Here is a 71,310-nt window from a genome sequence, read left to right on the forward strand (position 1 = left end):
GGTTTTATTTTTTTTTTGTTTCTTTTTGGTTTGGTTTGCACGGGGGTCCCAGGGTGCTGTTTTGGGGTGCACGGGGGTCCCAGAGGGCTGTTTTGGGGTGCACGGGGGTCCCAGGGTGCTGGGCTGGGGTGCACGGGGGTCCAGAGGGCTGTTTTGGGGTGCACGGGGGTCCCAGGTTGCTGTTTTGGGGTGCACGGGGGTCTCAGGGTGCTGGTTTGGTTTGCACGGGGGTCCCAGGGTGCTGGTTTGGTTTGCACGGGGGTCCCAGAGGGCTGTTTTGGGGTGCACGGGGGTCCCAGGGTGCTGGTTTGGTTTGCACGGGGGTCCCAGGGTGCTGTTTTGGGGTGCACGGGGGTCCCAGAGGGCTGTTTTGGGGTGCACGGGGGTCCCAGGTTGCTGTTTTGGGGTGCACGGGGGTCTCAGGGTGCTGGTTTGGTTTGCACGGGGGTCCCAGAGGGCTGTTTTGGGGTGCACGGGGGTCCCAGGGTGCTGTTTTGGGGTGCACGGGGGTCCCAGGGTGCTGGTTTGGGGTGCACGGGGGCCCCAGGGGCTGGGTTGGGATGTTTGGGGGTCCCAGGGGGCTGGGCTGGGATGTTTGGGGGTCCCAGGGGGCTGGGTTGGGGTGCGGTGCACGGGGGTCCCAGAGGGCTGGGTTGGAATGTTTGGGGGTCCCAGGGGGCTGGGTTGGGATGTTTGGGGGTCCCGGGGGGCTGGGTTGGGATGTCTGGGGGTCCCGGGGGCTGGTTTGGGGTATACGGGGGGTCCCAGGGTGCTGGGTTGGGGTCTGGGGGTCCTGGGACAGTGCAGCCCCAGCCAGGGCCAAGGGGAGGGTCACATCCTGCTTCCCCCAACAGCCCCAGCCCCCCCCCCCAGGAGGTGCCGAGGCCGAGCGCAGCCCCCCGGCTCCCCCCACGGCCGCCCCACCGCAGCGATGCCGCTGGAAAAGGCCAGATCCCGGCGGGAGGAGCGGGATCCTTCCCCTTCCCGGTGGGATTGGGACTGTCCCGCCGCGCGGCGCCGCCTGGAAGAGCTCTACTTCCGCCAGCAGGATTGTACCCCAACCGGTCCGGATGAAATTCCCAATTTCTGGGCATTTTTCCAACGATTCCGACGTTTCCAGAACCGGAAAAACACCCGGGAACCACCCCCCATCCCCCACCCCAACCCCCTCGACCTCCCCCCCCGCTACGACCCCCGGTACCGCATCAACCTATCGGTGCTGAGCACCCCAACGGAGGGATCTGAGTTCCGAGGGATCCCCCGGGAATCCCTAACGGAATTCCGCGCCGCTTTCCTCCACTACTTGGATTTCAGCCAAAAACAAACTTTCGCCAAGTTGACCAAACTCCACCGGGAACGCGCGGGCCCTTCCCATCTCCCAATTCCGGGATCGCATCCTGCAAGCGGTGGCTCAGCACCAAGTGGTGCTGATCGCCGGCGACACCGGCTGCGGGAAATCCACGCAGGTGCCGCAGTTCCTGGCGGCGGCCCGGTTACAGCCCCGTGGCTTGTAGCCAACCCCGCCGCGTCGCCTGCGTCTCCCTCGCCAAACGCGTGGCCTTCGAGAGCCTGCACCAGTACGGCGACCAGGTCAGAAACCAGTTTGCCCAGTTGCTTAAAAGGGTGAGGTGGGGGTGGGGTGGGGAACTGGGAGCCGTTGGGGGGGTGCTGGTATCTTTCCTCGCCGCGTGACGGGGTGAGTAAAGGGGTTGTAGGGAATGGGGGGGGTCTGGGGGTATCCCTGGGGGTGGGGGGGGCACCCATAGCTCTTGGGGGGGGGGGGGGGCACCCTTGGGAGTAGGTGGGCAGCCCTCGGGGGATGTTGGGGGGTGGGGGTGGGGGTCAGGGGACACCCCTGGGGGTGGGTGGGCACCCCATGGGTATTGGGGAGGGGGCACCTATGGGTATTGGGAGGGGGCACCCCTGGGGGGTTCAGGGGACACCCCTGGGGGTGGGTGGGCACCCCGGGGGGATGTCGAGGGGGCACCCATGGGTGTTGGGGAGGGGGCACCCCTGGGGGGTTCAGGGGACACCCCTGGGGGTGGGTGGGCACCCCGGGGGGATGTCGAGGGGGCACCCATGGGTGTTGGGGAGGGGGCACCCATGGCGGGGTTGGGGACACCCCTGGGGGTGGGTGGGCAGCCCTAGGGGGATGTCAGGGGGGCACCCATGGTTCTGGGGGGCCCCGGGGGTCTTGGGGTGCACCCCTGGGGACTGGGGGGCCTGGAAGGGTCAGAGGGGCCCTGGGGGGGGGTCCTGGGGGGGTGTGTGTGTTTGGCAGGAACCCCTGGGGGGGTTGGGGGGCCTGGAGGGGTCAGGGGGGTCCTGGGGGGGGTGGGGTTGGGCAGGAACCTCTGGGGGGGATTGGGGGGCCTGGAGGGGTCAGGGGGGTCGTGGGGGGGGGTCTGTGAGGGGGGGTTGGCACCTCCAGAGGTGGGGGCCCTGGGGAGGTTTGGGGGTCCCTGGGGGGGTTGTGGGGAAGAATCGGTGCCCCAGGGGGGGTCCTGGGGGGGTTGGTACCTCCCATAGGTGGGGGTCTTCGGGGGGTTTGGGGGGGATTCCAGGTGGGGTTGGTGCCCCAGTGGGTCCCCTGGGGGGGGGGGGGGGGCACCCATGGGGGGTTCAGACTTGGTACCCAGAAACCTTTCTTCACTGCGGGGGGGGTGGGGTGTCAAATGCCCTCCGGCGTGTTTTTAGGGAGGGGGGTGATGTCCTGTCGGCGTCTTTAAGGCGAAAACATCCTTAATGATATGGTTTGATATGGTTTGATATGGTTTAATATGGCTTAATGTGGTTTAATACAGTCTAGTCTAATACGGTTTAATACGGTTTAATACGGGCTAGTTTAATATGCTTTGATACGGTTTAGTACAGTTTAGTATGGTTTAGCGTGATCTACTTTAACATGGTTTAATTTGATTTGATCTGGTTTGATGTGGTCTAGTCTAATAATAGTTTGATATGGCTTGATAGAACGTGGCTTAATATGGTTTAATATGGTTTAATACAGTCTAGTCTGGTTTGATGTAGCCCGGTTTGGCACGGTTTGATATAGCCCGGTTTGGCACGGTTTGATACAGCCCGGTTTGGTACGGACCGGTTTGGTACGGACCGGTTTGATACAGCCCGGTTTGGCACGGACCGGTTTGATACAGCCCGGTTTGGCACGGTTTGATACAGCCCGGTTTGGCACGGACCAGTTTGATACAGCCCGGTTTGGCACGGACCGGTTTGGCACGGACCGGTTTGGCACGGACGGTTTGGCACGGACCGGTTTGATACGGACCGGTTTGATACAGCCCGGTTTGGTACTGACCGTTTGATACAGCCCGGTTTGATACAGCCCGGTTTGGCACGGACCGGTTTGATACAGCCCGGTTTGGTATGGACCGGTTTGATACAGCCCGGTTTGGCACGGACCGGTTTGGTACGGTTTGATATAGACTGGGTTGAATGGGTTTTAATATGGTTTAATATATTCTAGTCTAATATGGTTTGATAGGGTTTAATACAGCCTGGCCTGGTTTGGCCTAGCCTGGTTTAGCCTGGCCTGGTTTAGCCTGGTTTAGCCTGGTTTAGCCTGGCCTGGCCTGGCCTAGCCTCGTTTAGCCTGGCCTGGCCTGGTTTAGCCTGGCCTGGCCTGGTTTGGCCTGGTTTAGCCTGGCCTGGCCTGGTTTGGCCTGGTTTGGCCTGGCCTGGCCTGGCCTGGTTTGGCCTGGTTTGGCCTGGCCTGGCCTGGTTTGGCCTGGCCTGGCCTGGTTTGGCCTGGCCTGGCCTGGCCTGGCCTGGCCTGGTTTGGCCTGGCCTGGCCTGGCCTGGCCTGGTTTGGCCTGGCCTGGCCTGGCTTGGCCTGTTTGGCCTGGCCTGCCTGGCTTGGCCTGGTTTGGCCTGGCCTGGTTTGGCCTGGTTTGGCCTGGCCTGGTTTGGCCTGGTTTGGCCTGGCCTGGCCTGGTTTACCCGGCCTGGCCTGGTTTACCCTGGCCTGGCCTGGTTTGGCCTGGCCTGGCCTGGCCTGGCCTGGCCTGGTTTGGCCTGGCCTGGCCTGGCCTGGTTTGGCCTGGCCTGGCCTGGCCTGGTTTGGCCTGGCCTGGCCTGGCCTGGTTTGGCCTGGCCTGGCCTGGCCTGGCCTGGCCTGGCCTGGCCTGGTTTGGCCTGGCCTGGTTTGGCCTGGCCTGGTTTGGCCTGGCCTGGCCTGGCCTGGTTTGGCCTGGTTTGGCCTGGTTTGGCCTGGTTTATTCTGGCCTCGTTTAGCCTGGCCTGGTTTGATATGGTTCAATATAGTCTAGTCTAGCTTGGTTTAGCCCAGCTTAGCCTGGTTTAGCCTGGTTTGATATGGTTTAATACAGTCTAGTCCAGCCTGGTTTAGCCCAGTCTAGCCTGGTTTAGCCGTGTCTGGTTTAATCTGGTTTATATCTGGTTTAATCCAGTTTTGTCTAGCCTGGTTTAGTACAGTTCAGTATAGCTGGGTTTGATACAGCCTGGTTTAACGTGGTTCAGTCTAATATGGTTCAACATTGTTTAGCCCGATTCGCCCCGATTTGCCCCGATTCGCCCCGATTTGCCCCGATTCGCCCCGATTTGCCCCGATTCGCCCCGATTCGCCCCGATTCGCCCCGAGTCGCCCCGAGTCGCCCCGATACGCCCCGATACAGCTCGATATGCCCCGATACAGCCCGATAGAGCCCGATACACTTTGAATTTTGGGTAGGGGTCAGGCAATCGGCCCAGGGGATGGATTTGGTCCTTCCCGCCCGGCATTTTTTCCCCATTTTTTTTTTTGCTGTCCCCCTCCCCGCCGCAGGTGGGCTACCAGATCCGCTTCGAGAGCAGCCGCTCGCCCGCCACCAGCATCCTTTTCCTGACGGAGGGGCTGCTGCTGCGGCAGGCGCAGCGGGAGCCCAGGCTGCCCGCCTACCGCGTCGTCATCGCCGACGAGGTCCACGAGCGGCACCTGCACGGCGATTTCCTGCTGGGCGTCCTGCGGCGCCTGCTGCCCCGCGCGGCCCGACCTCAAGCTGGTGCTTATGTCGGCCACCATCAACATCCGCCTTTTTCGGGATATTTCGGGGGTGCCCCCGTGCTGCAGGTGCCGGGAAGGATTTTTCCCATTTCGGTAAGATTTTCGGGATGGAAGAATCATTTTTCACATCTCGGTAATATTTGAGGGACGAATCGGGTTTTTTTTCCCATCTTGGGAAGATTTTTGGGATGAATCGTTTTTCCCATCTCGGTAAGATTTAGGGACGTATCATTTTTCCCATCTGGGCAGGACTTTCAGGATAAATCATCGTTTTTCCCATCTCAGAAGATTTTCGGGACGAATCATTTTTCCCATCTTGGTAAGATTTTCGGGACGAATCATTTTTCCCATCTCGGAAGATTTTCGGGACGAATCATTTTTCCCATCTCGGAAGATTTTTGGGACGAATCGTTTTTTCCATCTCGGAAGATTTTCGGGACGAATCGTTTTTTCCATCTCGGGAAGATTTCAGGGATGGATGAATCGTTTTTCCCGTCTCAGTAAGATTTTTGGGATGAATCGTTTTTCCTGTCTTGGTAAGATTTTCGGGATGGATGAATCATTTTTCCCATCTCTGTAAGATTTTTGGGACAAATCGTTTTTCCCATCTGGGGAAGATTTTTGGGATGGGATGAATCATTTTTCCCATTTCGGGAAGATTTTCGGGAGGGAGGAATCATCGTTTTTCCCATCTCGGGAAGATTTTCGGGAGGGAGGAATCATCGTTTTTCCCATCTCGGTAAGATTTTCGGGATGGATGAATCGTTTTTTCCCATTTCGGGAAGATTTTCGGGAGGGAGGAATCATCGTTTTTCCCATCTCGGGAAGATTTTCGGGAGGGAGGAATCATCGTTTTTCCCATCTCGGAAGATTTTTGGATGGATGAATCGTTTTTCCCATTTCGGTAAGATTTTCGGGATGGAGGAATCATCGTTTTTCCCATTTCGGTAAGATTTTTGGGATGGAGGAATCATCGTTTTTCCCATTTCGGTATATTTTCGGGAGGGAGGAATCATCGTTTTTCCCATTTCGGGAAGATTTTCGGGAGGGAGGAATCATCGTTTTTCCCATCTCGGTAAGATTTTCGGGATGGATGAATCGTTTTTCCCATTTCGGTAAGATTTTCGGGATGGATGAATCGTTTTTCCCATTTCGGGAAGATTTTCGGGAGGGAGGAATCATCGTTTTTCCCATCTCAGGAAGATTTTCGGGAGGGAGGAATCGTTTTTTTTTCCCGTCTCGGTAAGATTTTCGGGACGAATTGTTTTTCCCTTCTTGCTGAGATTTTAGGGATGAATCTTGGCGCGGGGCGAACGTGAATCTCTCCCTGGAGCCAACGTGACCTCCCTGTCTCTCCTCCAGGTGATCTACCAACCGATCCCTAAGGAAGAAGGATCCACGGTGGGGAAATCGGGGAAAGCGGAGCGCCTGGATCCCCTCCCCTACCTGCGGGTGCTACAAGCCATCGACCACAAGTACCCGCCGGAGGAACGCGGGGACCTGCTGGTCTTCCTCAGCGGGGTGGCCGAAATCGGCGCGGTGCTGGAGGCGGCGCAGCCGTACGCTGCCCGGACGCAGCGTTGGATCATCCTCCCCTTGCACAGCACCCTCTCCGTGGCGGAGCAGGATAAGGTGGGCTCAACCTTGGGAATTGGGGGTGGGATTCTGGCACGGAGGGAAGAATCCCGGAGCCGTGACACGGCGCTGGGTGGTTTTGGGGTGCAGTTTCCCGTCTGCAGAGGTTGGATCCGCGCTGGAGCCGGCCCTGTTGACCCAGGACTGTTATTTCATTATTTCTTCTTACCCAGGATTGTTATTTTTTTGTTATTTTTTCGTCTTCATGACCCAGGACCCTTATTTCGTTATTTCTTCCTACCCAGGATCGTTATTTTTTTGTTATTTTTTTGTCTTCATGACCCAGGACCCTTATTTCGTTATTTCTTCCTACCCAGGATTGTTATTTTTTTGTTATTTTTTCGTCTTCATGACCCAGGACCCTTATTTCGTTATTTCTTCCTACCCAGGATCGTTATTTTTTTGTTATTTTTTCGTCTTCATGACCCAGGACCGTTATTTCATTATTTCTTCTTACCCAGGACCGTTATTTTTTTGTTATTTTTTCGTCTTCGGGTCTTCATGACCCAGGACCGTTATTTCGTTATTTCTTCTTACCCAGGACCGTTATTTTTTTGTTATTTTTTCGTCTTCGGGTCTTCGTGACCCAGGACCGTTATTTCATTATTCTTACTCAGGATCGTTATTTTTTGGTTATATTTTGTCTTCGGGTCTTCCTGACTCAGGAAGTTATTTCATTATTTCTTCTTACCCAGGACCGTTATTTTTTGGTTATTTTTTGTTATTTTTTCATTTCAGGTCTTCGTGACCCAGGACCGTTATTTTATTACTTCTCCTCACCCAGAATCGTTACTTTTTTTGTTATTTTTTCATCTTCATGACCCAGGACTGTTATTTCGTTATTTCTTCTTACCCAGGACCATTGTTTTTTTGTTATTTTTTGTTATTTTTTCATTTCAGGTCTTTGTGACCCAGGACCGTTATTTCTTCTTACCCAGGATCGTTATTTTTTTTAATTATTTTTTCATCTTCAGGTCTTCGACGTGGCCCCTCCCGGTGTCCGTAAGTGCATCCTCGCCACCAACATTGCGGAGACCTCGGTGACCATCGACGGTGTCCGCTTCGTTCTGGATTCGGGTAAAAATTCCCCCTCCGGCTGCTCCCTCTCCTCCTGCCCTGTCTCCAGCTTCTCCATCCCTCCTCCTCCTCCTTCCAGGGAAGGTGAAGGAGATGAGTTACGACCCTCAGGGCAAACTCCAGCGCTTGCAGGAATTCTGGATCAGCCGGGCAAGCGCCGAGCAGCGGAAGGGTCGTGCCGGCAGAACCGGTCCCGGCGTCTGCTACCGGCTCTACGCTGAGTCCGACTACGATGCCTTTGCCCCCTACCCCGTGCCAGAGATCCAGCGGGTCGCCCTGGACGCTCTGGTGCTCCAGGTAAAATCGGGGATCCGTTTGCTGGCGGGGGGTGTGTGGAAATTTGGGGAGAGCTTGGAGGGGATGCATGGGGGGTTTCGTGAACCTCCGGGCTCTTCGGGTCGTCCCCGGGCTCGTTCTCCGCGCGTTTCTCTTTCAGTTGAAGAGCATGGGGCTGGGTGACCCCCGGACCTTCCCTTTCCTGGAGCCCCCTCCCCCCTCCAGCCTGGAGCTGGCCGTGCGCTACCTGAAGGACCAGGGAGCCCTGGATGAGGCTGAAGATCTGACGCCCATCGGGAACCTGCTGGCCCAGCTGCCGGTGGACGTGGTGGTGGGTGAGTAATCTGGGGGGGGGGGCGTCCCCTCGGAGCGGTGACGCTGTGAGGAGCCCTGGAGGGGTGGGGGGTCTCTCCCTTGGCCTTCACTGCCTGCCCTGCCCTCCCCACGTAGGCAAGATGCTGGTCCTGGGCGCGCTGTTTGACCTGGCCGAGCCCACCCTGACGGTGGCGGCGGCGCTGAGCGTGGCGTCCCCCTTCCTGCGGGCTGCTCACCCCAATCCTGACTGTGCCACGGCCCGGCGGCCCCTCGAGAGCCCCCACGGGGACCCCCTAACGCTGCTCAATATCTTCAACCAGTGGGTCCAGGTGGGATTCCTGCCTAAGGGGGGGGCGGCGAGTCGCGTTCGGGGTGGGGGGAGGTGGGCTTGAGGCTGCTGGGGGTGGGGGGGGCGCTGCTTTTGGGGGTGCAGGGGGGGTGGGAAGGACAGGGTGTCTCTGTTGGGGGGGGTGCTGAGCCGCGATGTCCCGGAGCAGGTGAAATCGGAGCGGGGTGGCAGCTCTCGGAAATGGTGCCGCCGCCGGGGTTTGGAGGAGCATCGGCTTTACGAAGCCGCCAACCTGCGGCGCCAGTTCCAGGTAGGGGCAGGATGCGACCTCGGATCCTCAGCTTCGGGCCGGAGAGGGAATTCCCAGTGCCGGGAAGAGCTGAAGCGGCTTGTGCTCCCCCAGCCTACCCATCTCCTGGCTGTGGGGGCTCAGCACCCTTCTCCTGCCGCCCCAGGAGCTTCTTCGAGACCACCAGCTTGTGGAGGAAACCTCCAGCCAGCCCAGCGACAGCTACAGCCGGCAGAGCCGACACCGGGAACGTCGGGAGCTGCACCGGCTCTGGCGTTCCCACGCGGAGACGGAGGGTCGGAAGCGCAAGGTGCTGCGGCTGCAGGATGGAGCAGGTGCCTCCTCTGGCGAGGAGGAGGAGGATGGTGGCACCCGTGGAAAGCACAGCGTCGATATCCAGGTGAGCCTCGCACAGCCGTCTCCTCTGCTGGGGAGGCAGGATCCGACCCTCTGGCGCTTTGCTCTCTTTTACAGGACGTCAAGTTCAAGCTCCGGCACGACGTGGCTGAGCTCCAGGCCGCATCCAGCTCGACCCTCTCCTGCTCGCAGCTCGCCCTGCTCAAGCTGGTGCTGTGCAGGGGGCTTTACCCCCAGCTGGCCGTGCCCGACGCGCTCAACAGCGGCCGCAAGGACTCCGATCAGGTCCGCCGCCGCCCCCAACTCGCCCTGGCGCCCACCTCGGGGGTCCCCTGCCGCCCTCCCCTCACCGCTCCTTTTGCTCTCGCCGCAGATTTTCCACACCAAAAGCAAGCAGGGTGTCGTGCTTCATCCCACCTGCGTCTTCGCCACCAGCCCGGAGCTGCTCCACGCCAAGGAGGGAGCGGGGACCAAAGGTGGGGTGACCCCTGGTTTTTTCTCCCTGGCTTTTTCCACGTCGGATGAAAGCGCTTCCAGCCCTTGGGGGGTTGGCAGATGTTGGGGGATGGGGTCTGGGGTCCAGCTGAGCCCCTTCCTCGCCCCCGTAGACCCCACGGAGGGGCTGAGCTGCCACCACCAGCTCCTCGCCTTCGTCTCGCTACTGGAGACCACCAAGCCCTACCTGGTGAACTGCGTCCGGGTGCCGGCCCTACATGTGAGCTCTTTGCTCTCCCCCTCCTCCTCCTCCTCTCCCAGCCCTCCCGGGAGCCTTCATCACCCCAAACCAGTTGTGTTTTCCAGACTCTCCTGCTCTTCTCCCGTTCCCTGGACACCAACGCGGACTGCACCCGGTTGGTAGCCGATGGCTGGCTGGAGCTCACCGTCCCCGACGCGGACACTGCCCTGCGCCTGCTCTCCACAGCCCTGCAGCTTCGCTCTTCCTGGGAAAAACTCCTCCACCAGCTGCTGGAAGGTCGGGAGGAGGAGTCGGGCCGCCGGCCGAGCTCCCGGGATGTATCCGCGCTCAGCCGGGGCTTGCGGGAGTTCCTGCGGATGGAGGTGGTGTGGCTGTGACCGTGGTCCGTGTGGCTTCCATCCTGCTCCGGTGCTTTGGATGCTGAGGAAGGATGAGGGGAGGTGGTGCAGCCCCCCACCCTGACGTCCCCGTGTCCCCTCGCAGGTGCCGCACCGCCTGCGCCAGCTCACAGGGCTGGAGAAACAGAACCTCTACATCGGTCCCCAAACCGTGGCCGCCGCCCCCCGCCTCCCGGGGCTCTTCCAGGGGATGGAGATGAAGCCTGACGAGGTGAAAGGTGGCCACAGGGTGACCGAATTTCTCACCTACAACTGCCTGGCCGTGAGTACGCCCACCGCCCCCCCCCACACCCCGCCTCCTGCCCCGTCTGCCCCTCCCCGGGGGGGGTCTGAGCATCCCCTTTGCATCCCACAGACGGACACGGACCTCTACAGCGACTGCCTGCGGAGCTTCTGGACCTGCCCGCACTGCGATCTCCACATGCCCTTCACCCCCTTGGAGCGTATGTGCCACGAAAGCGCTTGCCGACCCTCCGAGGGTGAGTTTTCCCCCCCCCCCCCCGCCCCCAACCCAGGGGGGCTGGGACAAGGGACAGTCCGGGAGAACCAGCCGGGATCTCCCTGGGAAGAGCCCGGGTGGGATCTCCGCTCTGTGGGCGACCGAGGAGAGGGGTGGCAGCGTTTACGCCGGCTTTTAGGAGGGGATACCACCAAGAGCCGCGTTTTGGCGGTGTGATACGGTCTGGCAGGGCTTCGGTTTCCCCCTGATCCCTGTTTTTCTTGGCGTTTTCCTGCAGCCCCCTCGGAAGAAGCTGCTGAAAGCTCATCCAAACCCTCCGCCCTCCAAAGACCCTACCACTGCGACGTTTGCCAGCAGGATTTCACCTTCACCCCCACGGAGATCCTGCGGCACAAGAAACAGCACCGGTGAGCGGAGCTTCGTGGGGGTTGCTCCCGGTGAACGGTGGTGCTGAGCACCGCGGTGCCAGGATGGACCCCATCCCCCAGGCGAAGCAGGGGACCCCCGTAACGGGGGAGGAGCCACCGCCTCCGTTGCCCTCGGTGAGTCTGGCTGGATCCCAGAAGGAATTTGGGGGCTTGGGGATATCCCGGTGGCTCGTCGCGGTGTTGGTCGTCCTCAAGTAGGGGCAACCTGGTTTTACTCTCCTGTCTTTTTTTTTAAAAAAAAATAAATAATATTTTGGAGAAAGTTGGCACCAGCCCGAGTGTGGGTGCAGCGGGGTCGGGGGGCTGGAGGACAAGGGGCATTTGGGGGGGGGGGGGGTCTCCTGCCTGCGATGCTGCCAGGCACGGCGTGGCCAGAGTGTGGCACTCCTCTACCAGCGTCCTCGCTGCCTCATCTCTGCTCCCTGTATCCCGTGGGAAAACAGGACTCAACCCCCCATCCCCCCCCCCCCCCCCATATTAATATCGCGTGACCTGAGCATCCCTTTGGAGGACGCTCGCTCCCAACCTGGCGAGAAGATAACGGAATAAAGGTGTTGCCTTAGGAATTCTGCTCCGGTGCTTTTTGGAGCTAAAAAACCTGGAAAAAGGCAAATCCAGAGCGGCTCGCAGCCCTGTGCCCCCCGCGGGGGCAAATGCCGCGATGGCAGGAGCTTCTCCGCTGTCTAAACCCATTTAAAATGCATTAATTAGCAGCTTCGTGCGCTGCGTTAAGCTCAAGCAGGGTTATTGGCGGGGCCTTTCCTAATTAAAAACCATTTGATGGTATTTTGAGTTCTGTGGCACGTCGCGTTTTAGTCGCCTGGCAAAGAAAATAATGAAAAAGCGGGGTTTGAAAATAAATAATGAAAAAGCGGGGTTTGAAAATAAATAATGAAAAAGCGGGGTTTGACCATCCTTTTGATGCTTTGGGGTAAGGAGCTGCTCCAAGGGCAAAGTTTCCCGGGATTTCAAATCTTTTCAGCCTCGTGATTTTCTGTAAGGAATTAACCGTCGCTGGCGGTGTCACAGCGTTTGCATGAATTAATTAAGCAGGTGATTTGCTGAGCGGATTATTTGGGGTGGGTGGGATGCTAATTCAGGTCTTGACCACCCGTCTTTTAGCTGGGTGCCATCCCACCCGGGTTTTTGGGATACAGGGAGAGCAGTCTCCCCCAAATTTAGCAGCGGGGAGCAGCGGGGGGGGGGGTGATGCTCCTGTTGCCATGGCAGCCAGGCGGGATGGGAGATGCTTCTGCCATGGCAACGGGCATCAGATGGGTTTGGCTTTGCTGTTTTCAGCTACAGGAGCCCCAGTTCTTTGCCCTCCCCAGTAGGTCGAGCGATGGAGGGTGATTTAAATCCCAGCTGATGTTTCTGGAAGCCAAATGTCTGCAACAGTCCGGCTCCACGTGCCTGAGATGCTCTGAAAATATATATATATATTTTTTTTTAACCCCCCCCGAAAGCTGGGCTTTGCTTTCCAGGATGCCAACGGCCGTTTGGTCCCCAGTTCCTGGGCCAGGGGGCTACTTCAGCTTCATTCTGGGCCACCTGACCCTACTAAATGCCACCCCCAACCCACCCGGACCCCCTCCTCCGGTTTCATTTAACCAAATTTAATATTCTCGCCTTTGTGAGAACCCAGCAGCAATAATCGTTGGGGATCGTAAAGCACAGACCTGCTCTGGCTGTTGACCACCCTCTTGGGGAAAAAAAAAACCCCAAACCCAAAAACAAACAAAAAAACCACCCACAATTTAATTTTTTCCTTTAATGTAAAGCCTTATTGCTTTTAAACCGAGCTTGGAGCAAGTTTGCATAACAGAAAATGAAATAAGGTCGTCACGGCCATAAAAATGGGATTAATTTACTTGGGGGCCAGCTAATAAATGCTACAAATTCATCTAACGTGAGAAAGAAGTTGGATTTTTAAAGGAATTTATCCATGTTTCCATCCCTGCGGTGGCCGTGGGCTGTTTGTGCCCTGGGGTTTGCTCCCAGGTGGTGTAAAACTGGAGGCTGGTGTAAGCGCAGGAGGGTCAGTCCTGGGGCTGATCCTCGTCAACGCCGTCGTTAACGACCTGGGTGACCTCATCAGGTGCTCCCAAGGAAAGCTTAATGCTTAAATAATTAAAAAAAACCCCCATAATTATAATTAAAAAAAGTATATAAAATAATAATAATTTTTTTTCCTTTACAAATGAGGGCTTCTTCCCAGCAACAGCGAGCAGAGAGTTGGGTGGTTTTTGTTTTTTGGGTTTTTTTTTGTTTTTTGTTTTTTTTTTTTTAATTTAATCTCAATTTGCACACACTGAGCAATTACCCAGCCGCCCTCTTCAACCCTAGCGAACGGCCTAATTTGTCCTTGGCAGTTATTAATATTATTATTATTTATTTTCCCAGAGGTTGAGGTAAAACGCGTGAGCCTCTAGATGAAACCGACGGCGCGTTGTTTGGGAATAATTAATGTTAATTGTTCCAGAGGTCAAGAGCTCTTCACCGCACGGTGATGCTCTCCGGTGCAGCTCCATCCCAGCAAACCTCCTCCTGCCTCGGCACGTTTTTTGATTCCTGAGGATCTGATTTATCGGGAAGAATCCCATTTTTTTCTCCAGCCTTGAAGTTCGTAGCCAGATTTATCAGCAGAAATCCATCTTTTCAAACCTTAACACTGATCTATTCGCCCCGCTGCCCTTTAGGTTGTGCACGCTGGGGAATCATATCCGTAATTAGGAAATAATTAACCACGGAGCCAGGGAGGAGTGGGAATGCTGACTCAGCATCCACTGGAGATCGGTGGTTGCACGGTAAGCCCAGCGTGGGATTTCTCCCCCTGGATCCAACGTGCAATCAACCTCAGGTGGAGTACTGAAAATGGAAAAAACCCTTTTCCAACTGAATTCCACCAGCTTTGTGCTGGAAAAAAGGATTTATTTTTTTTTATTTTTAATTTTTTTCCCCCTCTTTTTTCCCCAAAGAAACGGGATTTTAACTCACGTGCCCATGGAAGATGCTCTCAATAGGAAACCTATTGAGAACCTATCCTATGAATAGGAACCTATCGTTCTTATACGATACTTGAAATTTATAAGGTGTGAGATGCGATTATAAGGGGGGGACAGGAGGCAAATAAATGTCGCGTCCATCCTGGACTTCTTGATGCCACCACCGTGGCAAAGGGGTGGTCCCAACCCCTCCCCCAAACATTCCAGACCCAGGAATCTTGCTGTTCCCACCACCCAAATCCACCATTTGATTTCTGTATTCCAATAGAGTTTCTGACTTTTGGAGTTTTTTGGGTCGTTGTTGATTAAAATATATACGATACTAAAAAAAAAAAATTAAAAAATTATTGATTAACCCCTCTTCTTGAGGGGTCGTTTGGATTGGGGCTTTTGGATGTTGTGTGAGATCCACGCCGAGCGTCTTGCAGCCTGCAGAGAGCAGCCTTTCCCTCCTCGAACGCTCCCAGCTCTCCGCTTTTTATTAAAATACTGAAAATTGGCCAAAGCCCGAGCATCCTGCTCCCTCCCGTCTGCTGTCACCCACGACGGCGAGATGAAGATCCCTAAAGGCTCCCCAAAAGTCCCAAGTTGCCTCTCCAAGCAGGAGATGAGAATTTCCTTCTTTCTTCTTCGGATTCAAGTGTCACGTTGGGTGGGGTGGGAAGAAAAATCCAGGTTTTTAGGGGAAAGATGTTCATCTTCTCGTGTGAATGCAGAACTTGGGACTTTATGAAGCATCCTGAGACCTACAATAAAACGAGGTTTGGTTCCTGCTCGTGATCTGCACATCAAGACTTGCGTGAGTGAGCCAAAATTGGGTGAAACGCGGTGGTTTGAGGTATTTGTGCTACTTGCTCGCGAGCCGTTCCTGCTGCCGCTGCCTGGATAACTTTTCAGGATCATCTTCTGCTACTGGAGTCCTTCCTACCCCATCGACCCCACTGCGTCAACCACCAGCCACCTCCTCCCTGCCCGGCACCCTGCAGCCAACGCAGCATCGCGTGAGCAACCCCGATGATGGAAGAAGGCTCCGAGAAGCTGGATGAGGACAACGTGCTCACAAAGCTCGGAAAAGCAAATAGGAGGTGACCACAGCTACCTCCAAGGAGCTGAACTTACCCCAGCGCTAGGAGGACCACGAGTGACCTTCATCGTCATCAAATGGCTCTATCAGTTGAGTTGGCCAACTGGCCTTTCCTAAAATAAGCTGAAGAAAGAAAGAGCGCCCTGGTGTAACGTCACGGTGGAAGGTTACGTGTGGCTCTGCCCCACACAGAATATAAAAATTAATGAGTAAAATGAGCTTCAACCCAGGGCTGCCTCCCCGTTGACTTGGGACACCAACCTGGTGAGCATCCAGAAACGGGACTCGTGCTGCGATTCAGCCAGATATTGCAATTGCAATATTATACTTGTGATTATTTTTTTTTTTCCAGTCGGCTGCTGACTCGCTTTTCTAAACTGACTGCCCCCCCTGGTGATGTCAAATATTTTCAAATAAATAAATTTGGCTTAAAATATTAAACCCGCCTTGTGGGGAGTATCTAGAGGAACCCAGTTGAGGAGCTCTAGGCTTCGACAATGTGGTTGTTCGGCTCCGATCCCAGAAAATGAAGATCCTGGGCAGTTTGTGGTGGGGGTCCCCACGCTCCTGCCCATCCCTGCTCCAGGAACATCCCCCCCCCCGCCAATCCCATTTCCCCCCCGCCCCCCGCGGTCCCGGCAAGTCATGCTGCTGGGGCTGGCGGGTGGCGAGGCGATGCCGGCGTGTCAGGTGGTAATTTTATTCCCATTTTTTTTTCTGCGTGACACAGACTGTCTGCCTCCTTGACAGCTCAGCTGTCTCCGAAGCGCCTGTTTATGCAGCTGGAGAAGGAAGGAAGACGGGCAGGTGGGGGAGCAGTGGCTGCTGGAGCCAGAAAGAGCCATATTTTATATATATATATATATATAAAATCTGTGCCTCTGTCCACGCAGACACCTTGTTGCATCCTCCAAAGGTTTTCCACTGGCTCCTAGCATCACCTTTGCAAAGCAAAAAAAAAATATCTGCTTGATCCCCACCCCCTGGCAAAAAAAAAAAAAAAAAAAGGGTCTGGGTTTGCCAAAACACCTTGCCCCCAAACCCAGAAGTGCCACCTCCAAATTAATTGCTAATTACTCATTTGGTGGGTGGGCTGGACCTTTGGTTGATGGCCCTGCTCTGCGTACGGGGAGATGCAGGGATGGTGGGTAGAGGGAACAAAACCTTGACGGAGGACGTGGACATCCCGGAGGTCCCTGTCCCACCAGGGTGGGGATAATGTCATTTCTTGGGGGTGGCATCATCATCGAGCAATTATTTCCTCTGGGTGGGACGGTGAGGGGGGCTGGTGACCAGAGGGGACGAGGATGCTCCAGCCTGTATTTCATCCTGCACCCCAGCACGGGGCTGTGCAGCCACAGGACCCCTACCCTGAGCAAGGGAACCCCAGTTCCTCTGCTGACCATGAGCCGGAGGGGACCTGGGGGGCACCAAGGGTCTCGCTGGGATCATTTCCAGCTCTAGAGAGGAGCTTCTCCTATTCAAAGAGCTGGGATACAGCCAAGAATCAGCTTTGCAAGCTCCAAACTGCTGCTGGAACCGAGTTTTCTTGTTTTTCCAAGATCCTTCACGGCTCGCTTGCTCCTCAAACCCCCTCTAGAAGCTGTTTTTTGGAAGGCTGGCTCCTGCTCTCTGCATCTCGCAGGATTTGCGCTCCCCCCCGCCTTATGCCAGCTGCCTGTAACTCAGCGGAGAATCACTTCCCAGGTCAACACTGAACAATCGTGAAGCCTCGTTAGCTTTAATTTTCCTTCTCTTGATTTTGGGTCATTGTCCGGGTAGGAAACCAACACCTCCGGGTGATGGAGAGTCTCTGCATTCCCTCTCCGGACCGGGTTCAGCATCTCCCGAAGCAAAGTGGGTGGAGAGCATCCTTGGATGGAGGAGGCAGAAGCACGAGAACATCCAGGAAGGTCATGAAGGACTCAGAAATTAATTAAAATGTGGCTCCCCAAAGCGTCGCAGCCTTGACGTGAGGCCGTTCTCCCGCATCGCATTGGCCGCTATGAGCCCTTTGCGTGCTTCCTCCTCTCCTGAAAATATTCCGAGCTTTCCTACGGGATAAATCAACCTGTGCTGGCTGGTTTCCCAAAGTTTTTAACTGGAGACAACCCAAGTGGCGTGGCTGCATAATTAATGCCACTAATGAATAATGGAGCGAGGCTAATGTTGCATGCATTTTTCATGCTGGTGGTCGGGGAGGTTGGCTTTGAAATGACTCCTCCGGCCAAGCAGCGGTCGGGGATCAACCGCGGGAGATGAAGGCTGCTAACGGCAGCAATGACCCTACGGATGCTCATCCCGGAGGAAAAATGGTTGGGAAAGATGGAGCTCGTTGGAAAAAAAAACACCCAACCAACCAAAAAACCCCACCTCCTGCAGATGAGCAGCCGGGCTGAAACGAGATTACTCGGAGTTATGCTGTGGAAAACGAATTTTCTTCCTCTAGGTGATGGAGAGACACCAATCGGATGCTTCAGCCGGTGGATGTGCCGGCGGTTTTTGGTTTTATTTTTCTCTTTTCCCTTTTCCTTCCTATAATCCGTCCGCTCGATGCCTCGTCAGAGAGGAGCCTGCGGTATCGCGTGAACTTGGCCTGATGCGCCGTGTGGCCGGGCTTGCCAAGGCGATGGGGGCACCGGGGGGGGGGGATGCTTCCTTGGGAAAAGCTCATGGATCTTGCTGGGAGAGCCTGGGGATGCTGCCACCCCTGCTCCTCTTGCTGCACCCTCTGCCCTCAATGCCCGGGGGTGTCCCCCTCCCTTGCTGTTGCACAGCACCCCTTCTTCTACACCCTGCTTCGCCTCTTGCAGGTGCAAAACACTTTTGCTGTCCCCTTTGCTGAGCCAAAGGGGCTCCGACGGTGCAAAATAATCCTGGGCATCCCCGATTATTATTTTCCTGACATTGCAGAATAAATAATTTTCTTCTGCCTTAGCCCCGCTCACCCAAAATGATGATTTTTACTGGTGCGTATCCTGTAGTTTGCAGGAGCACAACTCTTTTCCCAAGATGTGACCTTCTCCCTGCCCCCACAAGCTCCGGGCGATGTTTTCCTCCTCCCGACTCCGAGATGCACCGCCGCTATCGATCGCGCCGCCTGCCTCGGGGATTTATTTTTGCAGCCTGGTGTCGGCGGGCGAATGTGATTGACGGGCTGGAGCTGGCTCCTCTGCGCTTACGAAGGAAAACAGAGGGAAACGGCGTTTTTCCCTTCCTCGGATTTCAAGGACAAGGAAATTTCCTCCTCCAAGGTGTCAAGGCTGCTCCTGGAGGAGAGGACGCAGATCCCAGGGCCCTCTCCATCACCTCACTCAGGGACAGTCAGGCTATTTATGGGTTCTTGGCACCATCCAGCCGCTTCCCCAGGAATTAAAGGAGGGGGAGGATGTAGGGATGAAGAGATTGTCCTCAGGGTCGTGCTGGGTCCATGGAGGAAGGACTTTCTCATCACCTCCAAGAGCCCAGCAGGTCATCAGTAGGAGTCATTATCACTTTGATTCATGGACGTGAGATATTTGTGGACTTTCTTTACAAGATGTGCTGCTTCTCACTGCTCTCATCTAGTCCTCTTCTCTCTCTGATGGCCCCTCTCCTCTGCTCCATCCCTGTAGGATGAGGGCAGTCCACCCATCTTCTCTGCTCCATCTGTGCAGGATGAAGATGAGGATGAGGACAGACCACCCACGAGGATGAGGATGAGGGCAGCCCACCCACCTTCTCCTCGGCTCCATCTGTGTAGGATGAGGATGAGGATGAGGATGAGGATGAGGATGAGGATGAGGATGAGGATGAGGATGAGGACAGCCCACCCACCTTCTCCTCTGCTCCATCCACGTACAATGAGGTTGAGGACAGCCCACCCACCTTCTCCATCCATGTAGGATGAGGACAGCCCACCCACCTTCTCCTCTGCTTCATCCGTGTAGGATGAGGATGAGGATGAGGATGAGGGCAGCCCACTCACCTTCTCCTCTGCTCCATCCATGTAGGATGAGGATGAGGACAGCCCACCCACCTTCTCCATCCGTGTAGGGTGAGGACAGCCCACCCAGCAGACCAAACCCCAGGGTGGGGTGATCCTGCCGATCCTGCCTCATCTATTCCATTTGTATTCTCCTGATGGTTTCGTGGAGCCTGGCCGCTGTCTGAATTTCCATGACGGTGGAAATAAGGTAAGAGGAGGAACCAAGCCTGGGCTCCGAGCCACCAAGAGCAGGCAGAGATTTTTCATCTCTCTGAATTTTGTATTTGTGGGTTGTTTTTTTTTTTTTTTGAGGCAAAACCAGGAGAGCTCACACACAGCAGCAGCCACCAGGCTTTTCCCTACCTTTCATCAAAAACCTCTTTTTAAAATTTTTAAATTTTTTTTTTATCCTTCCCCCAGCTTAACAAAAGCACCTTCTCCTACAAAAGGTCACGTAGCTTCTGCAGCTGAGCACCACCACGGCGCAAGGCGTGTGAGAGCAATCCAGTTTTCCCTGCCACACGTACAAAGCCAGGGTTGACGGCCTCCTCCGTGAGCTCTGCGGCATTTCTGCTCCTCTCCTTCTAGTGCTTTTGCACCTCAAACCCATCCAGCTCAGGGAGGTGACCCAGGACAACAAATCCCTGGCTCGGGCATTTATATGTTTGCACAGCAGAGTCAAGCATCATCCTGCTCCAGTAAAAGGTCAAATACCAAGATTAAAATCCTACAGTCTTTATTTTTTTTCCCACTAAAACCGCAAAAATCAAGTTCTTCGGGTCCTTTTACATCCCGTTTCTTTGGGAGAAACTCCTCTCCACCTCCTCCTCAGTGTTATTACACCAGGAAGGTGATACGGCAGCATTGTGTGCCACAGATACAGCCGATGAGAACATCGAGTTGAAAACTGGACGTGAGCCTCATGTGGTTCAACAAGGAGAAGTGCAAAGTCCTGTCCTTAGGGAGAAAGAACCCCATAGCACCAGTCTATGCTGGGGGCCACCTGGCCAGAAAGCAGCTTGGCAGAGAAGGACCTGGGGGTGCTGGTGGACACCAAGTTGACCATGAGCCAATGACGTGCCCCTGGGGTGTGTTAGGCAAAGTATTGGCAGAAGGTCAAGGGAGGTGGTTCTTCTCTGTTCAGCACTGGTGAGGGCACGTCTGGAGTACCGCGTCCAGTTCTGGGCTCCCCAGTAGGAGAGATATGGGCATACTGGAGAGTCTGGAGTACTGTGTCCAGTTCTGGGCTCCCCAGTAGGAGAGATATGGGCATACTGGAGAGTCTGGAGTACCGCGTCCAGTTCTGGGCTCCCCAGTAGGAGAGATATGGGCATACTGGAGAGTCTGGAGTACCGTGTCCAGTTCTGGGCTCCCCAGTAGGAGAGATATGGGCATACTGGAGAGTCTGGAGTACTGTGTCCAGTTCTGGGCTCCCCAGTAGGAGAGATATGGGCATACTGGAGAGTCTGGAGTACCGCGTCCAGTTCTGGGCTCCCCAGTAGGAGAGATATGGGCATACTGGAGAGTCTGGAGTACCGTGTCCAGTTCTGGGCTCCCCAGTAGGAGAGATATGGGCATACTGGAGAGTCTGGAGTACCGCGTCCAGTTCTGGGCTCCCCAGTAGGAGAGATATGGGCATACTGGAGAGTCTGGAGTACCGCGTCCAGTTCTGGGCTCCCCAGTAGAAGAGAGACATGGGCATACTGGAGAGAGTCCAACAAGGGGCCATGGAGGTGATGAAGGGACTGGAGCATCTCTCCTGTGAGGAGCAGGGACTGTCCATCCTGGAGAAGGGATGATCTCATCAATGTATATAAACCTCCCGGTGGTGCCCAGTGATGGTCCCAGCGATGGGACCAAGAGCTGATGTCCAAACTAAAACACAGGATGTTCCCTCTGAACATCAAGAAACACTTTTTTTTTTTTTACTGTGAGGGTGACCAAGCCCTGGCACAGGTTGCCCAAAGAGGTGGTGGACTCTCCATCCTTGGAGACATCCATCTGGACACGGTCCTGGGAACCACCTCTAGGTGGCCCTGGTTGAACCAGGTGTCCTCCAGAGGTCCCTTCCCACCTCAACCATGTCCTAATTTTGGATATAGCGGGCAGATTTTCAGAGGACCAAGGGTCATATACGACCCACCATGCGAGACCAGAGATCTTGCACCTCCTGCACAGCACCAACCTTGGCTCCAAAGCTCCTCTTAATAAAACCTGAGCATCCTCTAAGTCCGACCTCAAAAAAAACCCCAAACCCACCCAAGGTCATCTCCAGCAGCGCTGTAGCTCATGGCTGGTGAATTGTTCTGTTCAGGAGGAAGAGACAGGGCATCATTAACCACCTTCCACCTCAACGCCGAGGAGGAAATATATGTCTTGACGTATGGCAGGCCATAAATTCGGCGGTGCGGCTCTGTTGTGATATACATCACCTCCTCCAGAGACCATCAGTCACCCTCTGCTGGCGCGTTTCTTTTTATTAGGTGACCAAAAAAAAAAAAAAAAAAAAAAGCAAAAACGTTGGGTTGGTAAAACCCAATGTCTTCACCCCTCGTTGACCTCCAGCATCCGAGTGACCTAACGCGATTATTACTGCAGCTGCACCGACATTTTTGGGATAACGCTTACAGTTCCCCCCTGTAATTGAAAGCTCCACATGTCTGAAATAATATTATTTTTTTTTTTCTGGACTAAATAAGTCATCCAGCAGCAGGCAGGGGTGTCTTTTCATGTCATATACTGCTGAGACCCAAAAAATGCATGTAAAAAATCTGATGTCATCATAGAGATGACGTGATTGCTGTTACCGTTCCCCAAACCGTCACCTTCTTAGGGGCTCGCTGCACCTCCTGCAACACGGTGAAGGCTGCCCACCTGCAAGCAGAAGCCTTTGGTCTTCAGACAGTGCTTCCACACCAGGAACCACTCTCTATGTTTTTTAAAAATGCACCTATATTCGTAATTAGGTGCCCAAGCGCGCAAATACCACCTGCAGAAGCTGCCCCAAAGAACCTTCTCCATCCTCAATGGAGAATGAGGGATCAAAGCCATAGGAGAAAGCTGACTGTGATCCCTCAGGATCCCAGAGAAAGGTTTCCTTGGTGGGTTGGGGCACCAGGATGCCTATTTTCTTTGGAGCAAACCTTCTGAGCTCACCTGCAATGAACTGGGGGGAATGGGCTTGGGTTTGGGTCATGCTGAGTTGTGTTTGCTCAGTAGCCAGGACCCTTGGCTCAGGATTCATGTCTGAGAGCTCAGGGAAGGTCCCAACCTCAAAAATATCTCATCATTCACATAAATATAATTTAATTGGCTTCTTGGATGAGTTGGAAAGTGCCGTCCTCCTGCAGCCGGTGGAGGTAAGCAAGAGAGGTGCTGAGCAGACCCTGGTTCCACCCTTCCGTGTCCCCAGGGCAGATGGGAGGAAAAAAAAAAAAAAGGGATGGGAAAAGTTTACGTTTGGCCTGGATCAGCTGTTTTCCTAGTGGATCTGTTGATAAAAACAGGAGCACCCCCCTGGAAAATGCCCGGGCGGGGGGTTTCTCCAGCCAGCCAAGGGCTGCGGGAGAGACTCCGCGCTCTCCATCACCCACGAGGGACGTCGCTGGCTTTTTCTACCCTGTGTAAGCAAACCAGCAGCCAGAGAGGAGCTTGATTAAATAGACGAAGCATCACATTTATCTTGTTGCTCGGCTCTCTGCCGGCGGCTTAATTGAAAGGGCTTTGCAGAGCTGAAAGCGTCTTAAGCGGTCGGAGAAGGGGTTTGTTACGCCGAGTGAAGCGTGGAAAGGAAAAGCAACCATGCATCTGTCTTTTAATGAGAGAAGAAAAAAAAAAAAAGTCCAAAACCAATTCCCGGTGAGAGCTGGGGGCTGCTTGGCAAAAACCTCACCTGGATTTTTGAAGGGTTCACGGGCGCAATCCCAACGCAGTTGCCTCAACCCAACCGCACCAGCGCCGCCGGCTTTGCAACGCCGTTCCGTTCCTGATTTGCTTTGAACCCCCGCTCCCCCTTGGAGATGGATTCCCTGAAAAATGTCACTCGGGCTATGGCAGATTCCTGCCTGCAGCTGTGAGGCAGCTGCTGAGCATCACCAAACCCAGGGCTGCGCTCCACCGTGCTGCGCGAGACGGGGATGGAGATTCCTCCCATTGTCACCCCGTGCGCCGCGAGGCGCCTGCAAAAACCTGTTTCGGGTCAGGCTTTTCATCTGGCGTGACTTCCCCATCCTCAGCCATTGGGAGAGCCTGTAATTACGTGACCCGTTGGCTCAAGGCTCCCCAGAGCTTCTCGTCTTCCCCCCAACGCCGGGGACCACCCTGACATGAACGTTTCACGCGAACATGCAGCACTTCTTCACCCTGATGGCAGCAATTTGTCCTGATGATTTATCACCCGAGCTGGGAAGGACCGAGGGTAGGAAAAGCCACTGGCAGGTTTGTACCTACATCCCCCCAAAGCATCCAGCACCACCAGAGCAAGCCAAGCCACCAACGCCTTTTGTTCATCACCCTCTCTCACGCAACAATTACCATGGGTGCTTTGCTTCCCGATTTTTTGCAAAAGCCCTCCCTCCCCCCCCTATGCCTTCCACCCCATGGGCACGAAAAGCCCCACGGGTTGGACCAAACGGAAGATCAGAGGTGGTTTCCATCCGGAGATGTCACTGTAGGGTCTTCTCTGCCCTGTGCAAGGCGAGAGCTGAGAAGAAGCGTGATGGAGCTGGGGGGAAGGGGCAGGGATGGGGGAGCCTCCTCGGTGGGAACATGCAGGAGCATCCAAAACCCTGTGGAAAAGCACGTGTCCTTGCTCACACACCCTTCCCGCTTCGGGACAGGTACGTTCTCTCCCTCCCTGTACTTGGAAGTTGATCAGAATGGCTTGGGAATAATTGCAATTAGTAATAAACCAGGGTTTTTTCCTCCCCGTCTTCCTGGATTTGGGGCTAAAATCCACCAACCTCTGCATGGCCCGGCCCGTTTGCTTTGCCTGGTGCTCCTCAGGTGTCTGCAGGTGCAGACCTGTCTGGGGCTTTGCAAGCACCTTCCCTCCAGCTCCGTTCCCCTCAACGGCCCAGAGGGTTTTGTGGCGTCAGGTCGTGTTTTGCAGCTTAGGAATCGATTAGATACACAAGACAGGCTGAGATCTCCATCAAAACCACCCTGCGGTCGCTCCTCCAGCAGCCTCGTAGGAGGATGATGGATACCCACCAAGACAGGTAATAAAGCTGGGGTTTCACTGAACTTTTCTTCCACGGTGACTGCTACTTGGTGGATGCTTCAGGAGGCAGCAAGAGATGGAACTTGAAGCAAAGAGATGGAAATGAAGCTTCTTGCTTGGAGGGGCCAAGTCATCTCCTGGGATTTCCCAATCCAGAAGGGAGAAACTTCTTGCAATTTCTTCTTGCAGTTTCTTCTTGCAAAAGCCAACATCCCAGCCGATAAACCTGGACAACCTCCCTGCGGTGCAGAACACGAAGCACAACATTTTGCTAACAAAAAACCCACAACCTTCCTTAGATCCCAGCTATTTTCCAGAGGGTGAAAAAGTGCAATTAGAAACCACCCTGGGGCAAACACCCCTGGTACTTAGACGTGATGGGACGATAGATTTTAGCTAACAAGTGCGTAAGGATATGGCTTTTTGCTAATGAGTACATGAAATTAGAGTTTTTTAGCTAAAAGCAGCCATCTCCCCGACTCTACGGTCTTTCCCAATCCACGGAGAGCAGGGATATTTTTCCAGGACCTTCGCTTCTTGTTACCGATTTACTCCGATCCCATCACACTGATGGGGAAAAAAATACTAAAAATTACGATGATTTAGGGGAAAAAAATAAAAAATCAATAGCCAGCCGGATAATCCTCCCATAAATACATCCTCATCCAATCTTCCCGTCCCCTCGATAAGGCAACAGGATTTGATCTGGGCAGCGCAAGCAGAATGACAAAGCAAAAGAAAGAGCAAATCCCTCAGGTAGGTGAAGACCACAAGCAAACAAACGAAAAAAAACCCCTCCAACAACCTGGGGCAGACACGTGTGGTCAGAACAGATGGAGCGTCACCACCTTGCTCTGAGCCATTGTGCAATTTTTGTTTCTTTTTTTTCATTTCATGCAGGTATGCAGGGTTAATTACCTATCTGCAGAGCTCTTGCCCTTAATGAGGGTATTTAAAATGCACAGAAAGGGGAGATGAGTCCTTCTGTTCTCAGATACTTTCTTTCCTAAGGAAAGAGGATGGATCAGTAAGCTGGCGCAGCCAGATCAGAAACTAGCCTTGCCCCTCAAAAACGTCATGTGGTATGAAAGAAGAACACAACTGGCATCCCAAAAACACCGTTTTCCATCCCAAACACACACAGCCAGTGCCCCTACTGCCTCTGGCTTGCAAGATCAGGCTTTCCTCCCATGCATCAGGGTCCTGCAACCAACTGGAGGCCTTGAAGATGCAATGAAAAGCTCCAGGTTGGGAAATAGGACGAGTTTTGTCCTGGTCAGCTCAAGCCTACAAGGGTTTTGGAAATGACTGGGTTTTAATGGGGCAAAAGCAGACGAAGGAGCGACGCGACCAGCTGTAGTCACCTACAGCCACTTCACAAGGGCTTGGGCACCCCAAAAGCATCGCTACTGGATGCACAAACAAAACACTTGGCTCTTCTCTATCCCCTTCTTTTTGAGGAGCCCAAAGTGCTTTTTAGTGCCAGCCCAAGGTTGACGGGACAGCTGGAAGTGGTGTAGACCCTGATGGGGGTGGCATTGGCCCCTGATGGGGTGGCATTGGCACCTGACGGGACAGCTTGCAGTGGTGTAGACCCTGATGGGGTGGCATTGGCCCCTGATGGGGTGGCATTGGCACCTGACGGGACAGCTTGCAGTGGTGTAGACCCTGATGGGGTGGCATTGGCACCTGATGGGTGGCATTGGCACCTGATGGGACAGCTGGAAGTGATGTAGACCCTGGAACTCAAGAGATGGAAGAGTACAATGGGAAGAGAGCACCAGGATCCCAAAGGACGCTCATTCACAGCACGGTGGAGGTGGAGGTCATCTGGTCCAACCAGGGCCACCTATGGCTGGCTGCCCAGGACCACATCCAGATGGCTTTTGGATGTTTGGATGGAGACTCTACTCAGCTCTTTGCTTCAACCACTGGGCTGGACCCACTGGAACGAAGAATCAAACCCCCAACGTGGAGTCAGACCCCTCTGCTCTTTGCCAAGATGCTCGTTGCTCTGGACCAGATTCTTGTGGGATGTGGTATTTTTTGAAGCATCCCAGGCTTGTAGGGCCTCTATCCGTGTGGATTTCTGGGTACCGCGCAGAAACGCTGCTTCGGGAAAAAAAAAAAAAAAAAAAAAAAAAAAAAGTAATTAGATATTCTGCAGCCTGCCCTGAAGGTCAATAACTCAGTCTGTTTATGTCTTAAAAAAAAAAAAAACAACCACCCACAAACCCACAGCCCACCCCTCTATCATCTCCTAACGTGAAAGATGAGGCTGCTCCCTCTGCCACGTGGTAATTTATAGCTCCTGGCCCGCACCCTCCGCGGCTTCTCCAACCCTGTTTACTTTACGTCTTCAGAAGACAAATTGGAAATCTGCTCCAAATTAAAGATCAATGAAGAATTTAACTCCTTCCCCCCAACCCCAGTTCTTGTTCTGTTCGGTTCTATTCTTTTTATTTTTTAATTTTTTTTTTTTTGAAGCTGAGCACGAATTAAAAAAGGTGGGGGGAAAAAAAAAAGCTTTCTGTTTGGTTTCCCCCCCCCCCCCCCCCCCAGGAATATCAGCGTTTTCAGGTGTTGGGAATTATCAGAATTTTGGAATTCATTATCTGACACCCCACAAGCAGCCCCTAAATCCCCCCTGTCGCAAAACCTGCCCCCCCCCACCCCCCCCAGGGATAATAGGGGGAACAAACCCCCTGCTGCCACGCAGCATCGCTCCGCTCCAGCCCGTTCCCCACAGGCAGCGGTGAGAGGAGCATCAGGAGACGAAAGGGATGGGGAGGGAGGTCCTTTTAAGGGTCACTGCACCCATAAATCAAGTTTTTTCTTCCCTGTCGCTCCAGCGGCGTCTTTGGTCCAAAAGTCCTGGCGCTGGCGCATCTGACAGATGTTGGCGGTGTGGGTGTTTGGGGGTCTTTGCTGGGTGGTCCTTGGTGGTGTCAAGTATTTCTGGGTGTAGAACAGATAGAAAAAAGCCTCTATAAATGAATGAATAAATAAATAAATAAACAAACAAACAAACAAATAAATAAATAACTGACTGAAAAAAATTTGTTATTATGGGTGTAGGACAGATAGAAAAAAGCCTTTATAAATATATTATAATAATAAAATTCTGGGTGTAGAACAGTAGTATTTAATAATGATAATAATGATAAAGATAATGATAATAATGATAATAATAATGATAATAATAATGATAATAATGATGATAATAAATAATAATAATAATAATTCTGGGTGTAGAACAGATAGAAAAAAGCCTTTATAAATATTTAATAATAACAACAACAACATTAATAATAACAATAACAATAGCAATAATAATGATGATGATGATGATGATGATAACCATGATGATAATAACCATGGTGTTAATAATAACGCTGTTGTTGTCAGCGCTGATGCTAATAACAGCAACTACAATTACAATAGCAATAATTTTTAAGCGATCATAAAAATCAAATAACACTAATAATAATAAAAATTCCCAGTTGGGCCCCCAAAGCCCTTTTTCTTCCTTCCGAAGGTCTCACCTTTTCCACTTTATGGAGCACCTCCACTCTCAGCGGGGCCGCTCATTAACCCGAGCATAAAAATATAATAATTATTGGAGCTCTTTAACACGTGCGTCCATAAAACTCCACACTAAAAGCCACAGCTCTGCCTGTAATGCCAAAGCCATTATCTTTTATTATCCGTTTAAACAGCCCCACAGCTTCGACGCTCCGCATCTGTCGTCTCGTAAGAGGCGAGAAGACAGGGAAGGCAACGAGGAGAGGTTCTGGGGGGGTGGGGGATGGGTTTCTGCAGTCCCCCATCAACTATTTAGCGCGGGAAGGACATCAAACCTAGAACGCTTAATGAACTTGACAATAAGAAAGTGTAATCCTGAGAACGGTGCTTCTAAAAACCAGGGATGTCCAGTTTCATTAGCTTTGCCCGGATGGTTGCAGAGCATGAGAGGAGGGAAAGGGCTGTAGCCTGGGGCTTTGTCTCCACTTGGGTTAATTTGTATTAAAAGTGTGTGTGGGGTCGTTTTAAGGAACTTCACTATTTCTAAGCAGTGTCCAAAATTGAAATGATTCAGGAAAAGCTGCTCTGGAAAGAAAAAAACCCAAAGCTCCTGCCTGGACCATCCTGTGCTGCTGCTGATGGATGAGGAGAAACATCTCCAGAACCTGCCACAACAGAGCTCCGAGCCCCGAGATGCTCCTCTGGGAGAACAGCCACAGACGGGATTTAGGGATGTGGCCTGGAAAAGGTGGTTTTTGGATCTGGAGCAGATCCTGCTCCAGAAGCCGCTGGGAATTGCGTGATCCTTTATACAAGAGCTTTTCCAAACGTACCCGGTTAAAACTCTGACAGAGCCTGGAGGGTCATTTTTATCCCTCTGCATCTTGTGAGCTACGTGCAGCACTTAAATATTTATAGTTATGTATGTTTAAATGTTAAGAGATACAAAAATAAATATATACGCGTGTATATATATATATATATATTTATATATACACACACCTATGGCTTTCCTGCTTCCCTCCACTCACAAACCTGCGAACCCATCACCACCCACCTGGTCTCACCATCCAAACCGTGGGTAAACGAGGGTGAGGGGGGAGTAAATTTGAGGTGTCGAAGGTAAATGCTCAACCTCGGTGCCGGTACGCAGGTGACAGCAGCGGAAGGCTTCGAAGTGGCTCCATGGACTGTATTTACCGCGGGGCGATGATCACCCGCCCACACCGATGGATGCAGCTACATCCCTCCATCGGGTGACCTTGGTGTCATGCTGTAACCGCTGTGCAATCTAAAAAGGAGAGGTGGCTTCTGCAGGGGGCGACGGGAGCCTGCTGGGGGAAAAATATTAAAAATAATAATAATAATAAATCACACGCAAAAGAACACTGCCAATACCAGCATCTCCATGAACCCGAGGGCAAGCCTTGGGAGAGACGTGCTTGGTGTGAAGATCCCAAACCCATGTCAAGGTGCCCAGATCCACCAGGGATTTTGCAATTAGTATTGATTTTGCGGGCTCTGGCTGCTCTGGTGATAGGCAGCTGCATAAAATCTCGACGCTGATTGACACGCAGCTCGTTAGGTTGGTGATGAGTCCTGGATCATCCTGCTTAACCTCCTGGGTGTTGCATGGAAGAGCATCTCACCCATTTACCACCAGACTTAGGAGCTCAGACTAATTTTGAGGTAAGCTTCGCTACAAGCTCAACTAAAGGGAAGATTTAGAGCTTTGGGTGCAGCCATGATTCTCCATAATTCCTGGCAGCTAACCAATTCTGAAGTTAATTAACCAATTCCACTCAAGAATTCTCAAGAAACCACCCATCTCCTCCTGGAGAGGTTCAACCAACCATCTGAAGGGTCAAGACAAGGAGGAGTCAACTGGGGCATCTTGCACCCAAATTTTCTCATCGTTAAAGACCAACTCAGGAGAACATGGAAGGGCGATGGGCAACCAGCCTGGGAAGCTGTAGGTGAGACCAGCCAGGCTTCAGGAATGGCTGATGCTCACGGTGTGGTCGAGGGACCTGCAGAGCACCCCTGAAAAATCAGATCCTGCCGCTCCAAGGAGCACGATTTGCTCTTGAGATTCAGACTTCGTGTTTTCCAGGTTTCTTAGGTGCTTCTCAAGCCATCCATAGTTCAGCCAAAGGCCTGGAAACAGATGAGTGACAGCCTGGTGTCCTCTGAAGGGCGAGGAATTAACTCTGCAGGAAGAAAGAACACAGTTTAGCAGCAAACATCTTATTAAAAGCCATCCAAGAAAAGCATCGTATAATTCCCAGCACCGCAGGAAACGCCGGGCGAGGTGTCACAGCCCCAGGTTTGCAGGGAGATCTTCACAACCATGCCACGGGCAGGAAAAAAGCAGGTGGGACTGCTTTTCCGATGGCTCTTTGCAGTAAAATATAAGACCACGTTCAACAGCGGATCCACGAAGCATCTTCCTAGCTGGAGGACCAACACCAGGCTGAGCATTTTCATACCAATGCTGGTGATCTCGCTTGTGCACGTTGGATTTTAGGTCCCACCGGTCCAGCTGGACACACCACCTACTCTTGCAGCCTTGGCGTGGACCGTTGGCACAGCTACCTCAAGAAAAGCAGATTAACTCAACATCTGGAAATGCAACGTGAAAGCTGGTGGAAACCAACCCTCGGAGCGATGAACGGTTGGGTGTTTTGTCATCCTTCCAGCAGCTCTTTGCTAAAAAGATCTCCGGATTTCTAAAGGTTACAAAGGCCAAGAGGAACCCACGTGCGTTGTGGGCGTTGAGGACGTTGAGGATGGGGATGCACGTGCGTCAAAAAAATGTGTGTGTTTGATTCTTCAGCATCTTGGTCCCCTTTCTCTGGCAAGTTCAAGGATGAAAACCACGGGAGGCTCCTCATAGATGCCTCCTGCCCTTTGCTGTCAACCCCCTGCATGGGGCGATGAGAAATTGTTGCTAATGAGCGCATCCTCGTACAGGCTCTGAAAACTGGCCCTAGACCTTGAATTTCTAAGCATCTTCATGCTTTCCATGATTCCTTTCCCCCTCCCCCCCAGTCTTTATTATCCTTCTTGGCATCTGGCCATCAACTTTTCCATGTGGCGCCCCAGCTTCGGCTTTTGCTGCTCAGGTCTCATCCTGCTTCGCACTAATTTAGCGTCGACGGGAGGAGCACAGCGATGCCCACGTGCGCTGGGAAGAGGAGTGAAGGGAAACTCAAGGTTTCTACTCCAGCTGGGAGTAAAAAACCCACCCTGGGAGCTGCTGGGGTTAAAAAGGGTGGTTGGAAGGATGGACTCAAAGGCTTGGGAAAGCCATAGTGGGGGGGGGGGGGAAAGAAAATTCCAGGGAAATTTCAACTTTGAGGCGGGGAACCTGGTGGCCTCCCGGGGAGCTGAGCTGGGTTCAGCATCCCAGCCCTTTTCTTAGCAAGGAGACAGACAAGGACCACAAGGAGTAGAGCATCACAGTTTGTCCAGATCCCATTGCCGCGGAGACTCTGATGGATGCACCCACTTACTTTTTCCCCCCCCCCTCATTCTTCTGCAATGCTATTTTCTCCTCCCTCTCTCTCCACCTAACCCTTTCTACTCCTTTAATGGTCTTTTAAATACTTTATAGCGCATTTAATGACCCATTTAGCTTATACACAGCTGATCTTTTCATCAGATGATAAAGGAGCTTTTACCTCTGGAGATCAAGGGCTAGAAACGCACGATATTTTCCCTTCGCTGTAGCTATTAATTGCGCCTTTTCGTTTCAAAGGTATGATAAATCAGCCAAGTTACAGCTGCCCAGAGAAATGTTTTTCTCGATACCTTGCCTGGCACAGCCCATTCTGCAGAAAACCACCCAGCCCAGGCTAGGGAAGAAGGAGCCCAGGCCTGAAGACAGGGGAAAAAAAAAACCAACCCAAAAACGCACCAGCATGGCAGATTTCTACTAAACAGCCTGAAAAATGAGATTTTCTTTCTGCTGCCAGTTGTTCCCAGGATGCCACTAAATCTTCCAGGTCCAAAATTAGGGAGCGTGCGGACAACAGGAGCTTTGCAAAAGCCAGGAGGACCCAGACTGCTGGATGCCACGTGGGTTTTTCTTGCTGAGCTGTTTCTGCTTTTATAATAATAATAAATCTCCTTTACTGAAGCAAGGGCAGGGCAGGACTCCCACCTCCCCATCCAGCATCCTTTCGGCTCACCGTAACTCCGGGGGCTGCTCCTTCACCTGGGGTGAAACCCCCCAAGCCCCTAGAACACCGATGCAGTGGGTGCGTGCTGGCTGAGCACCACCTTTTTTTTTAAAAAAAATAAATATTTTTTAGTGTGTTTCACCCCCTCCCCAGCATTGCTGGAGGTCTTCAGGAAGCCTAACCCACAGGCGCCGTGGATTTGAGGTAATTAACGCTAAAACCACGGCTCTTCGCTAAGCACAGAAGAGCCTCGTGCATAATTAAGCGAGCAATAATCAAATCTGGTATGAGAGAAGTAAAAACGACCCTCCCTGTCATTTTTTTTTTTTTTTTGCAAGTCGTCCTTGCAAGTCATCCACATGTACCACTGGTGGGGGGTTCAAGCTGTGGACGCTTAATTAGTGATGCTCAGTGATCATTTGTGGCGCCGGTGTGACCAGCCTGGTTTAGCTGAAGCCACCCTGGCTCCCCCACACAGACAGGAGACGCTGATGGGATGGGGAGGGTGAGCATCACCCACAAATCTCCTGGAACTGGGGGAAAAAAAGGTGGGTTTTGGGTCTTTTTGTTTTTTTTAAAAAGTTTTTTTTTTTAATCCCTATCTTGCCCTATGCTTTAGAGGAAAGAAATGTGCCTTTCAGAGTTGAAACTGCGAATTTTCAGGTGTGCTGCCAGCAATTTAAAACTATATGGACAAAAAAAAAATTAAAAATTAAACAATGACACCGAGGGGAGGACAACACGCCCCCTGCTCCCGTGTCCTACTTCCCCAGCTTTCACACGGCCTTCATGCACTTCTTTTGCAAAAAACACAACGCTAAAAATTGATATTAAACTTTGCAAGCAGACCAGAAACAGCCGCGACGCCGAGGGGAGGTGGAAGGGACGTGGTGGGCTTCATCCTGGAGCGCTGTCTTGCATTGCCCGGGGCGCGGCACTTGCTTTACTTTGCAAATTATTTTTTTGTGTGTGTGTGCAATTATGTGAAAATATAAATGGCACAAATTTAAATTGCGCCATGCAAAATCCTCCTCGCGGGCCGTTTTTCAGGCGTGTTTTACATCAGGTGTTGTGGCAAGGGAAGACACAGAGGCTATTTCTTTTTTTTTTATTATTTATTTTTTTTGTCCCCCTATTTTTCTTGTAATATTGATGCAAGGCCAGGCAGGAGATGCTACATCAGTGGGGTGAAGGAACAAGAAACATCTACCTGCATTTGATGCTAAATTCGCTATTTTAGCCTAACCAGCTGGTAAAACCAGTCTAAACACGTGGCTTGAGCTGGAAAATCCCCTCTTTTCCCACTGCCAAGACAAAACGCTCTGACCAGAGCTCAAGCCCCCTTTGCTGCTTCTCCAATTCATTAAAAACTAATTTTTCAGGTATCTGAGAGCTTTTCAAGGTCTCGGTTCAAGGAACAGCCTCCCAGAAGCCTGGCTCGTCGTTTACTTAGATTTATTTACTTCAATTTATTACTTAAATCTGCTTTTAAGAGCGGTGGTGCTGGGCAAGGAGCAGAATGGCGCTTGCCAACAGCAGAAAGGGAAATTCCTGGAGAAAAAAAAGAATAAAAAAATTAAAATTAAAGATTACTGGAGGTGAATTTTCTACTGGTATTGTGGCTGAAGAAATAAGGTATGTAGAAGGGATTCTCAACCGGCACGTGAAAAACTCTGATAGAGAAATATGAGGGATCTGAATGATCCCACATCTCTAATTTTTTTTATTTATTTTATTTTTGGGCACCAAAATCTGCGACAGAAGAACTTAGTCAGGGGAGAGGAGCGTACGGGGAGTAAAAAGGGAAGGAAAACTCCCCCCAAACCAGTGCTTCGTGGTGCTGGTTTGCCTGGAAGAAGTGGGTTGAGCCAGGAATTTTTTTGGGTTGGGTTTTTAAGGAAAAATTAAAGCCAGCGAGGTACGGATAAGGCGCATCGTCCGGGGTGGATGGGGGGAAAAGGGGATTCAGGTCTGCTGGGAATCATCCGCTGCGTGGAAACTCTGAATTTCTACTTTTAAACCCTCATCCAGCTGTAATTCTTTATATTTTACTGACAGCACCTTCGAGACACTGGGGGTTGTATGTTCTTTTTATTATTTTTTTTTTTTTTTTATGGGAGGGTGTGCACGTGTTTCTTTGGTTAGTTTGTTTGGGTTTTGTGGTTTTTTTGATTATTTTTTTCTCAGAAAACCTTCCTGCACAGACATTTCTTTTCTGCTGTCCCAGCTGCAGCACCCTGGGCAATTCACACCGATTTTTAATTATTTTTTTTTTTCTTTTTTCCCTCCACCGCTTTGAAGTTTAGCACCAGCCATGATTCTGCAAAGTTATAAACCCAACTTGTTACGGCTGGGTTAGAAAACCCGTTTTCTAAACTGAATGACCCAGAAAACATAACGTTTGGTGAGAACAACTGGAACATCAAATAATAATGGAAATTCACACGCCCAGGGAAAGGCAGCGCCAGGTGGGGAGGTTTCAAATGCAATTCCCACCTTGCTAAAGCCTCAACTCTCAAAAAAAGCAGCAAGACCACCAGAATACGCAAATACAAAAATTTATAAATTTTTTTAAAAATAAAATAAAATACATGCTGCTCTTGAGTTCACTCATTTCTCCAGTTTTTCACCCCAGAATGCATTTCTGGTGGACATGCAGGACCTCAAAGCGTGCGGCGGATGCAACACGATGAGGGCAAGGGGAAGGAGCGTCTGCAAGACAATCACGCTTGGAGTTGCATGAAAATTTACCGTTTTCAGAATGTTTTCTGAAATTTTCAGAATGACGGGCAGTTTGAAGAACAGCTTCATTCCAGTTTTAAGCCTGTGCAGAATGGGATGTTCACCACATCACTCCGGTTGTTCCCTCAGATCGCACAGGAACAAGCGATGCAACGGATGCAGCAGGTTCATTATTGCCCTTCTCCATGCAAACTGGAAAAAAAAAAAAAAAAGAATTTGAGGGATAGAGGCACCCAAGAGACGGCTGGTATCTCATAGCCGAGCGGATAAGAGTGGAACAAGACGAGTTGTTGGAGATACAAAGCAGATAGACCCACACATGAGGTGACAAAGTGACGAGCGCAATCAAGCCAGAGTCCCTTTGAACTGGTGCAGGCGGCGGCGAGCGCGTCAGGGCGCGTCACGGCACAGAAGCCCTTGTCGGATTTCTGACGGGATTTCAATAAAACATGAAAAGAATCATTTTTAACATGTTTTTTTTTCAAAGCAATCCTTGTACCCAACCCAGATCTGTCCTTTTAACAGCTCTCACACCGTAAAAGGTCCTGAGTCATTCCTCGTTTTTAAGTAATTCCTTGAAAATGGCAAAAGCGTGGAAGGAATGTGGAGGGCTGGAAATGACACATATCCAACTTCAAAAAAAAAAAAAAAAAAAAAATTGAAATAAATTATTTCAATTAGGAAAGGTACAGGGGGAAAAAGAAGAGCACCCCAAACCATTCACAATATCCCAGTATATTATCATTATATATATATATATGTAATGATAATGTACTGGGATATTGTGAATTATATTTTAATATCTTTATATATATATATATAAAGATATAATTTTTATATATATAATTGTGAATTATATATAATGATATTATATAATCATTATATATATATAATCATTATATATATATATATATATATATATATATAATGATGATATTATCATATCATCATTACAATATCCCACAATATATTCCCAGCATGCGGATGAGGGAAAAGTGTCTTTTTTCTACTTCATTGCCTTGCCTGGGTTTCCTTAGTTTGAGCAGTAAAATTGGGAGAACATGTGGGGCGTGCGCCAATTCTATCCCGTTGGACGGAATTAAGAGCCTAAATCAATTTCCCTCCCCCCCCCCCCCCCCCCGCTTTCCTTTGACCCAGAGCTCCTCCTGAACAAACCCCTGCATTTAACGTGGTTCAAATCCCAGTTACCCCAGCGAGAGCCACCGGCCAGACGCTGCGGTGGGCAGTGGAAGGGGGGAGCTCAGCCCGTGGTGAGAGCACCGTTACTTGGAGAACACGTTTGCTCACGTCTTCTTGACGTTTTGAGTGTAATTTGGGGGGATTTCAGGTCTTTCGTGCTCTGCCACGGAGCTACAGCTTGGGCTACAGCCCAGCTGAAGGAGCTGCAGAGATCTGCACCATGTTTTTAGTTCCTCCCATCGCTCCCCAATTAATACCCGGCTCCAGCCCCGCGATTAACCACAGGCACCATATTTCTGCTCACTCTCAGCATTTGCATGCGCGGCGCTTCACCTGCCATTTCTTGAGGAGATTTTTTTTTTTTTTTTTTTTTTCCCTCCCCACCTTCAACCTCTCATTAATGTGTCTTTGCAGGGTTAGCAGAAAGGTCATGTTTATTACCATCTCCTCGCTGACTTTCCCTAGAGAAAGCGCCAGCGGGCGCGCAACCTCGTGAATGTATCTGCCCACTTTAGCAGATCACCCCTGCCAGAGCCATTACCATGCGCCCCGTCGTTATCCTGCAGCCCGAATCATTTGACCGATTCATCTGCAGAAGGTAAATAAAGAGCGTGAGACAGATGTTTCCATTTTGTCTCTGCTGCGGCTGGGAATGGCCAGCAAAATTGCAAGCTCAGGTGGCGACTGCCGCGTAAGTTTGCAGCCCTACGCTACTTTGCATAATTATTTTTTTTTGCTTTTTTTTTTTTTCATTTAAGAAATTTAAGCAATAATAAAATAAAATACTTTGCATAACTTATATGCATTTAAGCAAGTTCACGGGCTAACGCTACCTCTTACAGACTCAGTTTGCTTTTATTTGGACAAATGTCCTCTCCTTTCATGACTTTTCTTGCATCACCCCTTTATTTTCTCTCTGGGAAGAGCAGGAGGCACACAATTAACCCAGGCTTTCCTTCCGAAATAAAGCAAAAAACAAACAAACCAAACCCGGAGCGGATTTATGCATTATTTGTGCAGTTTTGTTTGTTTTTTGTTTGGTTTTTTTTTTTTAAAGTAAACAAAACGAGCAGCCTGTGAGGTTGTGTGATCACCAACATGTGTCTACAACCGACTTTGCAGCTGGCTGGGCACCCCCCAGCCCCGCGTGTCATGGACGAGCAGTGGTCCCGGCAGTTTGCTTGAGGTGACCAAGAGAATTGGGTCTGAGAAGAAGACAGACCTGATTCAGAGTCGCACGGTAATTGGGTTTTTCCCCTCCCTGCGCTCAAGCAAAAGGCTGCAAAGCCCCAGAGCCGCGCTCACGCTTGCAATCCATCCTTGGGAGACGACAGATGGATTAGTGCAATCGCGCTCATCACGCGGCCGGCAACACCGTGCCCCACAGACATCCTTGTTCCCACCAGCGCATCCCATTCCAAATCCCTTATGCAACCCAGCTTCTTCCCGTGCAACCGGGCATCCGTGACTGGTACCCAGTGGCGGGTGACAGCATCCGCATCTGCATCATGGCATCTGAAGGACGCAGTCAGCATCGGACGACGCGTGCACGGTGTCCTGCGAACAGCAGCTCAGCAGGGAGGGCCAAGCAGTAAGTTATTACTGGTGGCACCACCAGTCTGCGGTTTAACCGGAGCCTCATTAAGACTAGACAGGACCCAGAGTCATAGGATCATTTGGGTTGGAAAAGACCTTTAAGACCACCAAGTCCAACCATTAACCCAAGTCCAACCATTAACCCAAGTCCACCATGTCTCTAAGTGCCGTGTCTACGTGTCTTTTGTAAGTATTTCCAGGGACGGGGACACCACCGCTTCCCTGGGCAGCATGTTCCAGACCACCAAGTCCAACCATTAACCCAAGTCCACTGTGTCTCTAAGTGCCAAGTCTACGTGTCTTTTGTAAGTATTTCCAGGGATGGGGACACCACCACTTCCCTGGGCAGCCTGTTCCAGTGCTTGGCAACCCTTTGGGTGAAGAAGTTTTTCCTAATCTTCGATCTAAACCTCCTCTGGTGAAACATGAGGCCATTTCCTCTTCTCCTATCGTTGGTTAATTGGGAAAAGAGACCGACCCCACCTGCCCACGACCTCCTTTCAGGTATTTGCAGGGAGGGAGAAGGTCCCTCCTGAGCCTCCTTTTCTCCAGACATCCACAGTTCCCTCGGCCACTCCTCATCAGACGTTCTCTAGATCCTGGAAAAAGGTTCTTTAGACCATGGAAAACCAGCCATGTGCAATTACCACTGACAGCGGAGCTCGGAAAACTCAAACTGCAGGTTGCATCTCAGCAAAAGGGTCTCAAAAGGATTTGTTCCTCTCCTTTTCCCCAGGAAAGCAGGAACAGAGGAAAATCCTATTTATACGTTGCTTCTGAGGCAGCGATAGCTGCCCAAGAAAATAGAAATCTCACTCTAGCTCGTTAAAACACCACGAGCAATTACTGTCTCAGCGGGTGTGATTCTGTAGTAAGGCACATTCAAATCGAAATATAATATAATGTTCTCAGCTTTCACATCGAAGGGCTTTTTTTTGCCGTTAAGAGTCTCACGCAGGCATGAGCTACAACCTGAGCCAAGGGGGAAAACAAACAGTTGGTTTGGGGGAAAACAAGGGGATTCTGCAGAAGAGCAAGGATCAACGTTGCAGAAAGCAGGCGGAGTGTGGAGGATTCTTCTCAGAAATACAGCACTGGCCTTCAAATTAAATCTTCCAAACCCCAGGCAAAAAAACCCACCAAACCAACAAAAAAACAACAACAAAAAAATTAACCAAAATTTATGAAAATCATGGGATGAGTCAACGATTTAGGTTGGAGGTGCCCAACTCAACCTCAAAGCGGGGCCAGATCCAAAGGCGGAGCTGGTAGCCCTGTTGCATCGGGCTCTGCATCAATGCTATGATAACTCCATGTCCTGGCCCTAAAAACTTCTCCAGGACAGACTGCCTTGGGCTGATGAAGTGCACAGGCTCGTCCAGGAAAAAAAAACAACACAAAAAACCCCCCAAAAACCAAATGGGAGCGTGTTGCAAAGACATTAATCCCTTTCCTGCCCCTTCGCTTGACAGCTGCGAGTAGCCCTGGGCTTACACAGGCTAAACGTGTCCTTTAATAAAAATTTATAAAGGAAAAAGCTTTGTCTGGACGTTGTCTGAAGTGCTTGGATCTCCTTACTCATCACCCGCGATCCGCAGCATCCAACTCATCCCCCTTAATTCCCATATGTATGAGAGCCGCCTGTATCTGACGGATTATTTTTTATTATGCATCATTAGCTACGGTATTTACAGAAGAGCCAAAGCGACAATGAAGATCATTGTTTGAAACACCCAAATCCTGCAGAGAGAGCGAGCATCTTTTGTTTGCTCCTGGCGTAGCCGCGATAATTGAAACGCAAGCAGCCCGGGAACGTAACGCCGTCGGGGAACGCGGCTCGCAGCCTTGCAGACGTCGTTCCTTAGGGTGATGCCAGAGCTGGAAATGGTAGAGCCGCTCCTCACCCCAGCTTTCCTGGCTGGACCATCGCTTTGAGTGGGGCAAGGGGAGGATGAAGTCCATTAGGATGAGGTTTGAAGGGATGATGACGGATTCCCTGCTGAGCTCTTGACGGCTTCATGGGGGAGCGGAGCATGGCTGCCTATCACGGTGGCCTTAGCAAGGCTGAGAGCATCTTGAGGGCATCGAGCCCTGGTTTAACTGGGGAGAACATCTATGGGGAGATAAGGTGCCAAAGGTCTTATCCATGCCTGGGCCAGCAGGAGCATCCCCTGGGACAACAACCAGTGCCCATCCCCCTCGATTCCCGCTCACCCATCAGCTCAGCCAAGGCACGCGGGAGATTTGCTGAGCTGCACACCACGGGCAGAGCAGCTTTTATAGGGCAGAGGGTTGGGAAAAAAAACAGAAAGAGGGGCAACCCCCCCTTGCAAGCACTCAGCATCCCCCCCACCCCCTCTTCCAGCTTTCTTCCCCACCCCCACCCGCTCCGAAAGGGAGCGTTTCCACATATGCTGTGGTCTGGCAGCCGCCCAACGGTGCTCATTGAGCAAGAGCTACGGCTCCCATAAATCAAGGAGCTGGCAGCTTGTTCAGTGCAGGGAGCTGGGCTATGTTTAGCTGTCGAGCTCCCAGAAATAGCATCTGTTCCCAGGTACGGACCGCGGGCTCGGAGGCTGCCTCTTTGGGAGATGCCTGCAGGACCGGCAGCATCCTCTCGGGCTGGATTCTCCCCCTCCCGCAGTCCTCAAAATCACATTCATCGCAGGCTCGGCCATGGGCATCGCGCTGCAAAAACCTTGAGGGGGCCACGGAGGCGGCCGGCTGTGACAAAAAGCTGCCCGTTACAGCAGAACGGTTTTCCAGCGTCATCCAAACTCCCGCTTTTGGGCTCAACGCTTCCTGCTCCTGCAGGAGGAAATAAAAAAATAATAACCATAAAAAGTCCATGTACTGAGATGGGGGGGGGGGGGGGGGGCGCGGAATAAATCCCTACCAAAGCAAAACACCGCTACGCGTCGCCCCTGGGGGAGGCAACGAGAGAGCAAACAAACATCGTGCAGCACACGGCTTGCTGTCGTGGGAAGGGGCTCAAAGCCACAAAGAACGGCATTGCCAAGCCAGGAATGTCGCTTTATTTATTTATTTATTTATTTATTTATTCTGAGCTGCATTTCTGTCCCGAACCACGAACACGGCAAGGACCTCCATAACAAAACGGTGACCCAGATTCCCAGCACACTCCTGCTCCTTGCAGGCAGGAGAGGCGAGGTGACACCCAACGGTGCAGAAATCCAGGGGTCCGGGGTCTTTTCCCCCCCCTGTTTCTCAGCAAAGCTTCAGGAAACGCGGAAAGCCGTTGTTGCAGATCCCAGTGCCGTACCGGCCATTGCAATTATTGCTTTCTTTCCTGGGTTAGTTACCCAACTCCAACGATTCAGAGCAGTGTTCCCCTTCAAGACGGCGAGGTATTTCACGCCCTAGGTGCACAGATGCAGAAAGGCCGGGTGATGCTTCCAGCAAAGCAGCCCGGTGGTTTGCTCAGCGCACCGGAAAGCTCCTCAAATCGCTGAACCCTTTTTATTTCTGAAATACCGAGAGGGAAGGTAAAACCACCTGGGCTATGGTTAACCCCGGGCGGTTTCTGCTTGCTCAGCGTTTCTCTCGGCTGTGCCGTGCCCTCCAGGAGCTTCTGGGCTCAGCACCAGAAAAATGTGCGGACAAGCCCCCCTGCTTTTCTGCTAATGAGGCAAGACACATGCAAGCAGGTAAATTTAGCAGCACGGGTCAGCGGGATTTGCCTTCTTTTCCTTAATAAACACACTTCTGGCAAAGACAGCACAGCCTGTGCTTAAAAGCACGATGCAGCAGGTAAGATGGTGGCCAAAGAAAGGACCAAGCAGCGGGGGAGAACATGCCCTACACTTTTGTAGCTTGAAAGCCTGACCGCAGAGTGGCTGGAAGCAGTTTTTCCATAAACCTCCTAATTTCAGTGCAGGGTGATGCCAAATCTGAGGGCACAGACCCGTGCTAGCCTGCAGCTGTGGTGTCATGTCCAAAAATTTAGTTCTGCTGCTCTTCATGCACAGATGCTGCAGCAGATTTAGGGTTTGGGCTCCTCGTCCACCAAGCCTGACCTGCGCCGACCTCTCCTTCACAATTGGGGATGCACTGCCGCTGCATCAGCAGGCAAGAAGGACGCAAAGATGGGAAACGTCTCTGCTGAGGATGCGTCCACCCCTGAGGTCCTTGCTGGGGTTTGTGCTTGGTGAGATGTCGGTGAGATGATGGGTCTGGCATCTTTTTTCAATGCATCTCTCAGTCTTCCCCAGTGCTGACTGAGAAATGCCTCCGACTGCAGCTGGGAAGGGCAGGATCTCCTCCAAAAACCACTGTGGGGGGCCAATCAAGTGGGAGCTCCAGCTTGGAGATGAGAGGAGAACGCCTGGCCAGCATGGCAGCCATCCAGAGCTGCTCCACACCACCAGCCCCACCAGAGGTCACGCTCTGGGGGACGTTCCGATGCTCGTAGGGTATCCCAAAAGCATCCCAGGGTGCAACAGCTCCTGTGCTGCTGACAACTCCCGGAGCCCCAAGGTGGTCCAGGACACAATAGGTCAAGCACGACACCTGGAGTTTAACACAAGACCTAAAACTCTTCAGACCCAAATTCTAGCGTTTTCCTCCTCTCCTCAGCGGAGCGTTAAGGGATGCTGCTGAATTAGCAAAGGCTGTTATCTCCACGGATTTGGATGCTCTGTGCTCCTCACAGCTCCTGTCACCTCCTCCAGACAGGACAAACGCGCTGAAGCATAAACCAGCGACGAGGATTAACCGTCAAGCAAAGGCAAAAGCTTCCAGCAAGGGAGGAGAGGGAAAAACTCGAACAAGATGCCAACTCCTCCAGCACCGCGACACCATCCAGCATCTTTCCCTCCCTGCTGCCAGATGGTTTTTGGCCAGGTTGGCACCACGCTCCAGAAGCCTGATTTGCATCGGCTGATCCACCTCCCTGCTCCCATCTGCGCAAAGCCCCGGGAACCAGACCGGGTTCGCTGCACCGCGAGTCCCCTCCTAGACCAGCAAGATGTTTGCCAACCGAAATAGAATTTATTTAAGCCAAATTACCTTGAAAACACACGGATCCCCAGCCCAGCCAGTGCTGCAGGATCTTGAACCTGGCAGGTCCTCCTCCTCGCACAGCTGAGCACCATTGGTGGAGGTCCTCTAGGCATTTCTCTTCATAATCCAAATAATTTATTTCTTCCAAGAGCATGAGCTTTTGGCAGCCAAGGAGCGAGCGTGGGAACAGGACAGAAAGGTCAAAGCATTTTAAAATCAATGAATAAACAAAATGTCAGGGCAGAAACAGGAGTTGTGGTCTTGGCTTCCCCAGGTTGGCGTGCGTCTCCCTAACCTTGAGCATCCGGGTCTGCTTGTCCAGCACAGTTTGCTCTCCATTAACGACATCCTCACTCCTGTCACTAATTACTTACAGCCTCAAAGCTGCAGACCCCATAACCGCAACCGGAGCTCGATAGTCACCTCTGCCACCACTTAACGCAGCCCAGGATCTCACCCGGCTCCAAGATGTGGTTCACCAGCGGGTGGATGAGACAACACGGAGCCATCAGGCTCCCATGGGATCATCCCCCACCTCCCAGTGGCACCAGCCCAGCCCAACGAAGCATGCCGCCCCCCCCCAGCTCCGCGCAAGCTGAATGTCTCCACTGCCACAGAGCATCCCGTATGTCAAGCGGGAGGGCAAGGGATCCAGGTTCAGCTAACAAAGAAGGATGAGTTATTACTGGCATGCACCCTGATAAAAAAGAAAGCAAATAGAGCAGAAACAAGCCAGCTCACTTAGGGAATGGAAAATTCACAGGGCAATGCTTCCATTTAAGTTTTCAATTTAGGATTTAATTTGCTTCTCGTACACGGGAGCGGCAAATTAGTTGCTGTGATGGAAAATTTGCTTATAGCAACAAACCGTGCGGTCTTATTTCCCTCCTAAACATCTTACTAAAAGGGATGATTGACTTGGACATTTCTCCATCTGAAGCCTGCCTGCACCTGAGTCACTTTTGCATATATGGTGGGGTGGGGATGAAATTTTAAGATATAACAGGTGGTTTGTTGCTCTGGCAGGTGAGGTTGTGCCATTCCCAACCTCACCCCACCACCACCACTACCACAGCAAGCAGCCCGAGACCTAAAAACTCAATTCAGCGTTGCCCAACGTGGCAAGCAACGAGCTCCATGTGCTCACCCAAAACTAACACGCAGCTTAGAAGGGGCTCCACAACCAACTGGCTTTATTAATTATTTAATTATTAGCTAGCCCATGCTGCCGTTGCCACCTGCTAGCCTGGGACTCTGCTCAGCCCAGCCAGGTTGGGTTTTAGCACCGGTAGCGGTACGTGATGTCAGCCTACAGCACAGCATTTTTAAAAACACATGCCTCTGAAGCATAGGCTGCAACCAAAACCATCCCCCTCATCCATAAGACGTTCCTATCCAACCTGTGAAGTCCATCTAAGCAAGCCCAGGGATAAGGTTCCTGCTCTCCTTGCCCCTAAACCCCTCTCACCATGGGGTGAAGTCCACATGGCTGGCAAAGAGCTGCCTGTGAGCGCGTCCCAAAGCACCTACAAGAGGTTCCCGTCTCACCGCAGCATGAGACAAGGATCTCTCCATCTCTTCTTCTGGCTGAGCCGAAAGCGGAGCATGAGGTCTGCAGCCCCGCGCTGGACCCAGAGACATCCCAGTATCCAGAAGGGATGGCAACAAGAGCAGGAATGCCAAGAACATCCACCAAAGTCTCTATCCAGGATTGATCCCCAAAGAGAAATCTTCTCCAGCGCAGCTCTTCTAAGGCAACTACAAGAGTCATGGAAAAGTCTTCTTCATCCTCCTTTTGTGCTGTGCCTGCAAGTGTCCCATCACTCAGGCAATGACAATTCAAGGGGACCCCAAGGACACGGTTTTTAAGCAACACACCTCCCCCTGAAGCTGCCCACAGTATCTCCTAGACCTTCACCAGTCCTTAGAGCAGCTGCGGACACCGGTAGCGCCTTCCAGGTGATGGAAACAAGGAGGAGAGCACGGGAACCCTTGCACGCTTGTGTACCGCCGCTGCTAATTGCTTCGTTAAATGCAAGTGAAACCACAATTATAGCTCCTGGTATTCCTGCAAGTCCAGCCCTCGAATCCATAATCACCTGTCAGCTTCCAGAACAAAATCCTGGATTTTTTTTTCCCTCCCAATACAAAATAACGTTTCATTATTTCACTGAAAGGGTTTTAATTTCTTATAATAATCGCTGCAGCAATCCAGCCAAGAATTTTTCCCCCTTTTTCTGTAACCTGAGCTGATGGAAAATTGCTTTCATTTAATTTAATTACAGCTGTGGAATAACGCATTAAATATGCGCTCCCTTTGTGTTTACTCTTACATTCAAGAGCTAGAATTAATTAGTCCTTAACTTTGAAAAATATCTGCAGCTAGCCACTATGTAAACAGCACAAACACTTCAGCAACGACGTGTTGAGGGCTCAACCAGCCACAATTTTTCCTCCTCTTGACTCCAAGGGAGAAAGAAATAATATCGTCAAAGTATTCTGCCTCAGAAACCATCGCGTCAAACACGGGCAGTGCAATAGCACAGGCCCACAGATGCTCTCCTCCAGCCCACTGACTGAAATCATACAATAATAATTAAAAAATCACGGGCTGAATACAGAAAAAGGAGGTTTTCCAGCTTTTCGAACGGATGTTTGCGGGTCCTTTGATTACCAACGAGACCGAAGAATTTTCCACTTGCGTTACGCTAGCACCTGGTAAGAGGTAGACACTGCACATGCAACATCATCAAAAAAAACCACCCCAGGACCAGTTGTCAAGGTCAGAGGCAGCTTTTGATGGAGACACCAACTCAACCCTAGGCACTGTGCTGCTGCTCTGCACCGAGCGTTGGGTTGCTGAAGTTGCTGTGCTACAAAAAAGCCAAGAAGATGCCACCAAGAAGGTGGCCAACCCGTGACCTTTCCTGCTGGGAAATTGGGGTTTTGGAGGGTGTGGAGATGACCAAGTGGCTCAGAGAGACTCAGCTCCTACGTCGGTATTAATGGGGCAACAAGTCCAATGTTGGGCTTGGACAACCCGTGCTCACTGAGCTGCATCTGGCATGCGCGCAAGACGGCACGAGACCGTCTAACCTCTCCTAGAGCTTTGATGATTGACAGCACCGCAGCTATTGGATTAATTAATGCAATTAATTTTCCATTTCCTCAGCGCCGTGCCCAAAGGCATGTACTTGGATGTCTTCTAGAAGATACTTTGTTGGATCTCTCAAGCTCCTGAGCTTTTCAAACCGAGCTGGCTGTCCCTTTGGGCAGTCCCAGCTCCATTAAAAAACACCTTTTTCCTTTCAAAATTGTCTTAATTTATTTTCCAAACTGTCAGATCCTGCTGTGCTTTACTACAGTGGGTCAGAGGACTTTTTATACAATATTTCCCCACCTTCAACTTCAAGCCATCGTGTATTTTTCTTTCTTTTTTTTTTTTTTTTTGATTAAACAGATGGCATTTCTCCAGTCTGTCTCTCCAGCCATTTCTGAAAGCCACCATGTCATTCTGGTGTTTCTTCCTCGCACCGCTTCCAATTTTTCCCCAGTTTTGTTCTAAAAAACGTCACTTACTGCCCTTCTTCCAGCACGAGAGGAGGAGAAAGGAGAAAGCCAGTCTAGGAAAAATCTGGTTTTGGTAGAAATCGACCCTACTTCAAATTCTCTACCTTAGCACATGCCAGGAACATGGAAGGCAGTCATACATTATTGCTTAATTACTTACAAATGTCTGCAGATACTTTCTATTAACTCCCTGCACAATTTAGCCAAAGGCAATAAGATTTTGAAGGCAGGCAAGATACTAAACTCTTCCAATTAAAACCATCCTTTAGCAAAGCCCAAAAAAACTTTGTAATTTGGATACCGCTCTACTATTACTAGATACGACCTACTGGCCGCTAAAAGAGGGAGGAAATAAAACACTTTTTTTTTTTTTTTAAATGCATACTATATTAACTCAGCCCACAGACAATTTTTTTCCTTTCACCAGCAATTTGCAGATGAAACAGCAGCTAGCAGGGGGTTTATTGCGCAAGAACTGCATACGCGGCGGCTCATTAATCTAATCAAAAGAGGAAACAGCAAAATATCTACTCGAATGCATCTGGAAAAATAAAAAATAAAGTGGTCCAACAAGCCCCAAAAGGCTGAATACACCAGAGTAATTCTGCAGTGCTCAAAGCCGCGTTGGGTTCACTGCTCTAAGCTACCAGGAGGCAACCTCTTGGCCCTGTGGCAACATGATGATATTTTAAGTGCTTCTAATTGTGGCTTTGCAGAGGCTGCTAATTCAGTTGACTTCTGGGGCACTCTCAACCAGGCTCGGTTTCAAAGTCAGACTCAGAATTTTCCCCTTAGCCGACGTGATGACGCGCTGTGTCTACATTGGCAAGTCGATAGGAGCAAGTCTGTAGAGCAAGATACACCCAACGCTGCACCATTGACTACACCAATCCCATCTGGATCCATGAACTTGATGTCCACCAGCACTGAGGAGTGCATCTTGTGTTCTAGTTTCACCTTGAAGGACCCTTTCCTCCTGCACTAGGAAAAGACACAAACCCAAGGATGCACCTCTGGTTTCTCAGACTTTCCCCGTTCACTCTTAAAACAGGACCAGAAAGACCAAGTAATGGGTCTGTTGTGGTAGAAGCAGCTCTTGGCACAGCAAAGGCATCGCTGCTACGTTTATCAAACTCACGACCACAGCAACGTGGCCGCTGCTTGAAGTTCATGGCAGCAAGAAGTTTACTGCCCAAAGACAGTGGGTCCTCACCCAAAGACAGTGGGTCCTCACCCAAAGGCGGTGGGTCCTTGCCCAAAGATGATGGGTCCTCGCCCAAAGATGGTGGGTCCTCGCCCAAAGATGGTGAGTCCTCACCCAAAGACGGTTGGTCCTCGCCCAAAGATGGTGGGTCCTTGTCCAAAGATGGTGCATTCTTGCCCAAAGATGATGGGTCCTTGCCCAAAGACAGTGGGTCCTCGCCCAAAGACAGTGGGTCCTCGCCCAAAGATGGTGGGTCCTCGCCCAAAGACGGTGAGTCCTCACCCAAAGACGGTGGGTCCTTGCCCAAAGATGGTGGGTCCTTGTCCAAAGATGGTGCATTCTTGCCCAAAGATGATGGGTCCTTGCCCAAAGACGGTGGGTTCTTGCCCAAAGACGGTGGGTCCTCGCCCAAAGACAGTGGGTCCTCGCCCAAAGATGGTGGGTCCTCACCCAAAGATGATGGGTCCTCGCCCAAAGATGGTGAGTCCTCACCCAAAGACGGTTGGTCCTCACCCAAAGATGGTGGGTCCTTGCCCAAAGATGGTGGGTCCTTGCCCAAAGATGGTGGGTCCTCATCCGAAGTTGATGGGTCCTTACCCTTGACCCCTCCTTGGGGGTCACCTTGCAGGTTCTGTGGCATTGCAGCCTTCACCCTGAAGGTCTGATGTTAGCGTGGCATTCGCAGCCATGTCTTTCCAACCCTTTGTGGCTGGTGGGGACAGGGGGCAACAGGTGGGTCACCTAAAACAGTTGTGGGACGCGGTGGCGACAGGGAGAGAAGCTAGCGCTCCCCAGGATACCGCCAGAACCCTAACGAGAGGGCATATAATTAGCCCACTTGGAAGAAGTTCAGTTGGGAGGATGAGACGCCGAAGGACGAAATTAATTGCTTCGAGATCAAACAGAAAGGAGCCGGGATGGGAAGGCATCAGGCGCATTCGAATGAGTTTGAGGTCAGCAGCACGTACCCTGGAGAGCGCGGGAGCTGCGCGTTGGCTGAGAGAAGCTTGCGTGCCAAGAACAAACACGAAGCAGGCCTCCACCTCTAGCTGTCCCCTGGGAGAGGAGCCTCGATGCTGCCGGCGATCTGGCGGAGGCTGCGCAGCGGTGGGAAGGAGGAGGAAAGGCTCTGCAGCGGAGCTGGTAAACATCCCCCCGTGTCCCACAGCACCCGAGTTCAAGGGGAGAACCGGCCACCCGGTCACTGAGATGATGTGCCTGCACACGGCAGAGCTTCAACCCCCTCCCCAAAGCATTTTTTTTTTTTTTTTTAATTCTGCTTTCCATAATATTTTATTCTGCTTGTTGGTTCCAAAGAAACTGCTCGACAAAGCCAAAGAACAGAAAAAAAAATCAGTGGCCCATAGCACAGATGCTCACAGATGCAAATCCAGGGAGCAAAATCCATCCCAAACGCAGGGGACGGCTCCTGGCATCTTTTCCCAAGGCTGGTGTACCCCCTTGACCCCAGCCAAGCCCAGGCGTGTCCACAGAGGATGGGAGAAAGAAACCCACCCAATCTATATCTGGGTTTTTTTTTGTTTTTTGGGGGTTTTTTTGGTTTTTGGGGGGGTTTTTTTTGGTTTTTTGTATTTTTTTGTTTTTTTGTTTTTTTAATTTTTATTTTTTGCTTTGCAAATAGGCTTTTGTCTTGCATCCCAGAGGTGGCCGGCCGAGCAGGAAATGTCTTTGTCCACTCACAGAACCCTGCCCAGCCTGGCACCCTTAGCACTATGGGGTGTTGAGTTTTATACCCCAAATTCAACCACAGCTCTCCCTAAAGCATGGGAAAAAAAAGGATTAAAATGTAAAGGTCTGCAGCTTCCTTGGAGGAAGAAAAGAATCTACACGTGCACATCCAGTTCAGGGCACGCTACCCAAAACATGGAGCTAGGCGAGCCAGAATTCATCTCAGACATGTCAGAAGACGACCTTTCTTCACCTTCCTCATGCCGTTGTGTCTTCAGGCAGCAAAGCCTGAAGCGGAGCTACGCTTTGTGCTGGAGCAAACCTTCAAGAGATCCACCAGCCATCAACACTGGAGCTGCTGGGGAGGACGATACAACTTGTATCCTTCAAGGGAGCTGCAAGTACATCCAGCTTCTTGCAAACCGTTACGCTCCCTTCGTGGATGCTAGAAAAGTCCTTGGGTCAAGGTCAGGGTCCGCTAAGACGCAGGTTCTAAAGAGGCAGCGTTTATAGGACTGCCTGAAATGCCATTGCAATAAGCGATCACCTTCAAGGCAATTAACCACGAGGTGACCCTTGGGATAACAGCTGAGACTTGATGAACACGGAGTTGCATGGAACAGCGATGCTGATTTTCTTGAAACCGGTTAGGCTGCAAATCCTTGTGCTGACGCACGATTTGTTGTCGCCTTAAAAATCAACGATGACAACAAAGAGAACACCTCAAATAAGAGAAGCAAATACGTGCTTAGAAATTCCAGCCCTTTTTGGCACGACTTCACCCAAGGTCCTCGTCACCTTGAGGGAACACAGGACCAGACAATGAATAAGCAGAAAGGGTTGGTTGTTTTTTATTTTGGATGGGTTTTTTTGTGTTTTTTTTTTTCCCTCCAGCCACTTTCCTGTGTGCCTTGAAATGCCCACAAAAATACAGATTGATTCCATTTCTGGCTGCAGCTCACCTATTCCTGGCTGATTTCAAGATGAAAGGTAACATCTCAGAGGGGAAAAAAACAACATCAACAACAACAAAAAAAAAAAAAAAATAGAAGAAGAAAAAAAATCGATGAGGACCACAGCAGGTACAAGAGGCAGCCTTGCAGCTTCGGAGCAGATTCAGGCAGAATGAAGCTTTTTCATTACCTGATTGACACACACTGAGTGGTGCCATAGGCCAACAAACTGATTTATTTTCAGTGGCTTGGAGCACCCAGATGGCAAGAGGCAGCTTCTCATCCCAAGGGAAAAAAAATCGAGCGCTACCGTCATCCCCTCTCCGTCGCACCCACCACCGCCAACGAAGACGTGGCATGTCCTGGTGCAAGCTGGTGTAATTTTGCACAGCTGTGTTGGTGCAAAATGCCTTTCTACCACATGCAGATCAGGAACCTGCCCCCCCGGGACCTCTGTGTTGCACTTGCACGGAGCTGGTGTAAATTGCATACGGAGCCAAGAGGGTGGTGGATATTACCCTATAAACACCAGGCGAAGCAGCACGTAAAGAAGCGATTTGGAGGAGGCACGATGCTGAGCTCTTATCTAGATGCCATTTCCTTTGATGATCAGGATTTTACTCTCTTGGTATCACCTTGCACTTGCAAGAGTCCCCAGGCTCTCGGTAGAGTTTTGCTAAGCGCATCGCCGTGCTTCCTTGGGAGCAATAAAAGCGGCACAGCGCGTGCCTAGAAAAAATGAAAACCTTCCCATTAAATTATGAAAAACATACTGTTTGGACCCCCCCCCAAAAAAAGAACAAATTACCCTGTGATGCTGACAGACGCATTGTTAACCTCGTTTTACAGCTTGGGAGCAGGAGCAGAAAGCAAACCCAGGACTCCCAAAATCCCCAGCGTGTTCAAAAGCTTCGAGGAATTATTTTGGAGAGCCTGGGTCTTTGAACTGCCAGTGGCAACAGACAGTCTGACATGCAAAACACTAGAAAAGCCTCCTTCAAAACATCTCTCTGCTCTGATACCCCCCCAAAAAACCCCCACCTTGCCCCCCATCTGGGCCCTCCTATAGCAGCTCCTATAGCTAAAGGGTTGGGGAGGTGGACAGACCCTCCAGAACACCTTCAAGGAGGGGTCTGGAAAGATCATCACCCAGCCCAGGCTGCCAACGGCTTCTGCACAATCTGCTGTTAATACAGTCTCGCCTTTCATATGCTAGCTAAAATGCTGGCTTTTTTCTTTTTTTTTTTTTTTTTTTTTTTTAGATCTACCCATTAAAATGGTGTAACAAACAGGCACTGAAGACCAGAAAATTATATCAGCGTCTCTGCTGAGCCTTGTTATAATCGTTCCTTCTTTAAATGTGCTCCTGAGGACAATATTTATTTTGAATTAAAAGCCAGCAGTACATATTTCTCAGGGCTTTTTTTTTTATTATTATTATTATTTTTTTGCAGTATTGATTCAAGGCCTGTGTTTAAGCTGAAATGGGAGGGGTACCACCTTCTGCAGGCAAAAGCACCAAACTCCATTAGCACCAGTAGAAATGAAGCAACTTGGAGACTCCAAGACGTCTCCCAACACATAACAAGCGCGGCATTTCTCATCCCAGCAGCTCACCTCGAAGCTGGCACAGAGTGGTCAAGGTGGGACGGGACCTCTGGACCTCATCTGGTCCAACCCCTGGTTGCCCAGGACCATGTCCAGGCACTTTGAATGTTCTCCAAGGCTGGAGACTCCACAACCTCAGCACTGGCCTTACTGGTGTTGGAAAGGACAACTTCAACCTGCCAGCAACACCCCTAATAGCCCAGTTGTCCTTCAAAGCAGGGACACCTTGGTGGCTCATGGTCAACTTGGTGTCCACCAGGACCTTTCCTTGAAAGCTGCTTTCCAGCTGGTCGCCCCCAGCACATCCTGGTGCGTGGGGCTGTTCCTCCCTGGATGGAAGAGGAGGAACGTCTTCATAACATTTGACTTTCGTCCCAAATGGAATTCACCACAGCAGCTTTTCCACAAGCCTGGTTCTGAGAACCGCAGAGAAGGTGATTTAATCCTTTTTAATTTTTTTTTTCCCTCTAACCCTGTGGGAGTTCATCATTGTTTACAATAGATTCTCTACATTAAAGATTATTTTAATCTGAATCTTAGAAAGAACAATAGAAAAGGCTGTTAGAACCCCACCAGAAATTTAGAGATGCATTTAATTAATTTGTTGGGAGTGAGTACTGTCACCGTGTCAAGAGGCGGACTTGGCGATGCTAGGCTGACGGCTGGACTCGCCGATCCTGAAAGTGTTTTCCAACCTAAACGATTCCATGACTTTCTAATTCCAAGTACGATCAGTGTTCTGCAGAAATACGCACAGAACTTGCTGGAAACACTCCAGAGGAGATTTAAAACCAGATTTAAAACAAATACATCAGCACTAAAAGCTGAAGAAACCGTTGCAAGCGCAGCTTTCCCCTCCTGCAGACCAACTCTGTAAACCTCACACAGTCGTGTTGCCTTCCGACAAAAACTCTGCCTGTGGAAGATACCCTCCTGGCTTTTGGGGGAGGAAATAATGTCCCCTCAAAGCACTGAACAGGTGGGGTGGTCCCACCAGGAGGGTGAATCTGAAGTCTTTCTTGCTTCCACTTGGTTCTTACGTTTCCAGGAGCATCGACTGGTTTACGACTCCTTGCTGTCTTTTGGAAATGTTGCCGGCGGGCACGCTCAGTGCCTTCATGTATTTGTTATTGGTCTTGCTCTGTTCCTCACCTCTCCTGGATAAATGCAGGAGAGCAGGGAAGGCAGAGCATTAGGCAAATGGACCAGCTGCTAAAGGGTGTTGAGCTCTGTTTGGGTTTAATTACCGTGATTCTGCATGCAAATTCTGGCGCGCTGCGGGTAGGTCTGCAGTTTGCACAGCCCAGAGAGGGAAGGTGGCGAAGGGCAAGGGTGGGAGCACCTGCTTTTGGAAGAAAGCCTTGCATGCAAAAGGTACTGGTGTTATTCAGCATGCATACCCAACAAGCACTCGGCAGAAAAAAAAAAACAAGTGAGCCACGGGTCACGCTTTGATAATTCTCGCTCTCCTTTCTGCTGTACCGTGTTGCCTCCAGCCCTCAGCAATAAGCGAACACATAGAGTTGTTAAGAGTGAAAAGCCCATTACCTGCTCTATCGGTAGCAGCTATAATAAGCAACTAGAGATCCATGGCAACCAAATATCCAAAAAACTCAGTGTCACGCACGTAGGTGCTGTCATTACCAGACAGCACCCACAGCTGCAAACAAGCGGCGTGACTCACGTGCGAGTGGATGCGTTCATCAAGGTTGCCACGCATCGTTTTCAACAGTGACCTACATATGCCCTGAACTTGGGCAAAACCATCCTGCTCCCTGAGGGATTTTGGGAAGCGTGACGTGCCATGCCTGTTTCGCAGTGGGGTGGGTCTCCCAGGTACTGCAGTCCTGGCAGAGACACAACCCACCTGTGCATCCAGCACGCGTTTCCAGCGGCCCCCCACCCCCCAGACCCCAGCGCCTGCTCATCCATCTGTCCTCTGCCAATTTATTTCAGACAACTCACCGTTCATTTTGTCCCGTCTGCGTTGCAGCAGGTTGTCAGCTCCACCTTTGCAAGAAGATCTCGTTTAGGCATCCAAAAAACTCCCAGAACTTCTTCTACGTTCAAAAATACATCGAGGAGGCATCCAGTGTCCTTCGCTAAAGGACCCAGTTTGATTGCACTGGGAAGTTGGAACAAAACCCAACAGCAACACTCACCCCATAGCAAGAGAAGAGTTTTGGGTAGCTCCAGTCCTGGAATTTTTAAAAAGCCATGACCACACAAACAATTCTTCTCATTGAATCTCCGAGCAGAAAGGCTTGGACATAGCCCACGTCCACCTTTAGAGGCGAGGGCGGGCATCACAAGAAGCCATGCAAATCTGCGGCATCGCGAGTGCCAAGGTGACTTCCAGTCTCACCGGGCAGGGCGAGTGTCCTGCAGCATCCAGACTGTGACAGCCAGCTCCACGCTTAATGAAGATAAATGACATTATTAATTTAAAGTGCACGAATGGGGTGCATCTGCAGTTTGATTCAACCGAATAGGTCTCCTGTCACAGTCAGTATGAATCCTTCTCTAAATGATTCTGTAGTTTCACATACAGAATGATTCATTTTACTTTTTTTTTTTTAAAAAAAAAACAACAAACCAACCCACAACACCCAAGACTTGGCAATTAGCATTGTCTCCTTGTCTGGAAGAAGGCTTTACTTGGTAGAAGCAAGCAGACTAGAGAAACACAGGAAAGTCTTTAACCCAGGTGCTTGAGCAAAAGCAAGAGCTTACCTGAAGCACTGCAGCGTCGTGGATGCTCAAGCTGTAGCATCAGACCTCGAGGGTCTGATTCACCAAGAAAATTAAAATTCCAAGATAAGGCAAAGCAAAGAAGGTTATTTACACTCATGACGCCAAAGGTACGACAAGCAGCACAGGAAAACCAAAGAACAGTTAGACCTGACCACCGTCTACCACGCTGGATGCACCGACAACCCAAGCCACCCCAGATGCACCCTCCCAACCCACCCTAATGTTTAGATGAGCAGAAGATGACCCAGACCAAGGGTGCAGCTCCAGCACCTCCTGTACGACATGGCCACACAGCAGCAGGCAGAAGGGTCAGCAGGTTTTTTATTTGAGAGGTACCTACCAACACCCACAGGTCATCAGCGGGTGACGAACCTCACCATCCATCAGCAGAAGATGTTGAGAAGCGACACGAGGAGCCAGGGCCAGTGTTTCTCTTGGCCCCCATCAACAGGAGAGGACTAGGAGAGCTTGTAGTCACCAAAAGGCACAGTCAAAGAGGCAGCCTCCACCTTCGTTAGTATTCCAGGTGCACGCTTGCACTGTTTATACTAAACACTAATTATTTCATTTATTCGAGGATGGCTGTGTAATTAATAGGGAAAGGATGGGCTCGAGAGAAAGGTAGCAGGGAGAGCTGGCACAATGATAAGATGAAGAACAAGCAGCACGTACTGACCCCGACCTTCTTAGCCCGAAACGGGGCACCCAGGAAGAGCAGCAGATGAACGCAGCACACCAGGCTATGGGAATCGGCGGCCAGAAGAAGACACATCACACCTATGTGGAGGCAGAAAGGGAACAGACAGCCATCCCCGGACCATGTCCCTAAGGACACATCTGACACCTGGTTCGTGGTCAAAGGAGCTGAATGGCAACCTTCTCTCCTTCCATGACCCTACAGACCCCTGGAAAACCAGTTAGGGAGGTCTCCACCTGCTTGATGGCCAAGCATCCTGAACTTCAGCAGCCCTCAGGATCCAGCTGGCCTTTCAGCTGGGCAAGTCATCCTGGAAACCAGATGAACCTGATGGCCATGCTCTTGCTAGACCAATGCAAAGCCCAAACTGCTGCACTTGCACCACTTGCTGCTGCCCTCCTGCCCCCAGGGCTGGTAACGGGCACTGCGGAGGGCACGGTGCAAGGCTGGTAGTGCCACCACCATCCCTGAGTATCTGTTGGGGCTTCTTGGTCTTGCACTGTGGCAGGTGCTTGGCTTCACCATGCGTTAAAGGGGGAGGAGAGGCTGCTGCTTGCTTGCTGTTCGCTGCTCTGACTGCATTGGCTCTTGCAACTAAAAATGGTCAGGAAATGGGAGATGAGGAGAAAGTGGCTTCAAGGTAGGCTGGAGGGGGAAAAAAACCAAGCCGACCCATCCATCAGGCAACAAAAATGCGGGTGGAACGATATAACTCCCTTTATTCCCAGCCCTTTTTGCATATCTAACACCAAATCAGTCACCTCACCCACGAGCGCTTCTGCAACAGCAGATGTGGCTCCTTTTAAGATCTGCAAGCAGAGGGGAAAGTAGGTCAGCGTTACTCGAAGCTCCATCCCCAGCTGCATCGCTCGCGATTGCGGAGACATAGGGATTTGTTAGCATTCCTGTTTTACGCACCCGAAACATGAAAGCCTGATGCTGCTCGTTACAGAGCAAGTCGGAGGCTGATGCTGCTCAGCACGGCTCAGGAGAAAACCACGTTTCCAGCGGAGATAAACTGCAGTCTAGTGCCCCAAGGAACGGAAACAACGTGATAAAGTCTCCAATAACATCGGTGTGGGTGAACACTGGCTCTTTATGCTTCTTACCGGCCACGGTGAAGCCCTTGACCCACGCGAGTCAACTGACGGTCGGGTTTATTCCCATTGCCAATGCCGGCAGTAGCCACAGCAAGAGCTCGGGGTTTCAAACCGGCCATAAACACCCAAACAACACCCAGGAGCTTTGGGTTTTAAATTAGCTTCTTCCTCATGTTTAAAGGATGTGCTGGGGTGGCTGAACGAGTAATCTTTCCTATATCCCTGCATAGGGGAACTCTGCAGAGAGGGCAAACACTCCAGTTGTTGCAGCTCTTCCAGCAGCTGGTGGAAGTCCAGTTCAGGTTCTGTCCGGGTCAAGGATGAACCTTTCCTGCACATTCCCTAATTCCCAGGGTGCTCGCAGCAAGCCTGCTGCTTTCTCCGACTTTTTCCCCATTTACACTTTACCCAAGTGCCTTCTCCCTTCTCTCTCCTTTGTCCCTGCAAGACCCCTGTGCCTGTGGCAAAAAAACCCCCCAAAACCCACCTCCTCTGCACTTTTCAGGCAGAAAAAGGTGAAAGAGCACCTGAAAACCACACACCCAAGAGATCTGATTTATAGCCATGGTTATCAGAGCAGAAGGTGCAGCCAGGTGGAAAAAAAGGAAGAAAAAGTAAAAGCACTTGGCAAAGCAGGTTCAAGAAGCCTGGAAGTTACCCTGTAACTTTTTTTACACCGCAGGTTGGGAGGGAAAGGTCTGATTTTGCAGAGGGAGCGAGGAGGAAGGCAGAGTGGCCAAGATCCCCATAACACCCCCATAAACATCTGGAAATCTCCAAGAAGTGATTCCAGGTTTTGACCTGGTCTGCAGTGCAGAGCTGCGCAAGGAAAGACAACCTCCATGTAAATAATCCAAATGCAAATCAACCAAGATGAACTAATTCAGTTGTCAAAAAAAAAAAAAAAAAAAAAGAAAAAAAGATTTTTCTGGAATGTCACGAGCTCTCAGCAGGAAGGTAGCAGAAAAAAAGGACCAGCCGGTGGAAAAAAAATGCACCAACCCACCCAACCCCAAAATCGCAACAAAACCAAAAAAGATGCTGCCAGTGAAGCACCGATCTGAGAGAAATAAGATTCCCCAAATTTATAGGTGTATGAGTGCCGCTATATGTACCACTCCGAGCCCAGATTGCACGAATGCGCTGCAGGCACCGCTGGAATTGCATGTGTGCAACGCAACCTGATGGACTATGGACAGGGTGTAAGGTGGACATCATGATGGACAGGCTAAGGAGGCAACCTAAGCTCCTTTGGAAAGCCCCGAGCCCCGAACCATGCCCTCATCAATGATGGATGTGTAAGCAGAAGGACACTGAGGAAGGACCATCGTGGAGATGACCAAGGCCAACCCAGCACCTCTTCTAGCACGCACGGGCAGAAGCTCAGAGCACCACATGAGAGACGTGACAAAGTTCTTTTGCTCCATCACAGCACCGAGGTGAAGCCCCAGGAAATGCATAGATATATTAGGGGCCCATTGAAAGGGTCAACCAGTCAAAAAAATGGACAAAATATATACCAGAAGTAGCCAGAATTGGGGGCAGAGGGTCAGGACTTCCTCCATGAAATGGCTCATTGCTGCCTTCTCCTGCTCTGGAGGGTCAAGGTAGGGTTTGGGGTAGTGGGGATTCCTCAAATCTCTTTTGTGGCAGAGGGTCTGCATCCATGGAAGACGCCCTGAAGGAAAAAAAGAAGGAAAAAGAAAAAAGAAAAGAAAAAAAAAAAGGAAAAAAAGAGAAAAGAAAAAAATAAGAAAAAAGAAAAGAAAAAAGAAAAAAGAAGAAAGGAAAAAGAAAAAAGAAAAGAAAAAAAGAAAAAAGAAAAGAAAAAAAAGAAAAAAGAAAAGAAAAATGTTAAGGAAAAAAAAAAGTATTTAATTTGAAAATTGGAGCTTTATGGGGAGGACAAAATCCTGCTTCAGACCCACGTTCAGTTCTTTCTCTGCTGAGCATGATTGCTGGGCTGAGTTCTCGTTCCAAAGGCATTACCGAAATAGTAACGCCTCTTCGGGTTGTATCTCAGCTTTTCCCTTCCTCGGCGGAGTAAAGCCAGCGTAACGCTGAGAATTTGACCTACCATAGCAGAGAGCCTAGCGAGGGGCTTTAGCTTCTGCTGTGAACTTGCTGTGCTAATTTTAGCACAGGATCCAGGAGGGGGAAAAAAAAAATTAAATTAAAAAAAAAAAAATAATCAATGAACTTGAGCCAAACGCGTACTTCTGGGCAAACTGCTCTGTGTTGTGAAGTCACCACCGAGTTGCAAATATCACTGCCTGGCATGGAGGTACCGCCATCTGCCACTTTGCTGAGGAGGACCCTTTGCTGAACGCGGGGAGGGAGGCGGCGCAGGAACGTGCCTACTCACCCATGAGCGCGAGGACCATGCCAGCGCGGCAGGAGGCAAGCTCCAGACTGACAGCCAGCTCCAAGAGACATTTAATAGCCTGGCCTCCCTTGCTGGAAAGTGACCACCCGGTCTCAGCGCATCTCCCTGTTCACCCCGAGGTGCCGATGAAAGAATTAAAGGTTCGCGAGATGAGCACCAAGGTCAACAGCGAGAGCGGTCGTGTTGAAGCACGCATATAACGACGTTGTCCTCAGGCCTTTTTTTTAAGAAACCAGTGATTAAGCCAAGCGGCAATTCCTCGTCACTGCCAAGCATGCCTCACTGCAGCGAGAGCCGTGACAAACACCAACACGTGCGCGGGGAACAAACAGATGGCAGCGTCCCAAGGAACAGCAGCCCACGATGAACGTTGGAGCGCACCAACACGGATGAGGATCATCACACAGGGGCCGGACGGAGTTTTTCCCACTTTGCTACAGCCCCAGGGTTGTTCATGGGATGTTGTTCAAAGTTCATGGGATGGTTGAGGTTGGAAGGGACCTCTGGGGGTCACCTGGTCCAACCACCCTGCTGAGGCACTGCCACCCTAAGCCAGTTGGCCGGGACCATGTCTGGACAGCTTTTGAGTATCTCCAAGGACGGAGACCACCCCCCAACCTCTTTGCAAAAGCTCAGGTCAACAGGGCTGGGGTCAGCACCTACAGATGGGTCCGGTGCTGGAAAACAAGAGCCCAGTTACATTAATTTAATTCCCATCCACTGTCACTATTATGAGATGCATCCTCAACACCTTGCACATCATCTTGCTGTCCCAAAAGCCAGGAGAAGTGCATTACCACCCTCCCCAGCTCCTTCACGTGTCCGTTAGGTGCCAGGTTTGCTCGATACGGCTCCGCTGCTCTGGCCGTACCAATGTCACACCAGCACCTCGTGCCACCAGCTCACCTCAGAACTGTCCTGCACCCTCCACTGCCTTCTCCTGTCCCCACTCCAAAGCCTCCCAGCAAAACCACCTCCACCAGCTACCCACTCCGTCGCATCATTTTCTGACACCAAATGCTGCAGCAGATCCCTCCGTGGGAACCTTCTCCCAAGGAGCTCCCCACAGCACGCTACCTGTCACAACCCGATGTTCTCCCCACCCCATCACCCAAGGGAGGACACCTCCTTGGCTTCCCCCACCTCGATCAACACCGTCTGCTTGCTAAATATGAGTCGGGTGGACTCAAAATTGGGGATCCCCTTGGACATTGTGGCTTGGGACAGGTTTTGGGTGAGCTGCCGGATGACTAAGACCAAAAAAATCCAAGGAAGAAGACCAAATTTCTCCTGGTACATTAGGAAACCACAGGATTACTTATCTGTTCATGCAGCCATGGGACGAGCATCTCAGTCTCTGTTGAGCTACTTCAGATTCACGCTATACGTCACCCCTATACGCTTTACGTCGTGAGGAACTGCACCCTGGGACTAGAAGTTCAGCATCTACATAGGAGGGACATATAGACCAACAGCTGCTTTTTGAGGGGAGGGAAGCTGAAGCACCACGGTGGTGCCCCGACTGCGGAGAGGCGGCTGGAGGCAAATGAAAATTTCACAGGTACCCACGACATGACCGATGTTTTTTTTCCCCCAAAGTTAATGCAATTTTTCTCTTGAAGCTTCAGATGAAAGCAGGCTTTCCTTGCCTCGGGCAGAAGCCGGTCAGGTGGAAACAGACAGCGGGAACAAACCGATAGAGCAGAACAGGGTTTGGAAAGAAGTTCAGGATTTGGAATATGGAAAGAAAACAGAAAAAAAAGTTTCTTCTCACTGACAGCAGACAGATACAAGCTGTTAGGCTTGCTGTGCTAGCCCAGCCCTGCAGAAAAGTCCTCCTCGCCCGCGCATTTGGCCTCGTGTTTATCAAAGATATCAAAAAAGACAGGATGTGAGGGCTTAGTCCTCTTGCCCATCCAAGCAGGCAATGCCTGCTTTGCCCTACAATTCACCAAAGCCAAGCCCCACACACGTAAACTTTCTATCGCTCAAGTCACTTCTACGAGCTAGGGACCATGAGCCAAAGCAGCAGAAAGAATCTTCTTCATGAATCCCGCACGCAAGGGTGACTCCAGAGGAACGGTTGCATTTGAGATGGCTGTTGGTCAGGCTGGTGGAAACCTCAGCTTCTAGAGCAGTTCCGCAGTGCAACTAGCATCAAGCAGAGCCACAAGCTCGCCTGTGCCAGTTACACCCTGGTATCCCAACCACTGGTACGGTTGACCCTCAAGGAGAAGAGATGGTGATCAACCTTCTTTCGGTCTTGCTAACCGGCTTTGGCCAACGTGCTTGAAGACCGTGGTCAACATGATCTTCCTAGACCAAATCCCACACCTGGAAACATTCAGGGTTGGGTTGGACGGGGCTCTGAGCAACCTCATCTGGTGGAAGACATCTCTGCTCATGGCGGGGAGGTTGGACTAGACCTTTGAAGGTCCATTCCAGTCCAAACCATTCTGTGGTTAGACATCGTCTCCAGCTTACACCTAAAACATTGCAGCTGGAACAACCGAAAGCTGAGAACCAGTAAATAAAACGGGGAATGGAGGAGGGGGAAAAGGGAGGAAGACACACCAAGGGACATTAGTGAAAGACATATTGCTAGTTAGTAGGAACAGCAGTAACAACTTGCCTATGCCATCATTCATGTTTCAGAGTTCTAGCCTTCTCTTGAAATTTTTTTAATTAAAAGTGTGACTAAGTCCCTAGCTGCTACAAAAAAAAAAAAAAAAAAAAAAAAAGTAATAAAAAAATAAGGCTGTTGCTGGTAAATATGATTCTATGAGATGCTACAGCAAGCAGGAGTTGCTGGCTCCATATAAAGACATGGAGTGAGGTCCTGTGACCTCCAGCAGGTAAAGGTGGGGATCACCGTGATGCTGCTGCCCTGAAATACACCCACAGAGTTACGAACACCGCTCATTTTCCCTTTTCTTCCTTTTCTCCTTCCTCCTGGTCAGCTACATTTGTTCAGCAGCAGCTGAGCCCACTGCCCTGCAACAACCCCACCCCACCCCGGCAGCTTTCCTCCCCCCCGGCTCCGGCTTCCAAGTCCCTCCTCCGAGAAGAGGGAAAAATCCTTTCGTGGCCAAGGAAAATCATCCCCAAAGCTCGTTGCAGGCTGGCAGGGAGCAGATGAATCATGCAAGGGGCCCCGAGCAACGACAGCAGGAGCCAGCTAGTGTTTGAGAAAAGAGCGCTGCGGGGCCACGGCCACTTCGCACAGCGGGTGCATCTCATGTGGCCCTGGCACCAAGTCCTTCTCATTCCAAAAAAGAATTTTTTTTTTTTTTTTTTTTTTTTACACAAAATACTCCTAAAAACAAACATCTCGTTACTAAAGTAGATGATGGGTGGCTCTCCAGAAAGCTTCTCTGTACCACAGGCATGTTTTAGTGAAAACTCCGTAGCTCCATAAAACGCGATGTTATAAAAGCGCCATCTGTTTCTTTACATTTTCCTTCCATCTGGGTATTTTATAGAGATTTTATAGTCTTTTGCACTTTTATATACCTCTTTCCCCCCAAAAAATAAATGCTAAATGGGCAGGGTATCCATTCAGAGCTAGGGGTGGGAAGGTGGGGAGCATGAGAAGGGATAAAGAACTTGAAGGATATCCTCGAGACATTTCAATTAACAAAGATCTACACTCCAGCGGTGCTGGATTCCTTCTTTTTTTTTTTCTTTTCTTTTCTTTTTTTTTTTTTTTTAAATTTAACTTTTTCTTTTTTGCAAATGGCAGGTGACTTTCCAATGAAATACAATTTGTTCCTTCTGTTTAATACACCGTCTCCCTCCAGCTGGGAGAAAGAAGTAATAAAAGAAGAGGAGGCTGTTTAGGATTTAAAGGAGCATTTGAAAACTCGGAAGCCTGCCAGAGAGGGCAGAGAGGGGCTCTCGTTTCACGGCGCAGCAAGAGCACCACAACTACGACATTCTTCCCACCACCAGACCAAAAGATGAAATCATAAACAAGACAAAAGGACAGCAAGTCTTCTTTGTACCGACATTGCGCTGTGCCGGCGCACCTCCAGAAAAGATTATGGGCTTGCAATGCAGTCGTACTCATTTTTTTTTCCTGGAATTTTTCTCTATTTCTTCCTGGAATTGCAAGAGAGAGAGAAAAAAAAAATTAAAAAAAAAAAATAATCACTGCATGTTATTTAAATCCTTAATATCGCAAGTGCTCCAGGGCAGGCACCGTTAATGTCACGACGAGATGCAGAGGAAACCATCCTACTGCTCTTCCCCATGTGCAAAATAAAACTTCACGTAACTATTTCAAAGTTGACCACCCCCCTCCCCAGCTCGTACAAGGATTCGTTAAAAGAACTCGGTCCTTCGGTGAGCTGCACACACAGGTATCAGCAATAATTGATGCCTCTCGTTTCGGTCCCCGCGCTGGCGTCATGATCAATATTCCAGGCGTCGTGTTCCTAGTCCGTGCTCAGACGCATGAAATCCTTGATGCAGAGGCTTTTCTCTCATGTTCCTTCTGGTTGGAAATAGAAAATAGGGGGCAACAGCTGGAAATAGGGGGCAACAGCTGAGAACTGGGGGCGACATCTGAGAACTGGGGGAAACTGCTGGAAATTGGGGGCAACAGCTGAGAATTGGGGGCAACAGCTGGAAACGGGGCAATAGCTGAGAACTGGGGGCAACAGATGAGAACTGGGGGCAACAGCTGGAAATAGGGGGCAACAGCTGAGAACTGGGGGCGACATCTGAGAACTGGGGGAAACTGCTGGAAATTGGGGGCAACAGCTGAGAATTGGGGGCAACAGCTGGAAACGGGGCAATAGCTGAGAATTGGGGGCAACAGATGAGAACTGGGGGCAACAGCTGGAAATAGGGGGCAAAAGCTGAGAACTGGGGGCAACAGCTGGAAGCAGGGGGCAATAGCTGAGAATTGTGGGCAACAGATGAGAACTGGAGGCAACGGCTGAGAACTGGGGGCAACGGCTGAGATCTGGGGGCAATGGCTGGGAATTGGGGGCAAGAGCTGAAAACTGGAGGCAACAGCTGGAAACAGGGGGCAACAGCTAAAAACAGGAGACAACAGCTAAAAATAGGGGGAAACAGCTGAGAATGGGGGGCGACAGCTGGAAATAGGGGGCAACAGCTGAAAACTGGGGGCAACAGCTAAAAATAGGGGGCAACAGCTGAGAATGTGGGGCAACAGCTGAGAATGGGGGGCAACAGGTGAAAATGGGGGGCAACAGGTGAAAATGGGGGTCGACAGCTGAAAATGGGGGGCAACAACTGAAAACTGGGGGCAACAGCTGAAAACTGGGGGCAACAGCTGGAAACTGGGGGCAACAGCTGGAAACAGGGGGCAACAGCTGGAAACAGGGGGCAACGGCTGAGAATTGGGGGCAACGGCTGAGAAATGGGGGCAACGGCTGAGAAATGGGGGAAACAGCTGGAAACAGGGTGCAACAGCTGGAAACAGGGTGCAACAGCTGGAAACAGGGTGCAACAGCTGGAAACAGGGGGCAATGGCTGAGAATTGGGGGCAACGGCTGAGAAATGGGGGCAACGGCTGAGAAATGGGGGAAACAGCTGGAAATAGGGGGCAACAGCTGGAAATAGGGGGCAACGGCTGGAAACAGGGGGCAACGGCTGGAAACAGGGGGCAACGGCTGGAAATGCCACAGGATATTACACAAGGAAGAAGTTGTCTTAAGGCAACGTGGGGCTGGATCCCAAGAGACAGCAACAGCAGGATGGGGCGTCAATGATTGACAGCTGTCACTATGAGCGGCAGGATTTCCTGCAGGACAACACTACAAAAAACAGCTAAAAAAAAAAAAAGAAAAAAGAAAAAACAAGCACTTCTTCAAAAGCTGAGTCCTGGCTTCCCAGCAGGGTCTATAGAGCTTTTTTTTTTTTTTAATTATTAATTTTTTTTAGGTTCCCTTCTACGGTATACCTATACCTAAGCAAAGCCAACATCCAGGTGGAGCATCCCGCTCGTGGCACACTGGGAGAGGGGCTGACGAGGGGGAATAAAGCCACATCTACATACCAGCCGTACGGAAAGCCTTTTGCACCGGGATGCGAAGAACATCACCTGCACCATTTATCATACAGACAACCCGGAGACGACTTGATTACAGCACATCATATCTTAAAGAGGAGAAAATACCAGGTTTTAAAGGATCTTTAAAACCAGAGGAAGGAGCTGTATTGCAAATCAATGGCTAGGAGCTGCAGTCGGCAATTCAAATTAGTACCAAAGCTCACACTCTTAACAGTAAGTAGGATTGAGCTTTGAAGAAAAACCACCGTGGGAGGTAGAGGATTTGCCACTTGTGTCTTGATACCAAGACTGGATATTTCTGGAAGAGATACTGTACTCCCATTTATTTTTTTTACTTTTTTTTTTATTTTTTTGCAGAGGCAACTGGCTGTCGATTAACTCTTACGGGAACAGAAACCACAACCCAGCAGCATCTCCCCCTCACGCCGAGGGTCGCTGCTGGATCCTGTCAAAATTTAAATACGCTTGGGCAAAATGTAAATCCTTGGTTTTAAAGGGTGAGCACAACATAAAGGAGCCATTTGATAAAAACAGTTGTATGAGAGGTCACTTGAATGCAAAGAAATACCGCGTAGAGCGAAGCAAAGCCCTTACCTGGTTCAGGTGGGAGCTGACTCCGCACGCAACACAAAAAAGGGGGGTTTACCATCAAAAAAAACGGAGTTCCAACTGAAACAGTAGGCAGGACGACCTGGAAGACTGACCACAGGTAGTAACGCAGATTCACCCACTCTTAAATCCCCAAAAGGAATTTTGCTCGTGAGGTTAGTGACCTAGGAGGGAGAACTTTTGGCTTTTGCAGTCGTTAATATGGCAGATACATCAGCTGGTTTTAATTATCCTCAGGGAAAAGTTAAATCAACTTATAGCAAGTGGGACCATATGGTCTTTCCTTGTCCTGTAAGTACACTTAATTAAATCCCATTAAAGTTATCAACAAACAATCGCATTTTAACATGTGAATTCACATTCACCCTCCAAGTCAAGACCCGGTCAAGCCAATTCCCATTGACACCATGAATATTTTATGGATGCTTAAATGCAGCGTAGCACGCAGGGCAAAGCACATGCAAACTCCTCTGTAACTAATGGTTCAGGCTTGAATTGCATCCTTAAAACTCTTCTTTTTTATTATTTTTAACTATTAACACTGTACCGAGGTGGCCGTTGCCTTCAACAGCATCTACACGAAGCTATTTGAGCGGTGAGCCACCACAGCCCTACGTGGTAAGAGCTTTTGGATAAGAAAGAAATATACGTATCTGTGCTTTATCCTCAAGTTTGGAAATTCATTTCCTTTGAACGCTACAACAGCCAGAAAACAGTTGATTTAGGGGGGGATGAAAATATGGATTTTCAGCTCCACGTTTGCTGTTTGCACATGTCCTGGACTTAATTCAGCCACGCGTAGATGCTCTGCCCAGGAATTAAACTGAAGCAAAACAGCTATTTAATACAGAATGTAATTTTACTACTTAGTCTGTAAAATTGCTTATTTCCCAGGTAGACCGAAGGCTTTTTATGCCATAAACAGGCCAAAATGCTTCGGGATCACATTTCTGGTCATCGCTTGCACAGGAATCCAAACTGCGTTACGATGCGACAAGACCAAATCTTAAGCAGACGAAAGCCCAGAAGTCAAGTATTTTGATGAAAAGCAGCTAAGGGCAAAAACACAGTGGGATACTCACAGCTCCATCCATCAGTTTCGCAACATTTTTCCGTTCCAAAAAAATATAACTGATTTTGGTGCCTTCTACAGAGACGGCCACCACCAGCGCCGCATCTACAGCCGTTTCCCAAAGTCAACGAAGACCGACACCCACCCCTAAATTCCTATTTCCACTCAGCATGAATATTCATGGAACAGCTGATTTTTCGGCTGGTGGGGAGCCTCAACTCCAGCCAGGGACTTTGCGCACGCTGAAAAATTAATTAGATTTTCTACTGGTTCATTTGAGGGTTTTAGTTTCATAAAAGGCTTTTTGATAGGAAAACACATGCGTTTAACTCCTGTCACGTGGGGGGAAAAGCCATAATTATTCGGAGCTACCGTACACTGTTCAACCCTTTGCAAAATCCTCTGCAGAGGATTTCTTAGCCTTTAAAATAATTCGTGATTCATCACAGCATGGAAGAGCATAAGGTCCAGTATACAAAGTTAAGCTGAGTAATAATATAAAGGAAATACAGTGGAGGTCAGAATTAGTTTAGACAGTGAAAATGTCAGGAAGGTGGAAAAAAAACCTTCAGAAAAGGTCAATAGGTTCCCTCAAAAAAAAAAAAAAAAAAAAAAAAAAAGATCCTGTTATCCAAGCAGCCTGACCCTTCTGTTGGTGTTTGGGAAGAAAATTGAAGCCAAAAAGAAAAAGTCCGTATCACTATTTAATGAGGACGAGCCCTAAGCTTTTAAATATTGACAGTACAAGTTCAGAAATGAAATTAAAAATGTATTTTGCAAGCAGGGCGAGGAAGAGGGGGGACGGAGATAAACACTTCCACTTGCAAACGTAGCAGCAGCCCCAATCCCTTGAAGTAAAGAACGTCGTCCAGGTCCCTCACCGGCTTCGCTTGTGCACCTTGGTGGGTTTGGAGGATGTGGATAAGAGCAGAGGACCAGGAGAAGGTCCTTCAGCCTTGACCCCTGGAGAGAACATCATCCTCACCCGTACAAACACATGACTTTAAGCCCCATTATGAAATTTAAGTGAATTAGATAAAAATCCGTAGCTGTTGCAAGCGGGATGTGCGGGCTCTCGGGTTTCCAGAAGCACCTGGGTTTGTTGGGGATTTGCTGTCAAAAGCAAATTCGGTCTTGTAGGCAGGACCTTGGCCAGACCTGGTGACTCTTCCAGCCCTGCCCATCTCCCACAGCAAGGTGCTCGATCCCTCAGGATGAAAAACTAATTAATCAAGTTGGTCATATCCCGAAAACACGACAAGGAACCCCCTTTCCAGCAGCACTTCTAACCCCAGCTGCAAATCTAACTTGACTTAAACCCTCCAATGGATTGTGCTGCCAGAAATAAAGCAAGGCGGCCACGTAAGTCACGCTGGGTTGATGCAACTATCTAATTAATCTAAGTAATAAGCAATTGCTGTGAAGCTGCCCCTTTGAAATATTTTTTTAATTAAAAAACAAGATTTTTAAAATTTTTTTCAGTTCCTACTAAAATTAAGTTTATGCAACGCAAAACAAAGGGGGTTTTGCCCTGCACTGGTGTGCGGGGAGGATGCGCTAAGCAGGCATCTTCTGTGCATGTGGGAAAGGGGATTAATTTACAAAAAAAACACTTTTCCCAGCCTGTCCCTGCCGCCCTTCAGCTCAGGACAGGGCATTTGCACCGATCATAAGATGCTTCACCATATCCAAGTGGAAAAAAACCCACCAAAAAACCAAAAAACCTGAGCAAAGATATTCTGTGAAAGTGGGTGGATGTAGCGGGAACGAGGGTTGGGATGCTTAACACGGCTTCTCCAGAAGCAGGGCACAACAACAAAAAAATAATTTTTCTGATTATTGACAGGAGTTTTACATAGGTTTGGCCACCTCATTTCTTCGGGCTACGCTGTCGAGCAGTGTTAGGATCTGAGCTGTTGGTACGGGCTCTTCCCAAACTAGACCAGACCATCCAGTCTTTGTAGGACACTGAAGGAGGGGGAAAGAAAAACAACAAAAAAACCAACGAAACCACCGCAGGAAAACACAGATTCTGCTCACCCCCCTCCATGCCAGCGTCTCAAAGCCGCTCAGAAGCCAACGCCGCATTTTTTGAGTGAGCAACTCACCAGAGATGGGCACTTGCTATGCCTTGCCCTAGTTTTCATTCCCTTTACGTTCCGTGGCTGCGAACAACGCAAAAAGGTTTTTGGCACTGACGTGCTCTCCGTAAAGCAGCAAGCAGAGCCCCTGACCCCCTCCCCTCGAGGCAGAGCCTCTCTCTCCCTTGGCAAGAGCGGCGTTAAACCCAACATGAAACCTTGCATCAGCAAACTAAACGCAAGGGTTTGTTGGTTTTGGAGATTTTTTTGGAGTGATTTGTTTTTTGGTTTTTTTTTTTTTTGCTCATGCTCCCCTAGCAGGAGCTGCCCTCCTCCTCCTCCTCCCCGCCACGGTTATCTCGGATGAGTTACCAAGTGGTAAGATGGAAACACGAAGCAAAACCCTTGCAAGGAGCCAGCTTGTTGGAAATGGATGACAGGCAGCGTAAATATTCGGAAAAGAACTGTAACTGCTGTCAAAATAACATACATTAAGAAATAGAGCCTGGTCCGGGGTATGAATTGCCCCTGTAAGGTTGTTTGTTTTTTTTAAAGCTTTCCTTTTAATTGACATTTGGAAGCAAATAGTTTGTACTTTATGGAACTTACCTCTCCTTATATGAAAAAAAAAAAAAAAAAAAGTGCAGCAGCAGGGTGTTAAAAATAGAATAACCTTCAGCATCAGAGCGAACGCCTGCTGCATACAAATCGAGTCGGAAGAGGCAGATTAAAAAATGGTTTGTGTATACTTCATTTATCAGGAATCTCTTCCTAAAGCTACGGCCTATGCAAGTGCTGTAAATTTTCTTTTAGACTCATTTCCTTTAGAGGGAAACTTCATGTTTACCGGCTGAAAAATGAAAAACAAACCTCACACACCACTATTTTTTTTTTTTATCATCCTGATTCCACGCAGACCATAATTAATCCAGGGGAGAAAAAAAAAAAAAAAAAAAAAAAAAGGCTTACAGTTGTATCGCATCACTCAGCAAACCTGTTAAGTCAGCAAAAGCATCTATTACTTCCCATGCAAAAAAAAAAAAAAAAAAGAAAGTGTGATTTGGACCAGGGACAAATTCAGTGTTCTGGGTCATGTCCTAAGACCATTGTACTTTTTATTTTAAACTAATTTTATTTTAAACCTTAGCTTTCATTGGGATGCTGATCTGAGTTTTATGTGCAGATACCCCTCCAATTCAAAATTCAAAATTAAAAAAAATAATTAAAAAATTAAATTCCTACCCTGCGATTACACAGGACACCGAAAGGCAACGTGCCGGCTCCCCCAAAAGTGGTGTAAAAATTAAAACCTAAGAAGAGAGTCACAAATAGATTTCTTCCCATCCTGACCTTACTATTGGATTATTTTTTTTTCCCCCTCCTCACTTGATTGATGGCTTTGGCGTCCTACCTCCAGCCTGCGCACGTGCATGGCGTTCCCCGACTTTAAATGAAGATCCCTGCCACGGAATTAATGCAAACATCTGCAGCTCTGCAGGTTTGCATCGTCTACATTTCCAGGAGCGACGCCAGGAACGCTCTTCTGGTTACGTGGAATTTTCTCCCCTCAACTGCCCGAATAAAAGGACATTTCTTCCACGTTTTCAGGGGCAAAGGTGAACATCTGACCCCAAGGTTGAAGCATTCTCTCTTTTGTGTCCGCAGAGAACGGAATGCATTATTTTTTCATTGCTGCAGAAGGCACCCCCCACCCCCCCTTCCCTGGGTTTTCTCCTTCATTAACATCAAAGAAAGGACCTTGTAGCCCAGATATAATCCAGACATGGGACTAACATATTAATGAGACGTTCCACGGTTCAGGAAGATTTATTGATTTTGCTCTCTGACTCAAGAAAAAAAGAAAAAAAAGAGCACGTGTGTGGGAACTGATATGCATGTTCACTCCCATTTTGACAAGCTTGGGAAAGCCACCCTGAAGAACACCTACCAACAAGCAAGCCGAAGATTCCTGGACCACTCCGTACCACCTGGATGCTTCCCCAGAGCAGTTCCCGTAACATTGGATGCCAGGAGGACACTCGAGAGCCAAACGCATCAGCCAAAGTGACAAATCCGTGCTTGAGGCTAGTGACCTACAGAACCTGCTCTGCACGATGTGGAACGTGAAGCCCAGGGAGAGTGGGTCTCCATCAGAATCTGCATCTGGACCAGCTTCCACCATCGGGCACCATGAACGTGTTCAGCAGACGCCCAAGCCGACCCTGCAGGCGCTGCCCGCTGTTGTAACTCAAGAGGTTCTTTACGAAAGACAATTTTTTGCACTAGCGGACTCGACTAGGGCTCTTGGCCAGGAGAAGTTCTCACCACCCTCAAAGACTGGAGAAGGAAGCTTCTTCCAGAACGTCACCATGCACCTCTTCCATGGTGGAGCGAGCCTGTCCCTTCCTCCCGTGGGCACAGGAATACTGCAGAAGGAAGCCTCTTCCAGAACATCACCATGCACCCCTTCCATGGTGGAGCGAGCCTGTCCGTTCCTCCCGTGGGCACAGGAATACTGCAGAAGGAAGCCTCTTCCAGAACACCACCATGCACCTCTTCCATGGTGGAGCGAGCCTGTCCCTTCCTCCCGTGGGCACAGAAATATTGCAGAAGGAAGCCTCTTCCAGAACACCACCATGCACCTCTTCCATCGTGGAGTGAGCCTGTCCCTTCCTCCCCGTGGGCACGGGAATATTGCAGACCTGTAGTCACGCCGCAGGCAGTCTAGCTGTCTGGATCCCCTTCTCCTTGGGTTAT

The 71,310-nt window shown here is 50.3% G+C and overlaps 1 protein-coding gene across 1 annotated transcript; it reads left to right on the forward strand.

Annotated features, from left to right (window-relative positions):
* Positions 1-902: 902 nt before the first annotated feature.
* DHX34 (DExH-box helicase 34) lies at positions 903-12,968 on the forward strand. The gene is given in 20 exon segments (XM_056325996.1): positions 903-1,363; positions 1,365-1,490; positions 1,492-1,590; positions 4,802-4,993; positions 4,995-5,046; positions 5,049-5,113; positions 6,383-6,652; positions 7,630-7,732; positions 7,812-8,029; positions 8,169-8,343; positions 8,459-8,652; positions 8,821-8,922; positions 9,068-9,301; positions 9,376-9,543; positions 9,632-9,734; positions 9,867-9,973; positions 10,060-10,317; positions 10,439-10,615; positions 10,709-10,832; positions 11,091-12,968. Coding segments are annotated over 20 exon segments (3,333 nt in total). The 5' UTR covers positions 903-931; the 3' UTR covers positions 11,225-12,968.
* The last annotated feature ends 58,342 nt before the right edge of the window (positions 12,969-71,310 follow it).

This window comes from Falco biarmicus (genome assembly GCF_023638135.1).
Source record: "Falco biarmicus isolate bFalBia1 chromosome 22 unlocalized genomic scaffold, bFalBia1.pri SUPER_22_unloc_1, whole genome shotgun sequence".
NCBI classification, from domain to species: Eukaryota; Metazoa; Chordata; class Aves; order Falconiformes; family Falconidae; genus Falco; species Falco biarmicus.